This window comes from Pinus tabuliformis, chromosome 9 (genome assembly GCF_031772625.1).
Source record: "Pinus tabuliformis cultivar Carrire ecotype Pingquan chromosome 9, CPIR1, whole genome shotgun sequence".
Classification (NCBI taxonomy): Eukaryota; Viridiplantae; Streptophyta; class Pinopsida; order Pinales; family Pinaceae; genus Pinus; species Pinus tabuliformis.
Genome location: NC_142307.1, coordinates 1173343249 through 1173415337, shown reverse-complemented (window position 1 = coordinate 1173415337; position 72089 = coordinate 1173343249).

Below are 72089 nucleotides of genomic sequence, written 5' to 3'. Positions count from 1 at the left end.
GATTCATCTAGAAGTTTCCCTCACTTATCAACTCCTATGAGCTCAAAAATGGATGAGGAATGAGTTAAGGTGCATCCTATCCTCTCATCCCTTCCTCCATGGAACTAATTCTAAGTATGGAAGGCCATTCAATGCCACCATTAATGACAAAACCTCCTTCATCTTCCTATAAATTGACCACTCATCTAAGTGATCAGGGGCTGGATTATGTTGAATTGTAAGGAGATAATGTTGTTATGAGATTTGGCTTTGAAGCAAGTATTGTGATGCTAAAAGTTTGTCATGCTTTTGATATGATGTGGATGGGATCCAAGCTGAAGGAATGGCTTTGAATCAGACACCAATGGTTGTATTTCCTTCTTCTATATAATAAAGTGTTTGAACCTTTTCCCATATGTTTGTATTGTTTCATAATTCTTATGTGTGTGAATTGTATCTGATTCCTTTCACTTATATTCAATAGATTGTATGCTTTGATTGGTTTTTGTCTTCTGTTGTGTTTACAGGGTACTTCCCAAGTGGATTAAGTACGGGAAGGAGCGACAGAATCGATACAAGGGAGACGAGAGTGTTGTGGAGGTAAATCCTCTCTGCGGACAGAGACGAACCCTACTAGCCCAGACCGGGTCTAGCAACAATCACACAATGCTATCACACAAGTTCCTAATTGCAAATAAAAAGTAGATGGTGAGAACCTACTTGGATTCCAACGCTAGTGTTTGTAGAAGAGATGTCACCCTCGTTCCTTTGCCTTGGCCGGTCACGATCCCCACGATCTCCGTGATTGGACACCTGCACATGCAAAGAACAACACGACAACAAGCATAAAATCTAGTAGATGCAATTATATATCAGTCAGAAAAGATATAACTCAACATCAAACATAAGACAATGAGAGTGGAACCATAATGATAGTCATCTATTACTAATAAATAACAAAGAAGAATACAACCATTGTTCTGACGTCAAATCCTCCTTTGGTTGGGTAGTCAGCTACACAAGTCTTGCAAAGCTTGTTGGGATGAGGAACAAGCCTCTCTCTCTTTGGGTGACAAGAATCTCCTTACTTAGATTTGGCCTTATGGGTGCAAAGAAGGCTCTTGCAGCTTCAAACTCTCTATCACTATGCTGGGACTAGAACTATTGTAACTAGCTTTCTCAAGGCATAGAGGCAAGCTTTTATAGATAGAGAAGAAAGAGATAGGATCAAACACATTATTCATGGGATTGGCTTTATCACTTGGAAACTTCCATGAAAGGTGGCAAACCACTTTCCCTTCTATGGAGATTCGAAGCCAAACCATCCTAGCTCAACATAGATTCAGTTGGTGAATGGGTTGAAGAGAACCTTCGGGAACTTGTTGGTTAAAAACTTTACTCAATTCGATTGGCGCGAGTGCGACTCTGAGACAGAGCGCCAATGGCGCGCCCTTTTTAGAGGATTTCCCTCATTGGCGCGTGCAGTGAACTGTGGACCCGCGCTAATGCAAAAAGAGTTGTTTTCATGGGTATTTTGTAGGAGATGTCATCAGGGCATATGAAGCTCATACTTAGAGGAATATGATGCAAGTGGTTTCAGGTCATGTTACTTCTCACAGGTCCCGGAATGAGTCCTCCAATGTGCGGGCGAGGGGTAACAGGGACGGTGACAAACGGTGACAAATTGCTGTGTAACAGATGCCCCCTAAAGCATGAGGCCCAAGAGAGAGAGGGGTGAAATGCTTTACAAGGACATGCGTGACAGAAAACACGGCCGCTGGAGAACCTGCGTGAAGAAATACAACTGATATCTCAAATACATGATAAATGTGGTATGGGCGCAGCCATCCATAGCAGAGTACATAATGCTCTTGATCCAAGGCATGGATGCAGCCATCCAGAGAGGATCGATAAATAGACTCAGGCATGGTCGCAGCCATCCAGTGAATGAGTCATGTAATGATCATAATAAGCCACAAATCGCAGCCCAGATTCCAACAAACAAAATCCAGGGTCTTGCGCTCCATCTCGACCCGAACAAAGTACAAGTCCAAGCATGTGAATACAAGAGTTGAAGTCGAACATGCATGAACATCGTCTGATTACCAGTCAATGATGAAAACTGTTAACAGACGCGAGAGGTACCACCAATAATGACAATGGCCCTCAAGGTACTACAGGTACAATCTACTGTGTGTGAATCAATGAGCTGGCGTCGAACACCCGTAGAATCATTCGATCAGAGGCCAATGATGAAAACCTCTCATCAAACACGAAGAACCTGCCATTGAGGCATGCAGGCTCCAAGGCACCGAAGGGAGTCTCTAGATTAGCTTCCTGGATAATGAGCTGAAGTCGACAGGAAGTGACCTTGATCAAAGGTGGGCCATAGTGTTTCCCACATCATTGACACGAGACAGAGGAAGAATGTTGTGGTGAATCAGAATTATGTGAGGTATCAGAGGGAGGTTGTAATTCTGCAGAGGTCAACTTCTCTTGAACATATCGGCGGCACGATAGTGGACTTGGCAGTATTTGACATCAAATGAGCAGAGGTCATGGTGACAAGGCAATGGGCAGATGAGAGGTCAAATAGGATCACCCAAACCCACGGAGGCTAGTGTAAAACAAGATGAGATGTTCCCACCCAGACACGAATGCAGACTAGTGCCATGTTCAAGAGCGACATACTGCCAACACGACAATAATTACGGGTCCATTTTCCCCACCATTTCTGGCGAGTACCCCAGTTATTTTTAGCAAGCTTGACAGGGATAGCATATGCTTGTGAGCGTCATTATGACGGAATCCGATGTCATTAAGTTTTAACGAGTCTGACAAAGGAAGAACTCGGCGTCTTTTCCTATTTAGAGAGTCTAAAAAGACAGCAGAAAATCGAACTCCAGAGGGGGCCTTTTTCATAAAGTTGTGTCTCACAAGCCCGAAAAAGTATAAAATAATGCTCGAAAGAACCGCCCGACCATTACGATCGAGGAGTACTTTTCATGAGTAGTGATATCGATCTGAAAAAGTAAAAAAGCGATCAACATCACGTCGTTTCGTAACCATTAACGAACCTGAAACGACAAGGGTCCGACAATCTTTTCGTTTTTTACACGGTCGGAAAAGGGTTTAAAGACGACCGCCTCTTATTTAAGTTTAACGAGTCAAGAGGGGTAACCCGGCAATCTTTTCATTTTTAGCGAGTCAGAAAAGAGCTGAAAGATGACTCCACAGTGACTTTTTCGTGTATTTACCGAGTCCGAAAAAGTATAAAATACAACTCGTTTCACCATCGAAGTTGCAAAAAGGACCTGTCATAGCACCAAAAGCAAGCGTAAAATCCATTTTCGACCAAAAATATATTAAAATATTCAAAAAACAACTCTTTAAACCTAATTACAAGTCAAAAAGTCTATAAATATGGTGAAAATGTAAAAAATAGAATTACTTTTACTTTTTACCTCTTGCATAGTAGTAGTGGTCCATTTGGGGAGCGAACTTCGAGCAGTGATTACCGCCAATCCGTGCAACCATTTGAGATTCCGCCAGTTCCAGGTAAGAGGCGCTTCCCTTAGCTCCATTTTCACACTTTTTTTATGCATTTTGTTCCCTGATTGAGCCTCCGCAAGGAGGATTTTAAAATTTAGGGTTGCGCCCCATTGGCGCGGGTATCCGGCACGGGTCCGCGCCAATGGGGTGATTTGCCCAAAGGTGCCACGCCATTGGCGTGACTGTTTTAGAGACAGTCGCGCCAACCGCATGACCTAATTTTTTACTTGAATTTGCCCATCATTTTTGAAATTTGTCCGGTTTGTAAGCCTACCAGGGTTTCAATAATTATTTATTCCTCCTTGTGGGTGCAGGAGACAAGAAAAAATGGTGGTGGAATGGAAAGAACGGGAGCATGATGCCATAGATGCCTTGGCCATAGTGGATGAGGGATGTATGAATGCTTTGAGAGACTGTGGTCTCAAAAATTTCTTCCTCACCTCTTATCTGCGAGCTCAACCGGAGCTATTACAGTTCATAGTGGACGCTTGGGATGTTGATGACCAAGTATTTCGCTTACGGGATCAGACCTTAGAGCTGGATGTATCTGATGTGTACTTCATTACTGGGCTGTCACGGAGAGGGGCGAGCCCCATTTTGACCGGAAGCAGGCCTTCCGGAGAGAAGATAGGTGAAGTGAAGGCTCGTGTGTGTCCAGAGGCACAATTTGGGAAAAACAGTGCCAAGGTGGATATCGCCACCATCCATGACTTGGTTCTTAAGGTGATACTGTTCACTATCACGCGTGCAGCTGGGGTACAAGCGCCCCATGAGGCGAGCAAGAATCATCTGTTACTAGCGACAGAATGCCTTAGCCCCACCATTTTTGACTGGGCTACAGCGGTGACTAAAAATATCAAAAGGCAATTTACAAAGTGTAAGCGCGAGGGAGTGAAACAGTTCGGGTATGGTTCGATTGTGGTGTCATTCTTCTTGGAACGATTACCCCTCTTCCAGTACCAGGGAGCTGTAGTGGCGGACCCATTGCCGCGAGAGCCTAGGATGGCTCGCTGGGCAGCATTGATGCCCAGAGGAGGAGGGGGCCAGCAGATGTCTTGGCGGCCCGAGTTCTTCATATGGCTTCGCCGTCAGCTGATCGTGGTAGAGGATTGGCCATACGTGGGAACCAACTTCATGGGGGACCCAGACCTCCCACTACCAGAGGGGGAGGAGTGGGAAGAGGAGTTAGGTATTATCTTCTCTTTTGATGTTTTATGTATTTTTATTTTTTTTGTTAATACATGCATGTTCTAATGACAGTTGTATGTATATGCAGATGTGGGCCCAAAGCGACCAGCCGGCTTGTCTCCTATAGCACGGAGGGATCAACCTGCAGCTGATCCTCAGGCAAGGGGTGCCGTGGGGGAAGAGCTGGTGCAGAATCTCGAGGGGCTTACCCAAGGGATTCCAGGCTACGCTAGATTGGCAGACGTGCCCTTTGCATACCAGAGGCACACAGTGGGGGTGCCAACCCACATCCATTGTCTGTTGAGACGCTTGGTGCGCGCGGTGACGTGCTATCATGAGCACCACCACGAATAGACTCCTAGGCTTCTTTCATGCATATTTTTTGAGGGACATGTTTTCCGAGGATGTATCAGGATGAACATGTATTATTTTTTGGGTTTTCTAACGCACGCGGTGCAAACATTATGACACACACATATATATACATATGCCTATGGTTTATTATTGTGCTTTTATGTGCTTGCTTGTATGATGTTTTGATTATAAATTACGCAAATGTCTATCTAATACATGATTGGCCAATGCATCAGATAATGTGTTTAATCGTCGTGGAATATGTTGATATGTGATAAAGTCAAAATTCCTTTCTAACAATTTAACACGTAAGTACAACCTTAAAATGTGACGGTCTCTGATGGAATATCGCCCATTGAGCTGATGGACGACAAGTTGAGAGTCTAGGTTAACAAGCAATGTACGAATACCGAGATTAATTGCCTCGGCTAATAATTCAATAACAGCGCTATATTCAGCAACATTGTTTGTAGTACAGCCTAAATAGACACCTTGAAGATCTATCAACTCACCGTGAGGATCGTAGATCACCCACGCCGCAAAGGACAAATTACGAGTGCTGCGGCAGGCACCATCAGCGAAACCCATGTAAGGTGCACCCGACATCTGCACAAGAAGCAAAAAGACACAATAAGGGGCAATCACGCTTCCACACCAAACCGAAAACATGAAAACTCACACACACACATACGCATGTACAGATCGAAGCGCATGAATTATGCTCGTGAATAAAGGAACAGGCATGCCCCCCAGCATGGTGTCTCAATTCGAGGTACATGCCCCACAACCTTCAGTCCATTGAAAATGGAGTGAAGGTTGACATTACTGTTATTGCGCTCGAACGGCATCTTATCGCCCCAGGATGCTATCTAATTAGCGGAGGAAGGACCCATGGATCAGAACGCACGGAAATCATGTTAATAGGGGCGAGATTCGGAGGTGGAAGGGGAAAGACACCCATTAGGGCGGGATCCTTAAAGAGTCTGGCTCCCACACTCTCGAATGATTTGGAGGTATGCTCCACGAACGGCACATTGCCTTTGGAAGAAGAGGCAAAGAAGGAGAGCTGGTCTACCGTGACAATCTTCCCCTGATGAGGGAAACAGATGACACGGAAAAGGGAGGAAGCCACGGCTTGCATGGCGTATGTCCAGCTACGTCCGAGGAGGAGGTTGTAGGTAAGATTAGCGTCGACAACTTCGACCTCCACTTCTACCATCTTTCCTTCCAAGGAGATGGGCAAGCATTGGAGGATACCGTAAGGATGGGACTCTCTTCCATCAAAGGCTTCTAACGTCGTAGAAGACTGGCTCAATGTTGGAGAACCAATAGCTTTCCAGCAGGCAACAGACACGATGCAAGTTGAGGCACCTTCATCAATAACTGTACGATGAATCGTTTTACCATTGATGTTGACCTATATAAGGAAAGCGATTTGGTGAGGCAGTCTCGGCGTATAGCCCTCGAGATCAAAAGAAATCAGATCCGAGTCAGTCGGGTCTATGCCACCGATGGCCGATAGCAAGGACTTCCTCTAGGAGGGGCAGCTCTGGAGGACTTCAAGAGCGGACATAGCAGACGGAGCCTGGGCTAAGTCCTCAACAATGCTGTAGTGCTGAGCACCACGAGCATTAGGGTTGTAAGAAGACTTCCGGAGTACACCTTTTGGAGGGGGTCGGATAGTCGTCTCAGTGCTAGGTCTTTCGATGTGGAGTGGACCAGAACTGGACGGAGGAGCACTGGAGGGGACCTCCGGCTCTTTCCCGACATGAGATGGATATTCTTTTGCTCAAGTAGTGACATGGATGGGAATCGTCCCAGCCATAAAGACTTGAGAGCCGAATGAAGAAGAGGGTTGCGATGGATCTGCCACCATTTGAGTTTGCTGCGAAGGGAAAGGTTCTTTAAGCACAGCAGGAGTCCCAGGAGCACCTTTCAATAATCGACTAACTTCGGACCGCCCAGGGTAGTCTTTAGTGTAGTGATCCTCATCACAGATAAGACAAGGATACTTAGGTTTACATTTGGCTCCTTCCTCGGGTGGAGGTTTAGGGGAGTCTTGTTTGCGCTGTTTACCTCGGAGGTACTTCTAGAATTAGATTGACCCTGAGAAGTGTTTCCATTAGAAGCATTCTGTTTTTGCTTCCCAGGGTTCGCGGATGATTTCTTTGAAGACGCGTTTACAGAGCCAATAACACTGTCAACAGATGGTTTTGGCAGAGCTTTGGATGTTCCGGGTCTCGGGGCATCTGGCAAATAGTCATATAAAGTACCTGACTGAGAATATACCAAGTCAAGGTACTGAGCACGCGCGATAGCCTGCTCTTCAGTTACACAAGCTCCCATGGAGATGTCTCGTGCAATTGCAGGGACAAAGGAAGTCGTGAACCAATCGGTCAGGAGCTGATCAGGAATCCAAAATTTGATCAAGCGACGATGTCGTCTCCATTCATGTATATGATCGGATATATGCGTGGCCGTGTCCTGTTTGAGAGATGTAAGGAGATGTGTCCCTGTCTCATACCGAATGGGTAACTGAAAATGAGTTAGGAATGCCATAGCCAGCGAATTGAAATCTTGAAATGTTCCGCGATTCAACTCAATATACCACTTAGCGGCCGAGCCGGTGAGAGTCCTTTGGAAGAGGCGGAGCTGGATGGAGTCATCAAGCCATGAGTTGGATGAGCACGAAAGGTGATAGGTCATGACATGGGCTTGAGGGTCCTCACCAGCTTTGCCATCGAATTTCGGGCAATCACCGGGTATCTTAGTTGGAACTGGTGGCCAATATGGGTTATGAAGAATGGGATCATTCGTCAATTTGGACACATCTGGGAGTTCCAACATCGCTAAGAAAGGTAACTGAGGATTAAAGGACATTTGTGGCTGTGGAAGAGAGGTAGTACCAGGGTTCCAACCAGGTGGTGGTTGCCCCCATGGACTTTGTCCGGATGGGCCTGGCCCATAAGGGTTCTGCCCATAGGGATTTTTCCCATAGGGGTTCTGTCCATAAGGATTTTGTCCATAAGGATTCTGTCCATAAGCAGACAGTTGACCCTGGGTCTGCCCCCCAGCACCCCATGAACTAGCAACTTGACCTGCAGGTGCAACATACTGTTGCTGATAATTCTGGTAAGGAGTGACCTGCATTTATTGATAAATTTGATAAGGGGTAAATTGAGTTTTCCCCTGGGGTTGCTGGTAGCCATACATCGGTTGAGCTTCATACTGAGCCTGGTAAGAAGGTTGCGCTTGGTAAGAAGGTTGGGGTCGTGGCCCACCTTGCATTTGATAACCAATTTGAGTCTGGGGCCCAGAAGGATGTCCTTGAACAGGTTGAGCTTGGACCATCTGGCCTGAAGGTTGGCCTGGTTGGGTTTGGGACGGACCCGTTTGCCCAGAAGGATGTGCTTGCTGGGTACCAGGTTGTCCTTGAGCAACCAAGGGTTGTCCTTGCAGAACAGATGGTTGAGGGGGCTGAACGGCTGGCTGACCTTGAGGTTGGCCAGCCTGTCCAAAAGGATGACTAGGCTGGGCAGTGGGTTGGCCTTGCTGTGCAGGAAGCTGACCCGCTTGCCCAGAAGGATGACTAGGCTGAGCAGTGGGTTGGCCCTGCTGTACGTAAGGCTGCCACCCTTGCTTAGAAGGATACCCCTATTGGACTGTCGGTTGACTTTGTGGAATATAAGTTTGTCCAGCTTGTCCAGAGGGATAACCCTGCTGGATACCAGGTTGGCCTTGTTGGATGTAAGGTTGTCCTGGTTGTCCAGACGAGTAACCTTGCTGGGTACCAGGTTGCCCTGGATAACCAGAAGTTTGATTTAGATAAGTGAAAGATGGACCACCAGCGGCCGAAGGTTGTCCCTGATAGGGTTGTCCTTGTGGGCCCCCAGGTTGTCCTGGGTAAGACTGGCCGTAATATTGCTGCCCTTGGGGGGGTTGCATATAAGACGGTTGGCCTTCGTTAGGTAGTCCCTGAAGTTGTACAGGCATTGCTTGGCCTCCATGGAAAGTGGTGGCGTTCCAAGCAACGGATAATGGTACCGAGACCTCAACAATAGGTTGAGTAGGCAAGGGTCCGGAACGATAAAGGAACTGACCAGTAGAATCGTAATAATAGAATGGACCTTGCGCGTTCGGATCCTGAACAGCTTGCCCATACTGATCATACGGCCCCCCTCCTGGAACGGGAGCAGAAGAGGGTGGTGCACTTTGTGCAGGGTGAACAACTTTGGGTGAGTGTGCCGGCTGGCCACTACTCACTTGACCGTGAGGGGGACCAGCACCAGTATTCAGAGCTGAAGACGCTGTAACGGCACTAACAACCGGAGTTGAATGTGCTACACAAATAGTTGGATTTTTCGGAACTGAAGTGACAGGTGTAGTGTGGACTTGTGAAACAAAAGATCCCGTGGTGGGAGTGATATGTCGGTCCCACATACTCGAAGCAAGGGTCCTGGCACTTACCCTATCCCTCAACGACTGGTAGCGTGGGCGGAGTAGAGAAGTAGCTGGGATGGGAGTGTCGATATTCGACAAAACAGGTGTCTCACTCACTCTAGGAGATGTCTCATCCATGTGAGAGGTAGACATTAGAGACGAAACACCAGGGGGGGTAAAAGGAATATCGTCCTCTTTAGGCTCCCAGATGGGGTTCCAATGAATTTCGTAACCTTCGTCGTCTGGAGCGCGAGAGTTGATCGGTTGGATACTCGGGATAACAGGAAGAGTATCACTTACAACTGGTACCTCAGGAGCAACGGAAGACGGAGACCCTTGATCACTTGGAACGGGAGTCGACGGTTCAGCCAGGATGACAAACTTCAAACAAGACCTAAGGGAATATAACGATAAAGGACCCTACTCAAACTAACGCACACAAGATCTAACCAGGTAATGTTAATCGTGGCCAAATAAATTTTAAGACGCAAGGACACAACTTGACCTTTTCATGTTTTAAGAGTCGAGAAAAGGACAAAAAGGTGACTCTAGTCGCCTTCAAATGTTTTGTGAGCCCAAAGTGACAAACTGCTCAAGTGAGCCTTTTCTTTTAAGGAGTCTGAAAATGATCAAAAGTGACTACTCTGGAGAGACTAGGCAAAGGCTTTACCAAACAAATCCGTAAAACTGCATATACACCTTGGCAGTCATATGAAAACCAAGGACTTCCCGTATGGCAATCAATCTTCCCGAATGCTGTGTTCGGTGCGTTATGGCTTGTAAGGCGGTAGACACAGCTTCCTGTGGATAAAGGATGATAACCTAGTGGGGTCTCCCCTATATACGCGACGGTACGTGGGAGCTCAAGTCCGTGCTAGACCACTATCGAGTCACAAAAGGAGGAATCACCCAACCGTAGTGTGAAACAACAGTGACTAGGTTTAACGACGTCGGAGCACGTCTCTAGCCTAGACCTCTAATTAGTGAGCGTTATGTTCCAATGCATTTTTAAGTTCATTCAATTCATTTTATGGTTGATCTTTGATTAAGTTTCAATTTCCAGGTCCTACAGTATGTAATCTCTCACAATTCCCTAAATGCAAACTATATGCCAAAGAATATCATTTTGTTCGATGAATACTATCTACGAGAGAGTTGAGAATTTTTCAAACAAAATGACCACAAACAATCAAGAACCACTCTAATGTAGCTAATGACAAATAAACGAAACTTTTCTTTGTTTTAAATTGCTTAATCAATGAAAAGCTTCTAATTTCAATTAACTAATGCAACGCAAAAGAGATTATTCATTTTCTTTTCAATGGCAAAGTGCACTAAACAAATTTTGAGAGATAGTAACACCGAGCAAAAGATCAATTTCACTCAATGAGCACACAATGGAATCCCCAAAACACCAAAACAGTCCTTCAAACCAAGAAGAAAACACAAAGACCTCTACGGGCTATGTAATCCAAGCCTAAACGAAGTCAAGCGAAATCCAAGCGGAAAAGGAGAAAATCACTTGAATACCAACAAAAGGCTTTGACAACTACTGAGCAAGTGCAAAAAGTAATCACAAAGTCGACTGGACGATCAAAGAACCCAAGACTCCTACGGAAGGCTCGACACACAAGGCCACTAGATGCCCTAGGGCTAAAATGTGAAATCGATAGAAAAAGGCAAACACCCGAAGGATGAAGGTCCAAAACCAGTCAAACAAGGATCAAACACACTCCAGTAATTGAAAAAGACGCAGAAAAATACAAATCCAAGCTCAGAGGGCTTGAAGACAAGCGAACTGGAAAAGTTGACAGGCCTGGCGCGACTGTCAGGCTGCAACTCGCGCTTTTATGGGATTGGCGCGGGTTGTTTTTGAGCAACTTGCGCCAATGGGCGCGACTGTAAGGCTAAAAAGCGTGCTAATCGAGTTTGCTAAGTCAAAAACAAAAGCAAGCAACCCAGGGCTTGAAAACAATATCTAGGCAAACCAGGAAGCAAGAAACAGCAAGAAATCCAACCCAGAAAGCTATCTAAGCAACCAAACAAGAAACCAAAGAGACAAGACTCCCCAGTAGAGTCACCAAATTGTTGTGGAGGTAAATCCTCTCTGCGGACAGAGACGATCCCTACTAGCCCAAACCGGGTCTAGCAACAATCACACAATGCTATCACGCAAGTTCCTAATTGTAAATAAAAAGTAGATGGTGAGAACCTACTTGGATTCCAATGCTAGTGTTCGTAGAAGAGATGTCACCCTCGTTCCTTTGCCTTGGCCGATCACGATCCCCACGATCTCCATGATTGGACACCTGCACATGCAAAGAACAACATGACAACAAGCATAAAATCTAGTAGATGCAATTATATATCAGTCAAAAAAGATATAACTCAACATCAAACATAAGACAATGAGAGTGGAACCATAATGATAATCATCTATTATTAATAAATAACAAAGAAGAATACAACCATTGTTCTGACGTCAAATCCTCCTTTGGCTGGGTAGTCAGCTACACAAGTCTTGCAAAGCTTGTTGGGATGAGGAACAAGCCTCTCTCTCTTTGGGTGACAAGAATCTCCTTACTTAGATTTGGCCTTATGGGTGCAAAGGAGGCTCTTGCAGCTTCAAACTCTCTATCACTATGCTGGGACTAGAACTATTGTAACTAGCTTGCTCAAGGCATAGAGGCAAGCTTTTATAGATAGAGAAGAAAGAGATAGGATCAACCACATTATTCATGGGATTGGCTTTATCACTTGGAAACTTCCATGAAAGGTGGCAAACCACTTTCCCTTCTATGGAGATTCGAAGCCAAACCATCCTAGCTCAACATAGATTCAGTTGGTGAATGGGTTGAAGAGAACCTTCGGGAGCTTGTTGGTTAAAAACTTTACTCAATTCGGTTGGCGTGAGTGCGACTCTGAGACAGAGCGCCAATGGCGCGCCCTTTTTAGAGGATTTCCCTCATTGGCGCGGGCAGTGAACTGTGGACCCACGCTAATGCAAAAAGAGTTGTTTTCATGGGTATTTTGCAGGGGATGTCTTCAGGGCATATGAAGCTCATACTTAGAGGAATATGATGCAAGTGGTTTCAGGTCATGTTACTTCTCACAGGTCCCGGAATGAGTCCTCCAGTGTGTGGGCGAGGGGTAATAGGGACGGTGACAAACGGTGACAAATTGTTGTGTAACAGAGAGGAAAGTGGAACTACAGGTAGGCCCTCTATATTCTCATCTTATCTATTGCTTATAGGAAAAGTCTAAAACACTTTAAACTGTTGTTCTAGATACAGCTACTTATCTAGGGAATTAGTATTTATCCATAGATGTTAAATTCTCCAAAACTAGTTGGCGACCATACTAGGGAGAATTCTCTTTCCTAGTAGCTTATCCACCTCCTAAGACATCCTTGTAGACCTTATTGGTGTTCATAGATTTTAATTCAGCTGCTTACATTGAAAAATTGGTCAAAACTGTGTCAAATTACCTCTTGAAATGGCTTCCTCTCACCAACGCAGGCTTGTGAGGGACACAGTGCACTGCAGAGCACCCCTGGCTTAGGGAAAGTGCTCTGAAGTGCACTGTCTCCCACTCTGGGCTGCATTGATCCTCCTAGGATCCGTTTCCCACCTTTGGAAATATTGTTTTGCCAAATTTTCTCTGTTTGATTGTTTGTTGATTGATCTATGAATGCTATGTCTCATAAAATGAGTTGTCATCTCCTAGTCTAGCCCAACTTTAATGGGATTGATTAATGTTTCTTCATGTTTTCTTTGTTATTATCGATCAATAGTCAAAGTTAGGATATAATTGATTAATATTCATTTGAAAGAAAGTGTCGTAAAGTCTTCTCTTCCTTCGAATTAGAACTGTCATAAAAAGTCTTCGTTCTTATGAAATATTGATTGATTGTATATGCATATTTCCTTTTGTTCATATTCACATTAAGGAAATCGAAAAGAAATACATGCATGTTGCATTGAAAAATTTTGTGTGTGCTCATAGGAAAAGTGTAAGGAAATTGCATTTATATTGTGCTCTTTGTTCTTTGATCAAAAGAAATTTGATTACTCTATCCCTAAGTAGTTAGGATTTTCATTGTTAAATTAAATGGAAAGAATGCTTATCATGATAGTTTCATTCCTAGGAATTTCAGAATACATCACGTCGTGAACTTTAAAGGCAAATTCCTAAGCAATATCAACTTAAAATTAACATCAATTTACCTAATGGAGCATTGTCATTAACGAGAACATTTAGTGGTTCTAATCTAGAGACGTGTTCCAGCATCGTAAAACAGAGCAGTTGTTGCTAACTTGTCTGCAATAAATCCCGAGTGTGATACCTCATTCCACGTACGTGAGTATATTGTAGCTCTTCCACGTACCTTTGGGAATATAAGGCGGTGTTACAGTACGTAAAGTATATAGGAATGCTCTCACTGTGCGGTTTTGCATTAGACAATGCTTATATGGACTGGGCCTCCACGTACCTTCGGGTATATATGGGAGGAAAACTCTAGGTTGCTATCCATCCTTAAGTAACCGAGTTGGCCACCTTGTAAACTGTGATACACCGAACACAACATTCGAGGAGATTGCCTGCCCGTACTTCTTGGTTTGCCAAGAGGTATTCTGCAGTTCACAGTTGCTTGGTAAACCTTTTGCCTAGTATACCCCTTTTTGTTTATTTCTTTTTTGATAATAAAATTAATCAACAATCATGGAGGAACATCAACCCTTACCCCGTTGTTCATGGAGAACAGTGAGAAAACTGCCTTTGCCACCCGAAGCAACACCTATTCGGACAAAGCAGTCTCACTTAACTGAGTCTAGTACATCAAGAACTCCTAGTTCTTCGTCTGAATTAACTGAATCATCTATTTCGATAAGTACTGAGAATCTAGTTACTCCAACCATTTTTGGTACATCTGTTTCTGAAGAAGAAGTTTCACAATTACCTGAGGACATTAGCATTGATCCTAGAGAAACAGTAACCAATAATGTTCAACAGCAAGTTGATCCTCAACTTGAAGTTGCCCAACAAGAAAATACTTCCGAATTTGAGTCAGTTCAACCAGAAGTTAATCCATAACCTATCCCAGTTCAAACGGAAGTTACATCTAAACCTGAAGTTGTTCAAGAACCTCTCACTCAAATTGTTGTTCATTTACCTAAACATCTGGACTTCAAATTTGAACATTCAGAAGTTGTTACTTTACTGGAACACGATCAACTGGCTACCCCTCAGACATCAGTAACTACTGAAACTTCAACTTTATCAACACCAGAAATCTTTTACGGACTTAATGGTGAAGTTCTCCCACCAGGTCTAACTGCTATAGAGGAATAATTGGAAGAAGATTCTACACCTGGAACCCCTTTCCACTTTGGAGCTAGGCTTTATCTTTACCCTCATACTCCTCATTTTACTGCTCCATTTGATCCTGCTTATTTTCAAGTACCTGTCGATTCTTTAGGACAACTTTTGGGTCAGTTAACTATGGCTGAAAAACCATCAACATCTCATATTGTATCATCTGATGCAGTTGCAGCAGAATCTTCTATTGCAACCTCCTCGATGTTTTCTACCACACCTGAGTCACACCTTTATGGTGAACCGTCTATCCTGGTTGGTTACCAATCTTTATCTGGAACCCACTCAGGGGTTGCTTCTACACCATGGTCATCACCCATGTCCTCAACCAGAATTTTACCTGGTTCTTCTCTAACGGGAACTCAACAGTTTGATCCTGCATATCAATATCAAGCTGGGCAATTTGGTCAAAAAAGACCTATGTATCCATTAAATACTGGATTGCCACCATATGGAGAGCAATATGCTTATTCACCATATCCTCCTTATTCTGGAGGACCATCATATGGTAATATCCTGCAGTATTCAAGTCAATCTGGAATTAGAGTTTGTCAATGGCAACCAACAATGCCAGTTCAACCCAGGCTTGTGTATCCAACACAACCAATGCAAACTGTGTCAGCTATTCCTACTACACCTGTTGTTACTATTGTACCATAGTCACAAGTTCAAATTGTTGTATCTCAACTAGTATAAATTGATCCTTATGCCTTGCAACCACAAGTTTCAGGTCAAGAAGTTCAAATTCCTCAAGTTTTCGTACAACAACCACTTGTTTCTGGGGTTCAACAGCAACCTCAAGTTAGTATACCCTTATCTAGACTAACCCAAGCTTACACTGGTATAGTTTATTCACAACCTGGCCAACCTTTCATTGTTGGGCAACAACAATCGTTAAATCAACAACAGTTGTACCAATAACAACAACAGTTGATTCAACAACCGTGGCAGCCTCAATTTCAACAACCCCAATTCCAGAAATTCCAACCCCAATTTGGACTTGCTCAATAGGCTCAACCTGGGTTTGGTCAATATCAAGCTTACCAAGGTCTTGGTCAACAAGGCTTTGTAGGTTATGGACAACCACACATTCAACCTGGTTATCAACAACCACCTTATCCTGGTTTTGTTCAACAACAACCATACCAAGATTACCAAATGCAAATGCCCTATATCAGTATGTAAAGACCTATTTCTCAGGCAATTCCATCATATCCTAGGTATGCTCAACCTGACTTGAATCGACAGTTTCCATTTGTAGAAACTTTAGAATTACCAGATTTAAATTAGCTCACTAATGATCCAATCTTATATGCACCTTGGTGGCCGATAATTCTGCATAAGTTACTATCTGACATTCCGAAATTTAATGGAAACCCTAGATAAGACCCATCAAATCATGTCATGACCTTTCATTTGTAGTGTTCATCAAACTCCTTAAATGATGATTTGGTTAGACTTCGTCTTTTCCAAAGAACACTTACTGGTCCAGCTGCTAAATGGTACATTGAGTTACCAAGAGCTTCTTTTGACAATTTCAGCACTTTAGCCACTACATTTTTGACCCATTTCCGATTACCCATCAGATACGAGACTGGAATGAAACTCCTAACCAACTTTAAACAGACGAATGCTACCCATATATCATATCATATTCATGAGTGGAGACGTCGTCATCGGATGGTTAAGACATATGTTCCCAATCAGCTTTTAGCTGAGTGGTTCATAAAATCCTTGTTGTCATCAATCACCGAGGATGTGGCAAAAGGTGGAGTTGTCATAGAAAAGCAAGTAATTTCTCTTGCCCAATACCTGGATTTGATTTACACACAATCTAGCATGCTTTATGATAAAATTCCCAATGCACCCAGATTAGCTTTCACTGTTCCTCCTCCTCCAATATCGAGTAAGGACTCTCATGCTGGCGATGGTGTGATCAGATCTTCGAGCACGCAAATGGTGGGAAGACCATCTAGTTAAAACCTTTCCATTACCAATCAAACTACCAATGCATCAGAAAATACTCTTGCTTCCGAAATTAATGCCATGTCCTCTTACAAAGGCAAAATTCCAAAGCAACTAGGAAACAAGAAAAAGGGAAAAAATAAAAAGAAACAAGATAATTCCACTCCACAGAAATCATCTGATTCCTCTGCTTCAGCAAGGAAACCTCGTTATCCATGTCTAATCTATAATGACGAGCATTTTACGAGAGATTGTCCACACCGCTCTAAGGTCTCTAAACTTTTAAAGACTTCAAACACATCGGCAGTGTTGACTGATCCGTTTCCAAACCCGGAGACACATTTGGTTGCAACAGACCATGCTTCCACATCCCAAGTACTCATGTTATCCATCACAAAGCCACAAAATGAAGCTTTGGTGTCAACAAGAAACAAAGATTATGGAAATCCACTGTCATCATCGAATAATCAGGCCACTGATCAACCTCATCCTTCGACTTCAACTTCATCTGAAAATATTCCACCTATTGTACCAGAATTGACAATAAAACCACCAAAGGGAGTTGTGCACAAATCGACATTTAACCCTCGGGCTCGAGCAGCTCAGAATTATAACATAGTGGAATATCTTGCTCAATCACCTTCTGCTATGTCGACACTCGAGGTGTTACAAAATTGTCCCTCCCAAAAGCAGGCTTTATTGTCAGCAATAGGCGGAGTAGATCCTACGAATTCTAATATTGTGGTTTTTAACCATGCAGGATATACACCATAGTTACTGGCGCAGTTAGCCTTCCTAATTCAAGTAAAAGCCCTCAATAATAATGTTCACCAAACTATTATTGATGAGGGGGCATCTACTTGCATTATGTCAATGAGATGCTAGAAAACACTTGGTTCACCACCGTTGCCACGATCACCAACCACGTTGAAAGATTTTGATGGAAGAACATATACTCCTTGTGGGATTTTGAGTAACCTGGAAATTGAACTAGGGGGAAAAACAGTTACTCTTGAAGTTGAGGTAGTTGATGGACCCCTCGATTACAACATTTTAGTAGGAAGGCCATGGGTATATGCTATGGTTGTTGTGGTTTCCACTTACTTTTGTACTATTTCATTCCCTTTTAAGGGTGGAATCACAATCATTGATTAGCTAGCCTTCTTTACCAATAGCTCACAGGCTATAGGAAGCATTCCATTGGTACACGGGTCCCCACTGTCACTTCAAAGTGTTGGAGTAGGTCTCTTTGAATATCCTTTCCTAATGGGTACTTTTACCCTACCGTCACCATCTGATTTGCGGAAGTGGCAAGATTAGAGACTTGTAATATGATCTCCTCCACCTCATCTGATTTAAGGAGGATTACCAACAAGGTTGAAGTTGATAGTAATCTTGAGGTGATGTCGTTAAGCCCCATTGAATCATCATAGCAATCAATTTTTCAGGCTCGTGTGGCAAACCCAAATCCCCACTCAACAATTATATGGGTAGACCGTTCATTAGAATATGGTACTTCTTTGGATCCTTTTTCACGTATACATTCTACGGATGAAGGAATCATCCAATCAATGATGATAGGAGAAGAACCATGGAAATATTATCATCATTGTTCCCAAATATTATTCAAATGAACTAAACCACCTGTACTTCGTTTATTTCCTATCGAAATCAGTTTTCATAGACACAATAGAATCTAATCGAAACCTGTCAAATATTGAAGAAACTATTTCTATTAATATTTCAACCAAGCCTAATATTGTAGAGAATATTCATGTCGAAAAATCTTGTTCTCCATCAGAACTTGATGGGGCACATTCGCCTATAGGGAACTCCCATTTGGTTTGAAGAATGCTGGGGCCACTTTTCAGAGGGCAATGAATTATGCCTTCCATGACATCAAGCACATTGTTCAACCGTACCTTGACAATTTACCTGCTCATTCACGAAAGCGAACTGATCACTTGCAACATTTGAGAGCAATATTTTTATGGTGTCGACACTACAAGATACGACTCAATCCACACAAGTGTGTGTTTTGCATTGGTTCTGATCAATTGCTTGGATTTGTAGTGTCTAGAGAGGGGATTCGACTCAATCCATTAAAGGTTCAGACAATTCTAGATTTGCCTCCACCTTCAAATCTTTTACAGTTATAGAGACCCCAAGGGAAAGAAAACTTTCTGAGGAGGTTCATTCCTAATTATGTTGATATGGATAAAGGTTTTACACATCTTTTGAAAAAGGAGATACCCTTTCATTGGGATCAGGTCGCGCAAGCTTCCTTTGACGCTCTTAAAGATACCTTGATTAGAGCTTCATTAATGTATTCTCCAAATTACCAAAATGACTATTACATGTATCTCGCCGCTGCGGATACAACCATTGGCATGGTTTTAGTTCACGAAGAAAATGGGATTGAACATATGATTTATTACTTGATCCATAATCTCAATGAGATAGAAAGTAAGTACTCTTATGTCGAAAAACTAGCTTTGGCAACTGTGCAAGTTGTTCAAAGATTTTGCCATTATATCCTGTTACAAAAAAAAATTGTCATTTCAGATTGCAACCCTATGACATACATCTTGTCACGTCAATTGCTGGGGGACAAATACTCAAAATGGATAGTTATTTTACAAGAGTTTGATTTGGAATTCATCAAGTCCAAATCAAAGAAATCTCTAGTTTTCGCTGAGTTACTATGTGACCTTCCCTCGACCTCCATTGATTCAACATCTGAACCATCAATATTTGATGAGTCTTTGTTTCTAATTTCGTCATCTGATGCATGGTATGGAGATATATTGATCTATCTCCAAACCCAAACTTTCCGGCAAGATACCTCTCGCTCGCAACAGCAACGTATTTGTTACCAAGCCAAAGATTATCTAATCATTGGTGACACACTTTATCATCGTGGTATCGATACGGTTTTACGGAGGTGCCTCACGCATGAGGAAGCCGAGAAAGCATTCAATGATTTCCATTCTAGTTCCTGTGGTGGACACTAATTAGGATATGCAACCGCATAGAGAATACTCCATGCTAGTTACTTTTGGACAACTATATTTAAAGATTGTATTATTGCTGTCAGAAGCTGTCATGCATGCCAGATATATGACCGAAAAACCAGATTACCACCTGCATCACTGCATCTAGTCGTTTTTGTTGGCCCATTCACCAAATGGGGCATTGACTTTATGACATGTAGCCCCACCTTGGTCGGGGGGCATGGGTATATTATAGTCACTATTGACTATTTTACCAAATGGGCCGAGGCGATGCCAACATTGAACAACAGTGGTGAAACAACTGCTCTTTTCTTTTTTAACCATGTGGTTGCCTGGTTTGTTGTACCACAAGCCATAGTTACAGATCATGGGTCACATTTTCGCAATCACATGATGGCTGAATTGACCGCTAAGTTAGGACTGTCACATGATAGTTCTACCCTGTATTACCCGCAAGTGAATGGACAAGTTGAGGCCATCAACAAAGTCCTTAAGCGAATGTTGCAAAGAATGATAGGGGTTCATAAGAGAAACTGGCACTTAATCTTGTCTTCTTCCTTGTGGGCCTATCGAACCTCGGTGAGAAATGTAGCTGGATTCACACCCTTTCAGTTGGTGTATGGTTTGGAAGCAATCTTATCGATACAATGTGAAATTTCATTGCTCAAACTCGCGATTGACCTGTTACCCAACACTTCTGAAGAAGAAGCGCGTTTATTGGAATTAATCCATCTGGATGAAACCCATCGTGATGTCGCATTGGCTGATGAAGCGCATAAGAAATGTATTAGGGCGCAATATGATAGAAATGTCAAGCCTCGTATCTTCTCAGAAGGAGACTTGGTCTTGCTTTATGATCCGGAGGCTGATAAACTTGGAGCAGGAAAATTCGAGCCAATGTGGATAGGCACTTATGTTGTCAAGTTTGTTTTGGAAAAAGGTGCCTACGAGTTAGTAGATTATGATGGGATTCCATTGTCGTAGCCCCGAAACGGGTTGTACCTCAAATGTTACTATGCTTGATTAAGTGTAGTAAAACTCACTATATATATGATTTCATCGCATGTGTGTGTGTGTTTCTTTTAGGGATTTTTTATCTGATTAGTAATCTGCTTTGAATTTGTTTCATATGTCAGAGTCTTTGGAACCTTTTGTTGGTTACACCGATGGTGCTAGTCGTAGTACACATAATTTTTCTTCTGCAGCATGGCTTATTTTTGCTCCAAGTGGTGAGTTAGTGAGTTTCCAAGGGATTTGTATCAGTCGATCGACAAACAATATCGCTGAGTATAGCGCATTGATTGAACTACTCTATGATGCCATTTCACTTGGCATTTGTCGATTCATCATTAGGATGGACACGCAACTCGTTATACTACAACTAATAAACATTTATAATGCCTGAAATCCAACAATTTTTCGTATGTTCCTTAGAGTTTGTATTTTGGAAACACGTTTTGAACACATTCAATATCAAAATATTTCCAGAAATCTTAACACATTAACTGATTCTCTAGCGAATTATGTGTTAAATAGACATTTGCGACACATGTAAACGTAGTATTTTCAATTCACATCATCAATTGAATAGGATTGCATATAACCATAGAAAAACTTTGAAAGTAAAATAGATAGGTGTTTTAAAAGTTTTTACAAAATTTGTACCCAAGGCACATTTGGTCATCTGACCCAAAAACTCAAAAATGCACACAAAACATCCTAAGTAGATCTATTGGTGCTCATGGTAATAGGTCACAGCCTGTGCTATCATGCCCAAAAGCCTAGCCCAACAGTTAGGAACACCAATTGTGTGGTGTTCTAGCCTCATAGGTAACTCCTCGATCCAAATATCCGGAATACCAAGGGTTAATCCCTCTATGTGATCCTGCAACTCTGCTAAGGTTTCGGTCAAATTCAAGTCCTAGAGAACTGCTCTCCCGATGTTTCTTTGTGTTGGCCCACCTAAAACTTATTGGTGTCCCGCAGGTCAAACAGTACCCACATCTGCATGCATAAGAGTAATTTTAGTTTAGTCTTAGAAACATTAAAAACACAAAAAACATGTAGAAACTTGAAAAAATCAAAAAACACTTTGGTCAAACGACTTACCCATAGCACCCCATTGTGCTCCAACTGGTAAAATAAATTTTGGATCTCCACGAAATTCCATCCCTGAGTGTGGATGCTTATCGATAACAAGATGTTGTCGCTCAAGCCAGCTGAAAAATGTGGGGGAGAAAATGATTGTTGATTGACCCGCATGTCAAGCCATCAATTCAACCCACCTCTGCATATGTGGATCTCTAGGACCAGCCACACCCAGTGAAACATGTAGCAGTTCCATCAATGGGATTCTTTCTAAGGCAAAAGAAATTAAGATCAAACCATAGCAGAAATTCTTTGTCTTACTACTTTTTACCTTAGTCAGTTGTTCTTTCAGCAAAGAAAGCACAACCTCGCACCAGTTGAAAACTTTTGGTTCTAGACACTCCAGTGCATACTGCATATAAGATTTGTTCGCCAGATGGAGTGTCACATTGCCAGCCAACTTTTCGATTGTGAAGAGGATCTTTCTTAAAGGAAAATCACCTACATCCCTGATATTTATTTTCCCATCCTTGCTAGGCTATGTACTTGGCTGACAAAACTGTCTGATATAATCTCTCACCGATTCACCTCCATGGGCAAATCCAGAAAGTGAGATGGGGGCACCTCACCTCGACAGTTCAGTAAGAAAGTATATATCCTCAATGTTAATAGGGACCATCTTGTCCCTAATGTGAAAATTCTTATCTATCAGATCCCATGCACGAACAAGGAACTGTAGTAGTTCTATTTTTTGCCTCGTTCCGGATAACTTAAAGTATTTGAGTAACCCACAATTTTTTAGGGCCTCAACTGTACCCAAATTGTTTAGGGAAACCATTTCTTGTTCTTCATGCTCTCTTTCTCACCATGTAATCAACATTCTGATCCGATGAAAGCCTGAAACACAATCATAAGCTAAATTAGGATCCTTTCCATGCAAAAAATAGGACAAATTTTGGAGCAAATAGCTAAAACAAACTTGGGAAATGTACCCAGCGCAGCCTAGACACAGAGATAGTGCATTGCAGAGCATGTAGCCTTCTATTTGAGTGCTCTTTAGTGCAGTTTTCGATGTGAAAGCCTACGCTGATCCCAGGGCAAAAAAATGAAACCCTAGGGGCCCAAAAAAACCCTAAAACTTGCATGAAATGACAAAATAATGACTTGAAAAGAAAGAAGAGAGGTTTAGTTCCTACCTAGGGTGAATGACTCGAGAAATGATCTGTAAAATCTCTCATAATCAGCTGGTGAAAGTTGAGGTAAAAACTAAGCTCAAAGCACAAAACTGAATGGTAAGTTCCAAATGGTAAAAATGTCATGGTAAAAACTTGTTTTATGTTTATTTCATGTTCATTAATCGATTAAACATTGGTACTTACCTATTTCTGCCTACGAAACAGATATTTTTAATCCATTTGGTGATGCCTTGAGCAGCTTTTGCAACTGATTTACAGAATTCAACGTGCTCGATTGTAAGTTGTACCTTTGACCATAGAGCACACTTTTATCTCTTTTTTGAGCTCTGTTAAAAACGAAAAAGGAACCCCCCTAGAGTCCTCTTTAATCTCTTTTCAGACTCTCTAAATATGACAAGATTGTCGGGCGCTTGTCCTTTCTAGCTCATTAACGGATTGGAAATGATATCTCTCTTGTATTATTTTACACTTTTTCGGGCTCGAGAGATTAATTTACGAAAAATAACTTGTGGAGTTTTCTTTTTGTCCCTTTTCAAACTCTCTAAACATGAAAAGGACCGAGTTATCTTTATCGTTAAAAACATCAAATAGAAACAAACTTGTCCATCTATACAAGACCAAGTTTTACCTTCGCTAGACTCATTAAAACATCAAGTAGTGATGGATTCACCCGAAGGGTGAAATTATACAAGAAAAATATGTTATCCTCCTTAAACTTGATAAAAATAAAGAGGTATTGGTCAGCAATGTCTGGGGAAAATGGGAAAAGGGGAAAACCACTTTATGGTAGTAGGTTGCTCTTGAACATGACACTTTCACTCCATCACCATGACTATTTGGGTTGGGTTATTAGCTTGATGGTTATCACACCATTGGTCTATCATACCATCCATCACTTTGTTTTGGGTCAATGCTACCAATTCACTTTAGTGTCGCCAACATGTTCAAGAGAAGTCATTCAGTCAAAATTCATCTTTTGCAATACCATAAACCTTCATTTTCATGACCGCCATTCCTAAACCTTGTGTCGTCAATCAAATTCCATCTCTAAAATCACTACACTCATTTCATGTCGTTGATGTGGGATACATCAAGGCCCTCCTGCGACGAGTCGCTTCTTGTCGACATCAGCACATTATCCAAGAAGTTGACTTAGAAACACCCATTTAGTACCTTGAGGCTTGCATACATCAATGGCAGGTTTCTTACTTCCGGCGATAGGCATACATCAATGGCCTTCGACTGAAAGACTTTGTATGGTGTTCGACATCAAATCATCTATTCACACCATGCAAAATGTACTACAGTACCTTGAGGATCATTATCATTATCAGTGATTTCTCTCGCATTTGTTAACAGCTCACATCATTGGCTGGTAATCAGATGGTGTCTTCCCATGTTTGACTTCAGATCACATATTCACATGGTTAGACTCATCCTTGAGCGAACGGTTGAACAATATTGAATACCCCAGATCTACTTTCATCCATCCGGGCTGCGATTTCAGGAGTACTAAATCATATGTACAATGACTTTACATTGATAGTCATTCCGATCATGGATCTATATATGTAGACGACTATTTATGTACATGTAATGAAAGTTTATAAGTTGAGCATGGGTATGCCTTCCCTCAGGAACTCATGAAAAATCAAATATCATGATATATGTATTGTAATTGATGCAGGTTTCCTTCCACTTTGATACTTCCTCATCACATCATAAAGCATTTCATTCGACATTGGAATTTTTTTGACTTCATGCTTTAGGGGGTAGTTGTTACAGATCCATTTGGTCACATCAAATCCCAACATCCAGATTAGTATTTTAGGGCTCATCAAACCCTAATTTCATTTCCTTCATGCCCTAAACAAGTCGCCCCTTTTAATGCCTCCTTCCCAAACAGTTTTATGACTTGAAGACATCCAAAAATAGCCTCTAGAGGGACCAGCACAGGTAAAACCTTATGAAGGTGCATTGCAGAGCAATTAAGTCCACTGCCAGGGTGCTCTGCAAAGCACTTAGGCTTCCTTTCACCTATGCTGGGCGAGAATGAGCGAAATTCAAATAGGGTTTGGGGAATATTCTTATCTTTTGGAGTCATCTAGCAGTTTCCCTCACTTATCAACTCCTATGAGCTCAAAAATGGATGAGGAATGAGTTAAGGTGCATCCTATCCTCTCATCCCTTCCTCCGTGGAACTAATTCTAAGTATGGAAGGCCATTCAATGCCACCATTAATGACAAAACCTCCTTTATCTTCCTATAAATTGACCACTCATCTAAGTGATCAGGTGTTGGATTATGTTGAATTGTATGGAGATAATGTTGCTATGAGATTTGGCTTTGAAGCAAGTATTATGATGCTACAAGTTTGTCATGCTTTTGATGTGATGTGGATGGGATCCAAGCTGGAGGAGTGGCTTTGAATCAGACACCAATGCTTGTAATTCCTTCTTCTATCTAATAAAGTGTTTGAACCTTTTCCCATGTGTTTGTATTGTTTCATAATGCTTATGTGTATGAATTGTATATGATTCCTTTCACTTATATTCAATAGATCGTATGCTTTGATCAATTTTTATCTTCTGTTGTGTTTACAAGGTACTTCTCAAGTGGATTAAGTACAGGAAGGAGTGATGGAATCGATACAAGTGAGACGAGAGGAAAGTGGAACTACAGGTAGGCCCTCTATCTTCTCATCTTATCTATTGCTTATAGGAAAGTATAAAACACTTTAAACTGTTGTTCTAGATATAGCTACTTATCTAGGGAATTAGTATTTATTCGTAGATGCTAAATTCTCCAAAACAAAAGTGCCCCCATTTCTCTTCTAGGTGGAAGAAGCGGCAGTGAGATGGTTAAATACTATGACGCTACCTATTGCAGACCTCGAGCTCTTCCTACTAGGGATGGAAAGATCAACATAAAGGATGTGACCCAATTACCTTTGAGAACAATCTTTTTCATTATTGCAAGATTGGCAGGCAACTCAACACTACATGTAGCGAGAAAACCATACATGTATTATGGGATAAAGTCTCTAGAGCCGACAATATTCAACTGGAGCGAGGGTGTCTTGGTCAATTTCAAGGAACAATTTACTAAAGCAAAGGAGAGGAAGTTGAATAACTTCGGCTATGGTGCGGTCTTAGTCTCTTTTGCTCTAGAGTGAGTACCATTACTGGAGCCTCAACAAATTGTACTCGATCCCATTGATCCGAGGATCCCACATATGAGGAGGTGGATAGACCACATGAGCCGACATACTAGTCCATCAATGATCAAATTTTCACTAGACTTCTTTAGATGGTTTCGCAAAAAGTTCATCATTATTGATGATTATCCTTACGCATGGATATAGATATAGATATAGATATAGATATAGATATAGATGTATAGATCCTAGTTCATAATTTTTCTTTCAATGATGTGATTTGAATTGAAAGTTATCTACATTAGTTGCAAATGCCTATATAAAACAAAATTGGCTAGGGCATCTGCTAATGTGTTCAAATTCCTAGAAATATGTTCATATCGTATGAAATCAAAATGTCTTTCCAGAAGACACACTCTCAAAACCATGCAAAGGATGGAAGGATTTATCACTGAATAGATATTAGCGAGTTGTAGTACTACGATTTGTGAGTCGAGCTTGATGACTATACAAAGGATACCATGTGAAATATCATCAGATAGTAGCTCAACCACCGCGCTATACTCAACGATGTTATTGGTAGAGAAACCATGCAAATCCCTTGCATGCTCACTAGCTCGCCATTTTGAGCAAAGATATCCCACGCTACAGAGGATAGGTTCCAAGTACCACAACTTGCACCATCGACATAACCAATATACGGTTCGAGAGAGGTTGACATCTGCAATCCAAAATTAAAAAGAATCAACAAAAATCATGGGAAACTTTGAAAAGCACACTGAAAACACACTCAACACACCTATAAATAGTACGTACACAGTTTACTACGCATGTGATCAAGCATATTATATTTTTAAAGGTCAAACCCATTTCTAGGCTACGTCAGTGGAACTCCATCAAGGTCTACTAACTCATAGGGCCCTTTTGCAAGGACATGCTTGAAAATGTATGGGTCCAGCCACATAGGCTAGAAATTTCCTAGACCTAACTTATTGGCCTCCTGGTCATATAAGACAACCAAATCTCCTTCCAAGAATACTCTAGGCTTGACACTTTTGTCATATTGTGCTTTGATGCGTCTTTTATGAGCTTCATTAGCTAAAGAAGAATCACATCACATTTCATCCAAATGAGTTAGATTTAAAAGATGCTCTTCATCTACGAAAGTAGCATGAAGAAGTTTGATAGCTAGTTTCAGCGATGGAATTTCTCATTCAATGGGGAGGATTGCTTCTAGACCATAAACCAACTAGAAGGGTGTCAATCCGGTAGCAGTCCTAACTGAGGTTCGGTATGCCCACAAGGTAGAAAAGAGAAGCAAGTATCAATCTGATTTATGGACCCCTATCACACACTGAAGCATAGTCTTAAGAACCTTGTTGATAGCCTCAACTTTCCCGTTAGCCTGACGATAATAGGTAGTGGAATTTTTATGTGAAATTCCCAATTTGGTAGCTAATTCGGTCATCATATGGTTCTGAAAATTCTTCCTATGATCCATAACTATCGCTTGTGTAACACCAAACCTAACAATAACACGATTTAAGAAAAAGTATGAAATCATTTCGCCAATGTTGTTAAATGTAGGCATCGCCTCGATCCATTTAGTAAAGTAGTCAACAATGATAATGATATATTCATGCCCCCTGGCCGATTGAGGGTTACATATCATAAAGTCGACGCCCCATTTTGCAAAGGGACCAACAATGATAATAGGATGCATGCAAGGCTCAACAAAATTAGGTAAGTATACATCATTGATATTATCCTCAAAGGTATCTGGTAAAGAGGAATGATGATGATGTTCATCCCACGACACGTCATCTAACATCATGATCTCCATGATCCTTTCATCGGGAGAGAATATGGGCGAGAAAGGATCAGAGGGCGTGCCATAATCTAGTGATAGATCTACCCAATTGATTGAAGAAAAAGTGGGCCGCACAAGACGAATAGATGACTTCATAATCTTACTCAACAGGGTTAAGTAGAATTCGGTCGCCAAAAATTTTGATGTCAGTTTCATTAGGTACAATACATGGATCAGCCAAGATTATAGAGGATGATATCATATTGATATAGGCAACTAAAGGGGAGGACCTAGGAAGGGGAGGAGAAGGAATAGAAAAGGTTCCCATAAGTAATTAATCCTTCAACAATACAACTCTGACATGTTGATAGGAATGTAGGGCTTCCCCTACAAGAGGGACACTTCCAGTAACATTGGAATCAAAGGCGAAAAATGTGAGTTGATCTATGGCGACGATATTGCCTTTATGAGGAAAGGTGATCATTCGGAAGTAAGTAAAAATAACGGTAGCCATAGCATAAACCCATGTATGTCTCAGTAGAATATTATAATCAAGAGGTCCATCAATAAATTCTACTTCAATGGAGATGGTTTTTCCCCCTTGTTACACAGTAATTTGTCACTGTCTTCACTCTAGTCCTTCTACTGTGTCATGTGTCCAAGTCAAACATGCTCAAATGCTCTCTTGTGCTGCCAAATGACCCACTTTTCCTAAGTTATCTGCCTCATCACGACTATGGACTAAATATACACGTTGAAGGGTGCTCATGAACAGTCCAGTTGCGCTGCCAGCGCGGAAGTACATCTGATTCGCGCGATGGTCCGATTTCATGTCCCAGTGCGAGGTTACTTATAATCTTTAGCGATGATCTGACTAGCTACGTTACTCACTAGTGATGTCAGCGCAGAGGATCAATTATGCCCTCGTGATGATCCAGATTGGGTGAGTTTGTTCCAACAGCCGGCCTTCCAGATGACTCCAGACTTGGTTGTTGGCATAGTTTGTATCGCCCTCCTTTCTCTGGCATGGCAGTTCCATCAATTGTTCTACCTTCCTTTAAGATAAGCTCACTCTTCCATGTTTCATGGAGACTCCTTCTCCTATTTAAACTCTCACCATTGCTATGAATTGCTAGTTTTTCTGATAGTTGGCTAGTTGAGCATTGCTGTTAGTGTTTGTGAGTTTGCTAGATAGCTGGTGTGAGTGTGACAAGTGTCGGATTTTTGATAGCTTGTGGAAGGTTGTGAAGTGCCCTTAATTTTTTGTAAAATTTATGAGTGAGAGAGATCTTGTATGTTGGGAGATCCATCTTCAAAGAGTGAATGCTTGAATAACATGCTGGCTGGATCCCTTTGAGAAGGCTTGTGACGTCAAGACTTTGGTTGTAAGCTTACTCTTATTTCATTATTAATACAATCAATGATGTTTTCCTATGTCTTGTATGTAATTTACTTGATAGCTCATGACTTCTTGACTTTGTGAGTAAATAGATCATTGTTGTTTTCCGGTTACGTGCTTTGTTGTATTTCCTTTGCATTGTTTCAGGTTGATCACTCGTTAGGAGAAGGAAGCGGAAGCTGGAGCAGCGCAATGGAACTCCATCGACCATCGGTTGAGGTAGGCCTCCAACTATGACTGTTTAAGGAAAGCTATTATTGATCTGTCCTTGTTTGTGACTAGACCCACTCTAGGGCTAGAGGGGTTGCCTCTGTCCGCAAAGGGAACACTTTCATGCATCACAAATTGGCGACTCTGCTGGGGATTTTGGCCTATGTTCTTCCCTTGTTTGCACTTGTTTTGATTTTTGATTTGGTCCCTTTTGAAGTTTGGGGATTAGTTATCAGTCTTTTGAGTTTCCTGGGTTGATCTGGGAAATACCCCTTTTTGATTGAAGGATTGACTATATTTGATTTGGGAGTTTTGTTCATTTGTCATTGTTTTTGAACATCATCGTGTAAAAAAGCCTAACAGTCGCAACGTCATCGCCACTTTATAGCTTTGCACCCGTGATGATCATGGGTTGCTAGTTTAATATCCATGACGACTCCTAAAATCACACCATCGCAGAAAATAGGTGTACTTTCGCGACCATCTCTAGTTGTCAATGTAAAAATTGCGCTGACATCTCTAGTTGTTTGTCCATCACTAGCGATGGTATCTACTTTAGCGATGACATCTCTAGTTATCAGTGTAACACTTGCGATAATTCCTGTAAAGTTGTTTTTACAGCTTTTTACCTCCTGAATTCATCAATCTTGTTTATCCCCTATTTTTTCTTGTCTCTCATTAGCTTGTTTTAAATGATTTTGGTTAGGGTACTGTCTCTTTGACATCATTTGAGTGAATCTTGTGTTTTTTAGACCATGTGACCTAGCCCTTTAGAAGTTTCTTCGAGAAACCGCTTGCTTGGGTTACTTGTCTATTCAAGGTTCATCCACAACCGTCTTATTGATTTGCTTGAGGATTTTTCACTGCTTGTTGCTGGTTGATTTTTAGTGTTTATTATTGAACCAATTTTTTATGTTGATTCGATTTCTTCACTACCAAGGATAGATCACAATTGTTTGGATCGATCAGTTCACACTTGCTTGTTTGTCTCTTTAAAGACATCAAAATCAAAAGGATTGCATCCATTTAGTATATGAAAGTCAAAGTGAATTTTCATTTCAAGTTTGCATATTGGAAAGCGAATGATAAGATCTCTCATTAGTAGTATCTGTGCACTTTAGGAATTGATGTTTGTATGCATTGAGTGACTGCCTTTGTTGTCTTGGTTTTCTTGGTTTGGTAATGATCTCTCTACCCTTCTGTAAGTAGGTCTTCATCGAAATGAAAGATGTTTTGCTCATTCTAGCTGCATCCTAGGATTTGTTGTATACATACAGTAAGGCCTGAAAACTTAAATAATTCAAGATCAACTCTAAAATGAACTGAATGAATCTAACAATGCATTGGAACATAACACAAACTATTTAGAGGTCTAGTCTAGAGACGTGCTCCAGTGTCGTTAAACCTAGTCAATTGTGTTTTCACTCAAGGTTGGGTGATTCCTCCTTCTGTGACTCAATAGTGGTCTAGTACGGAATTGTGCTCCCATGTACCATCGAGTATATGTTGGGAGACCCCACTAGGTTATTATCATTTGTTCTTAGGAAGCCATGTCTGCCACCTTGCAAACCGTAATGCACCGAACATAGCATTTGGGAAGATTGACTGCCGTATGGAAAGTACTTGGTTTTCATATGACTGCCAAGGTGTATATGCAGTTTTACGGGTTGCCTGGTAAACCTTTTGCCTAGTTCTCCAGATTAGTCACTTTCCTTCCTTTTCGGACTCCCTAAAAGAAAAGGTCCATCTGAGCACTTGTCCTTTCAAGCTCATTAAACCTCAAAAGACATAGAGTCGCCTTTTCGTCCTTTTCTCGACTCTTGAAACATGAAAAGGTCAAGTTTTGTTCCTGCGTCATAAAATTTACTGCCCACGAAATATTCTTGGTAACAGTTCGAGTTCTTCATTGTTTTTCAGGCTTGTTCTCGATGGCAGCATTCCTCGAGTATACCGGCCATGGTTTTCCCCCAGATGGACATCCTGGTCCATTTCCTCCTTTTGGAAATGTCGGTGCTCCGTATATGGCAACATTGTGCTTGCCTAGGTTAACCATCGGTTTACCCGTTTGGTTGTTTTCAACCTCGGTGGTCCCGAGTGTCATGACTCCTGTTCCACTGTCTCCTTCGTCCGAACCACAACATGTTGATTCCAAGGTTGAGCCTACACCTTCTTCCCCTATTTCTTCCTCCTCCTATCTTCCTTCACCTGGTGAAAGTTTCACATCTAGTAACCAGGAGACTAAGAAGACTAAGAAGAACATGAAGACGAAGAAGCTGTCCAATAAACGCGAGGCCACCTATGCAGCTATTTCTCCGAGTACATCTCAGGTCGAAACACCTTCTGCTCCTCCACGAAAGGTTAAGTTTCCTTATAAATTGTGCAAGGGTGACCATTTTCTTCGTGATTGTTCTGGCATTCCTAGGATCTTATATGTATTGTCTCATGATCCGGCTCATCCCTCATCGTCCTCTGAAGCTCATGATGATGCTACCCTATCAACTGGCAGTGGTAAGAAGAAAGGGAAGATTCGATTCCCATGTAGGCTATGTGAAGGCAATCATCCCCTTCACCTTTGTCCACTCATCGATAAAGCTTCCGCCATTTTGGAAAGTCTTACAGCTTCTTCCTCCCAATTTCTCATTGGTTATCAGAGGCTCTCTTCAGACCCTCTCCCCATCGACAAAGAGATTGACTTACATTCTTCTCTTGTCCATCCTCCTCTTTCCAAGCCTGGCTGTGCTAAGCCTGTTCCAGACCAACCATTGATTGGAGAGAGTGTCGACTTGGGTTCACCACCTATTGATCACTCTGTTTCAGAAGAGCATCATGCTCGTGTTCTTCTCATCTCATCAAATTCTCCAGAGTCTGAAAACGACCCTCCTATCCCTGCTAATCACGAGAGTCCTTCTTCGGTTCCTGTAGAGCACAGGGGCAATCATACAATTCCCCCACCAAGTAGTTTGGTCGTTTCCTTCGACTGGAATCATTTGACTGCATTCCGCCTTCCATCCTATGTGCCCTTCCAAATTACAGTACATGCCTATGATAAAGCAATACTTGGCACTATCTTGGATGAGGGTGCATTTGTCAGTCTTATGCCTTCCACTCCTTGGCAAGTTTTGGGCTCCCCACAGCTTGTGCCAGTCACACAGAATCGATTGGCAGTTGATGGAGGAACCAGTGAACCTTTAGGGATCCTCCCCAAGCTTCCTATTACTTTGGGAGGCAAAACCGTCTATATAGACATCATGGTTGTCCAAGGGGCTTTAGATTTCAGTCTTCTCCTTGGCCATGACTATGTTTATGCCATGGGGGCCCTCGTCTCTTCACTTTTCCGTGTGGTTCGTTTTCCACACGATGAAAGAATGGTGACCGTAGATCAATTATCATTCTTTAGTCCCTCAGTGCCTCCTGCGTCGTTGTAATCCCCTCTCGGTCCTTGCTCATAAGCAGTGCCTTCCTTGCCATAGGTCAATTATGTGGCTACCCATTCTGTCTCCGCCTCTGCTGATGATCATGTAGATGGTCTCGTACATCATGTATTGGGGGAATTGGTACCCGATCTGTCATTGGTGCATCATGACATGTATTCCTCCCAGAGTGCGTTTCTTCCATCCCGCGAAGACCTCTTGGGAGCCATGTTCTCATCTGGCCCATGAACAAATGATCGAGCATAGTTCCTAATCTTGTGTCAAGCTTGTTCACAAATGAAACTAGGAGTCTTGAGGAAAGTTCTTGATCTTATGTCAACCTCGTTAAAAAATGAAACAAGGGTTATGAGGATAGTTCTTTTTCACTGTGTCAACCTCATTAAAAAATGAAACAACTCCCTTTCCAAATCGAGTCTTTGATTAAGATCTTGTAAAATCCAAGTCGAGTCTTTCTAAGATCTCGAAATTGAACCTTCATTCTATCCACCTCGTTGAATGCAATGAAGCTTGGTGGGCATGTACCTCGATTTGCGTCATTATGCTCGGGACATGCGAACTTATAACAAGCATAGTTTTTTGTTTCAAGCTTGTGTAAACATGAAACCGAATCCAAGCAGAGTTCTCCATGGTTCAAGCTTGTGTAAAAATGAACCCATGCCTGATTTACACCTCGTGATTGTCATTTTTATCCACTAAATTCTGTTAGATGAGCCTTGGTTGTTTCATTCCATTGCCACCATCTCTTTGGCTAATCATATGCTTTCACTTAACTGTTTATCCTTTCCTGAGGAACCGCAGCGATGAGTGGTTTTATTAGCCAGCCTCTTGACCATTACATGTTTTGAGCAGTTCCACCATTGTCGGAACTAGTTGCTACCCTTTATACCACTCGTTCCTCTAGGACGAGTCACCTTTAAGCCCTTTTCTGACACGTAAAAGATGAAAAGATTGCCGAGTATTTTTTTCGTTTTTGACTCGTTAAAGAGAATAAAAATGGAGGTCTGCTTTCAGCTCTTTTCCGACTGTGTAAAGACGAAAAGATTGCCAAGTTTTCCCTTTTAACTCATTAAAGGAAATAAGAGGCGATCGCCTTTGAGCTCTTTTCCAACCGTGTAAACACAAAAAGATTGTCGGGCCTTTGTCGTTTCGAGATTGTTATTGGTTACGAAATGACGTGGTTTCGATCTCTTTTCTACTTTTTCAGGTCGAAGTCACTAATCATGAAAATTACTCCTCGGTCATAATGGTCGGGCGGTTCTTTCGAGTATCGTTTTATACTTTTTCGGGCTCGAGAGACACAAATATACAAAAAAGCACCCCCCTGGAGTTTTCTTTTCTGTGTCTTTTCAAACTCTCTAAACATGAAAAAGATTCCAAGTTTTACCTATGTCGGACTCGTTAAACCCTGAAGACATTGGACTCGTCACCATGACAAGGCTCGAGCTTCTCCTTCCTAGGGCTCGTTAAACTATTACTAGGTTGGATTCAATAGCAGGTTTATCATTGATTGTCTATGGCAGCTAGTCACTCTTGAGCATCGACACTTTTGCTTCTTGTCAGGTTGGGACATCCATACATCGTCATTTGACCTTCCGCGGGTTTGGGTTGTCATTGAGCCTCATTCCATCTGATTCACGTCATTTCCATCAAGCCTCTGATCCCTTGGAACCTCAATTCCGCCACCCTCCGGAGTCATGTCGCCGACGTGTTCAAGAGTATAATCCTTCTGCGGTTTACATCCTCGCCTTCTCCTTGATGCTCTATTTCACCATCTACCACTTTTTCCTTATCTCGTGTCATTGATGGGGGAAACATTATGGCCCTCCTATGACGGGTCTTCTCCTGTCAACATCAGCGTATTATCCAAGAGATTGATCTAGAGATCCCCTTTGGTACCTTAGAGCTTGCATGCCTCAATGGAAAGTTCTTCGCACCTGACGGTCGACTTTCATCATTGGTCGTCGATTGGGTGATTCCACGAGTGTTCAACTTCAACTCCTTTTTTACACTTCGTGGATTGTGCTAGCCGGTATCTTGAGAACCATTTGCATTATTGGTGGTTTTTCTCGTGCTTGTTAACGGTTTTCATCATTGACTGGTAATCAAGTGACTTTCTATCATGCTCGACCTCAGCACATCTATTCGCATGCTAGAATTTGTACTACGGTCGGTTCAGTTCAAGACCCCGAACTCAGATTACCTATGTTCAGGTTACGTGGATTGGTTTGTCATTACATGAATCATTGATGGATGGCTGCGACCATACCTGAGTCTTCATGGATGGTTGCGACCATACCTTTATCATTATCATGGTCTCATTAGCTGGATGGCTGTGTCCATACCACAGACCTATTTCGTATGTCTTTTGGATGGTTGCGCCCATGCCTAGACTACATGTATTTCATCATCAGAGATATCAGTTGTACTTGCGTGCAGGTTCTTCCAGATGGTGTTCCAGCTCAGTTAGTTTCGTAAAGAATTTCACCCCTCCCACTCTCTCGAGCTTCATACTTTAGGGGGCATCTGTTACACAGTAATTTGTCACTGTCTTCACTCCAGTCCTTCTACTGTGTCATGTGTCCAAGTCAAACATGCTCAAATGCTCTCTTGTGCTGCCAAATGACCCACTTTTCCTAAGTTATCTGCCTCATCACGACTATGGACTAAATATACGCGCTAAAGGGCGCTCATGAACATTCCAGCTATGCTGCCAGTGCGGAAGTACATCTGATTCCTGTAATGGTCTGATTTCGTGTCCCAGCGCGAGGTTACTTATAATATTTAGCGATGATATGACTAACTACGTTACTCACTAGTGATGTTGCCGCTAAGGATTAGTTATGCCCCCACGATGATCCAGATTGGGCGAATTTGTTCCAACAGTCGGCCTTCCAGATGACTCCAAACCTGGTTGTTGGCATAGTTTGTATCGCCCTCCTTTCTCTAGCATGGCAGTTCCATCAATTGTGCTACCTTCCTTTGAGATAAGCTCACTCTTCCATCTTTCATGGAGACTCCTTCTCCTATTTAAACTCTCACCATTGCTATGCATTGCTAGTTTCTCTGATAGTTGGCTAGTTGAGCAGTGTTGTTAGTGTTTGTGAGTTTGCTAGATAGCTGGTGTGAGTGTGACAAGTGTGGGATTGTTGATAGCTTGTGGAAGGTTGTGAAGTGCCCTTAATTTTGTGTAAAATTTATGAGTGAGAGAGATCTTGTATGTTGGGAGATCCATCTTCAAAGAGTGAATGTTTGAAGAACATGTTGGCTGGATCCCTCTGAGAAGGCTTGTGACGTCAAGACTTTGGTTGTAAGCTTACTCTTATTTCATTATTAATACAATCAATGATGTTTTCCTATGTCTTGTATGTAATTTACTTGATAGCTCATGACTTCTTGACTTTGTGAGTAAATATATCATTGTTGTTTTCCAGTTACGTGCTTTGTTGTATTTCCTTTGCATTGTTTCAGGTTGATCACTCGTTAGGAGAAGGAAGCGGAAGCTGGAGCAGTGCAACGGAACTCCATCGACCACCGGTTGAGGTAGGCCTCCAACTATGACTGTTTAAGGAAAGCTATTGTTGATCTGTCCTTGTTTGTGACTAGACCCACTCTAGGGCTAGAGGGGTTGCCTCTGTCTGCAAAGGGAACACTTTCCTGCATCACAAATTGGCGACTCCATTGGGGAGTTTGGCTTATGTTCTTCCCTTGTTTGCTCTTGTTTTGATTTTTGATTTGGTCTCTTTTGAAGTTTGGGGATTAGTTATCAGTCTTTTCAGTTTCCTAGGTTGATCTAGGAAATACCCCTATTTGATTGAAGGATTGACTGTATTTGATTTGGGGATTTTGTTCATTTGTCATTGTTTTTGAACATCATCACGGAAAAAAATCCTAACAGTCGCAACATCATCGCCACTTTATAGCTTTGCACCCGCGATGATCTTGGGTCGCTAGTTTAATTCCCGCGACGACTCCTAAAATCGCACCATCGCGGAAAATAGGTGTACTTTCGCGACCATCTCTAGTTGTCAATGTAAAACTTGTGCTGACATCTCTAGTTGTATGTCCATCACTAGCGATGGTATCTACTTTAGCGATGACATCTCTAGTTATCAGTGTAACACTTGCGATGATTCCTGTAAAGTTGTTTTTACAACTTTTTACCTCCTGAATTCATCAATCTTGTTTATCCCCTATTTTTTCTTGTCTCTCATTAGTTTGTTTTAAATGCTTTTGGTTAGGGTATTGTCTCTTTGATTTCATTTCAGTGAATCTTATGTTTTTTAGACCATGTGACCTACCCCTTTAGAATTTTTGTCGAGAAACCTTGCTTGGGTTACTTGTATGTTCAAGGTTCATCCACAACCGTCTTATTGATTTGCTTGAGGATTTTTCACTGCTTGTTGGTGGTTCATTTTTAGTGTTGATTATTGAACCAATTTTTTATGTTGATTCGATTTCTACACTACCAAGCATAGATCACAATTGTTTGGATCGATCAGTTCACACTTGCTTGTTTGTCTCTTTAAAGACATCAAAATCAAAAGGATTGCATCCATTTAGTATACGAAAGTGAAAGTGAATTTGCATTTCAAGTTTGCATATTGGAAAGCGAATGATAAGATCTCTCATTAGTAGTATCTGTGCACTTTAGGAATTGATGTCTGTATGCATTGAGTGACTGCCTTTGTTGTCTTGGTTTTCTTGGTTTGGGAATGATCTCTCTACCCTTCTGTAAGTAGGTCTTCATCGAAATGAAAGATGTTTTGCTCATTCTAGCTACATCCTAGGATTTGTTGTATACATACGGTAAGGCCTGAAAACTAAAACATAATTCAAGATCAACTCTAAAATGAACTGAATGAATCTAACAACGCATTGGAACATAACACAAACTATTTAGAGGTCTAGGCTAGAGACGTGCTCCAGTGTCGTTAAACCTAGTCAATTGTGTTTTCACTCAATGTTGGGTGATTCCTCCTTCTGTGACTCAATAGTGGTCTAGTACGAAATTGTGCTCCCATGTACCATCGAGTATATGTTGGGAGACCCCACTAGGTTACCATCATTTGTTCTTAGGAAGCCATGTCTGCCGCCTTGCAAACCGTAATGCATCGAACAGAGCATTTGGGAAGATTGACTGCCGTACGGAAAGTCCTTGGTTTTCATATGACTGCCAAGGTGTATATGCAGTTTTACGGGTTGTCTGGTAAACCTTTTGCCTAGTTCTCTAGAGTAGTCACTTTCATTCCTTTTCGGACTCCCTAAAAGAAAAGGTCCATCTGAGAACTTGTCCTTTCAAGCTCATTAAACCTCGAAAGAGATAGAGTCACCTTTTCGTCCTTTTCTCGACTCTTGAAACATGAAAAGGTCAAGTTTTGTTCCTGTGTCATAAAATTTACTCCCACGAAATATTCTTGGTAACAGTTCGAGTTCTTCATTGTGAGAAGAGTGTTTTTCAGGCTCATTCTCGATGGTAGCATTCCTCGAGTCTACCGGCCATGGTTTTCCCCCAAATGGACATCCTGGTCCATTTCCTCCTTTTGGAAATGCCAGTGCTCCGTATATGCCAACACTGTCCTTGCCTGAGTTAACCATCGGTTTACCCATTTGGTTGTTTTCAACTTTGGCGGTCCCGAGTGTCATTACTCCTGTTCCACTGTCTCCTTCGTTCAAACCATGACATGTTGATTCCAAGGTTGAGCCTACACCTTCTTCCCCTATTTCTTCCTCCTCCTCTCCCCCTTCGCCTGGTGAAAGTTTCACATCTATTAACCAGGAGACTAAGAAGAATAAGAAGAAGATGAAGACGAAGAAGATGTCCGATAAACGCGAGGCCACCTATGCAGCTATTGCTCTGAGTACAACTCAGGTCTAAACACCTTCTGCTCCTCCGCGGAAGGTTAATTTTCCTTGTAAATTGTGCAAGGGTGACCATCTTCTTCGTGATTGTCCTGGCATTCCTAGGATCTTAGATGTATGGTCTCATGATCTGGCTCATCCCTCATCATCCTCTGAAGCTCATGACGATGCTCCCCTATCAACTGGTAGTGGTAAGAAGAAAGGGAAGATTCGATTCACCTGTAGGCTATGTGAAGGCAATCATCCCCTTCACCTTTGTCCACTCATGGATAAAGCTTCCGCCGTTTTGGAAAGTCTTATAGCTTCTTCCCCCCAAATTCTCCTTGGTTATCAGAGGCTCTCTTCAGACCCTCTCCCCATCGACAAAGAGATTGACTTACATTCTTCTCTTTTCCATCCTCCTCTTTCCGAGCCTGGCTGTGCTAAGTCTGTTCCAGACCAACCATTGGTCGAAGAGAGTGTCGACTTGGGTTCACCACCTGTTGATCACTCTATTTCGAAAGAGAATCATGCTCATGTTCTTCTCATCTCATCAAATTCTCCAGAGTCTGAAAACAACCCTCCTATCCCCACTAATCACAAGAGTCATTCTTCGGTTCCTGTAGAGCACGGGGGCAATCATACAATTCCCCCACCAAGTAGTTCAGTTGTTTCCTTCGACTGGAGTCATTTGACTACATTCCGCCTTCCATCCTATGTGCCTTTCCAAATTACAGTACATGCCTATGATAAAGTAGTACCTGGCACTATCTTGGATGAGGGTGCGTCTGTCAGTCTTATGCCTTCCACTCCTTGGCAAGCTTTGGGCTCCCCATAGCTTGTGCCAGTCACACAGAATCTATTGGCGTTTGTCGTAGGAACCAGTCAACCTTTAGGGATCCTCCCCAATCTTCCTGTTACTTTGGGAGGCAAACCGTCGATATAGACATCATGGTTGTCCATGGGGCTTTAGATTTCAGTCTTCTCCTTGGCCGTGACTATGTTTATGCCATGGGGGCCCTCGTCTCTTCACTTTTCCATGTGGTTTTTTTTCCACACGACAGAAGAATGGTGACCGTAGATCAATTATCATTCTTTAGTCCCTCGGTGCCTCCTACGCCACTATCATCCCCTCTCGGTTCTTGCTCACAAGCAGTGCCTTCCTTGCGACTGGTCAATTATGTGGCTACCCGTTCTGTCTCCGCCTCTGCTGATGATCATGCAAATGGTCTCGTACATCATGTATTGGGGGCATTGGAACCCAATCTGCCATTGGTGCATCATGACATGTATTCCTCCCAGAGTGCATTTCTTCCATCTCACGAAGACCTCTTGGGAGCCATGTTCTCATCTGGCCCATGAACAAATGATCGACCATAGTTCCTAATCTTGTGTCAAGCTCGTTCACAAATGAAACAAGGAGTCTTGAGGAAAGTTCTTGATCTTATGTCAACCTCGTTAAAAAATGAAACAAGGGTTATGAGGATAGCTCTTTTTCACTGTGTCAACCTCATTAAAAAATGAAACAACTCCCTTTCCAAATCGAGTATTTGATTAAGATCTCGTAAAATCTGATTCGAGTCTTTCCAAGATCTCGAAAGTGAACCTTCATTCCATCCACCTCGTTGAATGCAATGAAGCTTGGGTGGCATGTACCTCGATTTGCATCATTATGCTGGGGGCATGCGAACTTATAACAAGCATAGTTTTTCGTTTCAAGCTTGTGTAAACATGAAACTGAATCCAAGCAGAGTTCTCCATGGTTCAAGCTTGTGTAAAAATGAACCCATACCTGATTTACACCTCGTGATTGTCATTTTTATCCGCTAAATTCTGCTAGATGAGCCTTGGTTGTTTCATTCCATTGCCATCATCTCTTTGGCTAATCATATGCTTTCACTTGATTGTTTATCCTTTCCTGAGGAACCGCAGTGATGAGTGGTTTTATTAGCCAGCCTCTTGACCATTACATGTTTTGAGCAGTTCCACCATTGCCGGAACCAGTTGCTACCCTTTATACCACTCATTCCTCTAGGACGAGTCACCTTTAAGCCCTTTTCTGACTCGTAAAAGATGAAAAGATTGCCGAGTATTTTTTTCCCTTTTTGACTCGTTAAAGAGAATAAAAATGGAGGTTTGCTTTAAGCTCTTTTCCGACCGTGTAAAGACGAAAATATTTCCAAGTTTTCCCTTTTAACTCGTTAAATGAAATAAGAAGCGGTCACCTTTAATCTCTTTTCCAACCGTGTAAAAACGAAAAGATTGTCGGGCCTTTGTTGTTTCGAGCTTGTTATTGGTTACAAAATGGCGTGGTTTCGATCGCTTTTCTACCTTTTCGAGTCAAAGTCACTAATCACGAAAAGTACTCCTCGGTCGTAATGGTCAGGCGATTCTTTCGAGTATCGTTTTATACTTTTTCGGGCTCGAGAGACACAAATATACGAAAAATCAACCCCCTGGAGTTTTCTTTTCCGTCTCTTTTTCAAACTCTCTAAACATGAAAATGATTCCGAGTTTTACCTATGTCAGACTCGTTAAACCTTGAGGACTTTGGACTCGTCACCATGACGAGACTCGAGCTTCTTGTTCCTAGGGCTTGTTAAACTATTACTAGGTTGGATTCAATAGCAGTTTTATCATTGATTGTCTATGGCAGCTAGTCACTCTTGAGCATCAACACTTTTGCTTCTTGTCGATTTGGGACATCCATACATCGTCATTTGGCCTTCCGTGGGTTTGGGTTGTCATTGAGCCTCATTTCATCTGATTCACGCCATTTCCATCATGCATCTAATCCCTTGGCACCCCAATGCTGCCACCCTCCGGAGTCGTGTCGCCGACATGTTCAAGAGTATAATCCTTCTGCAGTTTACATTCTCGCCTTCTCCTCTGATGCCTTGTTTCACCATCTACAGCTTGTTCCTTATCTCGTGTCATTGATGGGGGAAACATTATGGCCCTCCTACCGCAGGTCGTCTCCTGTCGAGATCAGCATATTATCCAGGAGATTGATCTAGAGATCCCCTTTGGTACCTTAGAGCTTGCATGCCTCAATGACAAGTTCTTCGCACCTGACGGTCGACTTTCATCATTGGTCGTAGATTGGGTGATTACACGAGTGTTCGACTTCAGCTCCTTTTTCACACTTCGTGGATTGTGCTAGTTGGTACCTTGAGAACCATTGGCATTATTGGTGGTTTCTCTCGTGCTTGTTAACGGTTTTCATCATTGACTGGTAATCAAGTGACTTTCTATCATGCTCGACCTCAGCACATCTATTCGCATGCTAGAATTTGTACTACGGTCAGTTGTGTTCAAGACCCCGAACTCAGATTACCTATGTTCGAGTTGCGTGGATTGTGTTAGCTACCTATACCAATAGGTTTCATATTTCATGATTGACAATGAAAAGTTCCAAATATGCTTTGCTTTGATCATGCAAAGATCACATATTTCCAAGAGAAAACAATCTGTGCATATAGCTTGATGTGGACTCAATTTTGATGGATGGTCCAACAGCCTAATCTGGATCATGCCATGTTTTAAATTTTCAGTTGTAGAATAGAGAAAGAAGTCTGTCCAAACTGTTTAATCTTGGCAGACAAGTAGCTTAGGTAGAGAATTAAGGTTCCCAACTTCTTAATCTGGGACCTTGGAAGCAATAAGGGCTGAATTAGATAGAAAATCAAAAGGAAAAAGCCAAAGAAAAGAAAAGGCAAATAAGGGTCTGCAAGTCCAAGTGCACCCTCCAAGAAGAAACAAAAAAAAATGCTAGGCAAGTAGATGGGTAGGTAGTTGGGGTTGCAGAAATATCATTCCTTGCAAATAAATGTGTGCTGAAATGTCCACAAAGGAAAATCAATGGTTGAGAAGCTTCTCTTCTCCATCAGGTTGCAGCAAAGCAAGGAAGCATGTCTAACTTCCCAAATTTCCCCTTTCGCTCTCATTACTAACATCCCTTCATCTATTGAGATTGGTGAGAAGATCTGAGGTTTTATGGTGGTTCTTGTTCCTTTAAAAGCCACATTTCTTGTCTAAAAATCTTTTCATTTTGATCTACTCCCTAAACTAAGTGACTTTCAAATACACTTGATGAAATCACTCCTCATTCACATTAACCCCTAACTTCTATTATCTAAATCCCCTAAACTGCCCTTTCCCTACTATTATAACACCATGGTGTATAAACCCCAAACATGGTATAAATATCCCTCCCCATGGCACTATAGCTAAATAAGTTGTTTAGGGAGACTTCAGTCCACCAGGGGCTGTGGTCAACCCTGTCTTGGGGTTGCTCTAACCTCTGGTTATGAGCAAGAACCTTTCCCCTAAGCCCTCACCTTCCCTCTGCTCAAAATGCCACAGAAAACCCCTTTCCCCCTGCTAAACCCACTCTTAAACCTCTTTTTCCTTATAAAACCTTTGAAAAACCCAAAAATCCCGAAAATACATACAAAAACCCTTAACCCTAAGGTTCTCCGCCCAAAAGCATTTAATTGAATATTTTAATAGGCCAGCGGGACCCCCCCAACCTGCACGATCCGTCGGAGGACCTGCCAGCCGTCCGATCTCCGCCGCCCAGATCTAACGGTGGGCGGTCATTTTCGCTCCCCGACCTACCGACCTTTAGCGTCCGGGGAAAGTGGTTTTCCGCCCCGTACAAGGGACGCGTGGCAGGCGGTGGGGTTGTTCGGAGCCCCCCTCCCCGATACCGCCTTTGCCCAAAGGTGGTGCGGGGAACCCGCTTACCACCATCCCGTTACCGCCTCCCCCTTGCGTCATCAATACGTCAGCATGACGTAGCGCCCTTCCCCGCCCCCGCGCCGTGTGGCCCTCCACGTAGCCCTGCCACCTTATCCACCTGCCACCGTGTCCTGCCACCCTGGCCTACACCTTAGCAGCCACGTCATCCTCCGTACCTGGGCCCGCCATGACGTCATGTTGACGTCATCGGCGGAAAGGCGCCCATTACCTATTTTTTCCGAATTTTGTCGTTAAAGTCACGTTTTGGGCAGTTTTTATGTCATTTTCGCGTAAAGGAAGAGATAGCCGTTGCAGCTGCCAAAGCGCCTTCAGGCCTCCAAATTCAAATTGCAACCGTTCCTATTCTTCAAGTCAACCTTCAGAGTTCGGCCCGCAGGCTGTTTAAGCGTTCTATCCAGGTATTCACCGTAATTCCCCATTTTCACCCATGCATACCATTTCTCTGTAAATTTCCATTAAAATACCTGTTGAGTTCCATATAAACTCTGCACCTACTATCTAAAGTGAGCCAAGCTAACCTGCTTACCCCCAGAACCATAAATTCAGCATTGAAACAGTCAATTCGCGGGCCAAAACTGTGAAATTATCTTTGAGGTGCCCGGCATTGTTCCCTTTTGCCGGGTGCAGACCAACAGCATTTTTCCACCAAAGTAAATCTCACTTACCCTCTGCAATTCACCCCTAGCAATTCACAACCTCTGTAAACCTACCAAGACTGCAGAAACGAGCCTCCCTTTTCAACTGTAAAAAACATTTCAGACATTGTCTACAGTTGGCTTATCATTTCAACTCTTAAGAGGTTTGCAAACCATTTCACTCATCTTACTCAAAATCAAATCATACAATGGTTGCCCCTGCACCCACAGCTCTCAGTGTTACTCCATTAAATCCACCCAATAAAGACCTACAGTCTTTACCTCTTGCTGACCAGGACTACCTTATTGAAGACTATGTGGGAAACAGAGACTTTCTGCAGACCTTCAGACAGTTGAGAGAGGACTACCTGATTGGTCATGATACATATGGCATCTGGGAGTTAAACCTGCCATACTATTGTCTCCCCTCTGTAAATGTGTTTCCTGAAATCATTCGCCTATGTGCTGAAAACTATGATGAGCAGCACAGAGCCATCAACACCCCATCTGCGAGGGTCCTTTTCTACATTAATCCTGAAACCATCAAAAAAATGCTAAATTTTGATCAGACAGAGCTGCTGTTCCCATTCTCTATGAATTATCTGCTGGACACTGGTGCCAAGATGACCAGTGAGGAGATTCAAAAGGTCACCAGGACATTCATGAGACCTGAGTGCCAGCCTGCAGGGCCACCTCCTTATTTAGATGTCCACTTCACTGAAGTAGGCAGATTACTCCTGGACATGATTGCTTATGTGCTGAGATACAACACCAGTGAGCATGTGGATCAAACCATGCTAGTATTGCTGGCTGTTTACAGCCCAGGCCAACCCCCTGCCCGCAAATACAACTTTGCCAAATTCATTGCTAATAAGATTCATGATCAGCTGAGCAAAGTGGACAGGCAGGGTGTCTTCAAGTACTCGGCCTATATTTATCATCTCTTTATGTATTATCAGTCTGAGGCTTTTCCATGCTATATCAAAAAGCTGGATTATAGAGGGGAAAGAAGATCTGTCATCTTCTGGACCTCTGTCTATCACAAAGTCACAAACTCGCCCTATTCCTATTGTGAGTTTGTTGACCAATTTGTGTATCCAATCTCTTGCCTATTAATGAGATCCCCTCCTCCCAGAATGTCAACAGAGATACAGAAGGCTCTGCAGCTTTCCAAAAAATGTAAAATAGGTGATTGGTACCTATATGAGGAACACACAGTCATCAGGGTCTATGGCTGTGAGCTCTGTCCTTTCAGACTCCCAAAGTATGTGCCCATGAGGATATTTGCCTTGGAATATTATAGGCAATTGATTCAGTCTGACCTCACCCATTTCCACAGCTCCAGGAAGAAGGCCCACCTCAAGTTCAAACACCAGTTGGGCCCATTCATCATGAATAAAAAAGAAGGATGGGAAGATGCTGACCTCATCCTCAAGGACAAATATAAACTATCATATAGTTTTCGGTGGGTCCCTTATGACCCTGAGGGCTTCATCACTGCAAGAAGAAACAAATACAGACTTCTAGGTTATAGGCATTGTCAATACCCACACATTGAAAAATATGCCAACCAGCAAGAATGGCAGCAGGGTACTCTAGTTGAAAAGCTAACTGAAGAAGAGATAATGCTAAAGAATATGAAGGAGCTTGAAAAGACCATTGACCTAGACTCTGTGCAGCAGGTACCCTTCAAACGGCCTCACTCAGCAGGAGAAGGGACCTCGGCCACAAGGACTGCACCACAGGCACCCTCTACATCAGCACCGGCGACAGACAAAGGCAAAGGCATAATGGGTGCAGAGGAGGAAGCAGTGAAAGAAAAGCCTGCCCCTGTAAATGAGCAGCAAACAGAGCAGCAGCCAGAACAGCAGCAAGGGAAAACTGTCCTGCCACAAACTGGGCTGCCAGCAGCTCCAATAATTCAAACACCACCACCTCAAACTGAGCCATTGACTGCCCCAATTTTGCAGACCCCAGCACATGAGGAAAGGGGTACAAAAAGAGATAGAGAAGAGTCCACTCCTCTTAGTGGATCCTCCCAGCAACCAGAAGCCAAAAGGAAAAGGCTAGACTCCCCAGAGGTGGAAGACATCACTGAAGAATTCCTTGACAGCTCAAGGAAAAACAGGGAGGGCAGCCAGCAAACAGGAACAAGCTCCTTTCAGCAGGAGCAGGGTTTACAACTTGGCTTAGAGGTGTCCTCCTCTTCCCAGCAGAGCAAGAAGCCCAAGAGCACTAAGGCTTCTTTCAAACAAATAAAAGCTCAGAATGATCTGCTGAGGGTAGAGGTTTATAAACATTTTCTTGATGCAACCCCAGCCCAGCAAGAAAGGCTAATGTCGGTATATGACATTCAGGAGGAAAAATTGCTCCTCAGCCATTTTAAACCCAAAGGGCCGCAGCCTAAGTCAGCTGCAGATTTTGTGAAGACAAGGGTGGAGGTCCTAGCCAGAGATATACATCCCATGGACCAGATTGAACTCCATAAACAGACTGGGGAGATGGTCTATGCAACCTTGGTGGAGAAGGCCACCATGGCACATGAACTGAATGAGTCACTCAAAAATACCAACACTCAGTTGGATTTTGAGAGAATGTCCTCTCTGGCCAAAGACAATAGAATAAAGTCTCTTGAGGAGATCATCATTGATCTAGGACATGATCCTAGTGATCCAAAGGGTGTGAAGGCCCTTATGAAGAAGAAAGATGATGACCTGAATGCATTAAAGAAAAGGTTGAAGCTGCAGCCCACAGAGCACCCTCAAACCGCAGAACTTCAAAAGCAAAAACAGGTTGATGACCAATTAGACCTCTTAATGCAGCAAGACCAGAGGATCAGGGATTTGGAGAAAGAGCTGGAAGGAGCATTACAAGATAAACAGGGAGAATCCACTTCCCAAGCTCCTCCAACTACTTCAACAACAGCAACAACTTCAGGGGCAGCAGTGGCCCCCACAGCAGAAGCAGCAGGAACAACAACAGCACCAGAAGCCAGCAAAAGTGTAGAGGAATTGACCAAGGCCATCAAAGAAATGGAGCTCCAGGCCAATGAAATAAAGAAGGCCAAGGAAAAATTGGCAGAACTGGATGCCAAATATGACAAGTCGAAGGTAACTGTGGCAGAACAGGGCAGAGAGATAAAGGCCCTCAAGGACAAGATAAAGGCCTTAGAAAAAGAGCTGAATCTAGAAACAGCCATGGCCGACATAAAAAGGATTCTATGGGCCAAAATAGGCCAATCCATCACTCAACAATGGAGATCAATAAAAACAATGCATGAACAGATGGACTTGTTGGGCCAAGCACAAACAGAAATCAATAAGGCCAAAACACTGCTGCAAAATAGACCAGAGCAGGCCAACAGAATGATAGACTTCCTGAACAGGCAGGAAAAGGAGGAACTGGCAGCCATAGGCATTCCCAACAGAACAGAGGCTGTCCTCACTGCCAAGAAGGTGCTAACTCTCAGGAACTATGTACAAACTGTGGAGAGGAAGTGCTATGAGATCACAGCAGATGTGGAGGAATTCAAAGTCAAGTTGGCAGTGCTGCAAGCAAAAGGCCTGCCCAGCCTCCTAACTGGTGCAGGAAAACTAGTCTCCCGGGATCAATTTGCCAACAGAATGGCAACATACATTGAGAATCAGATTACTGCATCTGGCAGTACACCTGAACAAACAGGACCTCCCTCAGGACAGAGCTTGTATGACAAATTGGAAGGCCTGTTCTTTATTGAGAATGAAGTGAATCATCTTTTTGAGACTCCTCCTAATTTCTACAGATATACAGAGGCCGATGAGACCTTGATAAAGATTAGGAGGCATCAAATGCCAAAAGAGGATTGGTGGCAAGCAATGCTTCAAATTCTGCCACGGTAGCTTCAGCTATTCGGTCACTGCCAGCTCCAGGTCACTACAAGACAAACAGCATGATAAAGTCAGCATTAAAAGCAGCTGAAATGTGACTCAGCATATGGACTACGACGGCTAGCCCAAAAGGTAAAGAAATGTGCAAATTTTGACAGCGTATCCTCAGCCGACTCCAACTGCCACCAAGTCAACAGGCTCTGACCATTTTTGACAGCTAAGGGAACAAAAGTTATTACAGCATTAACTTTCTCAGCTGCTACACTCCAGCGGTTGGCATGCTATTAATGAAGCATTTACTCTCCATTCAGATATTTTCTTATGTAAACTTTGTATATATACTCCCCTTAGTAACGCATAAGGGGTTGGTAATTTTTCACTCTGAGGCATGTATACTGTTTACTTTCAGAATTGTTTAATACAAAGAGCTAGATCAGCTCAGTGATTTCCTGGAACTATGGTGTCTTGCTGATGATTCATGTGTTGATGCAGAATTCCTGTGCTGTCTGATGAAATAACAAGTTTTTTCCTTAATCTTTGTTCTTGTCTTTCTTATGTTTATCAAATCATATTCATGTTACACTAAACTAGCAGTAAAGAAAAAGAATAGTGCAGGATTTGTTTTACTACACCTTGTACTCAATTTTTACTGCTGTAAATGTTTGTCTTCAGAATTAATCATGGACATGAATTCTTAATTGCTCATGTAGCTGTTAATTCTATATGTATGAATGTTACCTAGAAATTCTTAAATGCTTCTAGGTCAATATTCTCACTGTCTTTCTCTAGCAGTTTACTGTAAGATTCTTGATTGCCTTGCATAAACTGGATACAACCCACCCAATCACTTTATGAACGTTTGTTTCTCAGACACTAACCTTGCTCTGCAGCATCACTATAGCAACACACAGCACCTCAAAACAGCTAAAGGACCACTGACTCCATTGCCCAATGACATATAACATTCTAGTGAGAGCATATATATCTTGACTGAAACATTCTCCAACCAAACACAAAAACAAAAGTTTGAACAACATAGCTAGCCTAAAATACTATCAGAACAGAGACAAATTAAAAAGAGAGAGCCCTCTCTGATTACAGATTGGCTAGAAGCTGTAATCCAAAGATTGGTTAGTGGTTACCCCGACCGTATTCCCTTGGGAGTCATGCTAACATAAATGGCGACTCCACTGGGGACCAAGCATACTTTTCAAACCATTGTCTATCCATAGACAGTGGTTCTAAAAAGGCTTAATCAGGCCCTTAAACAATCCTAAAATATATTAGAAAATACTCAAAAAGAAGTTCAGAAGCTGGCTGCTAAAAGGGAAGGCAGGCATGCTAGGTCAAACTCTGACCCAAATCCACCAGCTGTGTTTGAGAATCCTAATATAATCCCTAGAATAATTAGGAAGCAGCAAAGGCAGGAAAATCCTACTGATTTGACTCCTGAGACAGCCCACCCTGAGCCAGTTCCAACCCCAATCAAGGTTCTATTTAGGTCTACCCCTGTCTCCCCCAGCTCACCATCTACATCTCAAAGCCCTCCTTTCACATCTTCACCCACTGCACATATCCCCTTGAACAACACTCTAGGTGCTGCTGCACCTGTTACCCCTGTAGTACACACCGTTCCTTTTATCCCAGTTGCTCCTGTAAATCCCCCAAACCTTGTGAATATGGCTAACAGATATGCACCCTTGCAAATACCAGCTAATGCTGCAGCTCTACCCCAAGACTACCAAACCAAAATCTCATATTTTGACTCCACTGGCCCTTTGACAGCTATTCAGCATGCCAAAAGGATGCAAGACCATTTTGAAACTTATGAAATAGATGATGACAGTGTGAGAATGAGGATGTTTGTTCAAAGTCTAACTGGGGATGTAAGAACTTGGTTTAGATCCCTGAATGCAAATTCCATCACAACTCCTGATGAGCTTTATCAAGCCTTTACTAGCAGATGGGAGAAGAAGAAGGATCCTCTGCACATACTGGGGGAATATGACACTATCAAAAGAGGTCCCCAAGAGACTGTTTTGGAGTATTGTGCAAGATTCAACAATGTATATAACGCAATCCCACAAAATTTAAGACCCCCTCCTGATTTAGCTTTGTACAAATTCCCTGATGGTTTTGACCCTGACATGGCCTATCAGTTAAAGGAAAGAGACCCTCAAACCCTTGCAGAGGCCCAAAAGGTTGCTGTCACAGTGGAAGCTAACCTGATTGCCAAAAGAAACAGAGCAAGGTTGGAAAAGAGAACCACTTTCAAAGAGGAACCCTCAGCCTTTGATCAAAAACTGGATGCAATACTCACTGGTATGAAGAGATTGGGGGATAGAGTGGAATCGGTTGAGAGAAAATCATCATGGGAAGCACCACAAAACAACCCTCCTAGGAATCCAAATTTTAGGAGAACTCAAAACCCAAACGTTGGCAAGCCCACTACTGACCAAGACATAAGACCCCCTTTCCAAGAAAACTATGCTGAAACTTCCACATCAAGTGAACCCAATGAAGATTCTCAGATTAATTTAATGGGTCTAGATGGTGAAAGTCAAGTCTTTTTGACACAAGAAGACCATGAGGATGAGGTAATCAAGCTGTTCCCAATCAAATCAGGTGAGTCATTTGACTTCAAACAAGGCTATGACACAGTTGTTTATGAAGTCCATAAGCAATACAAGCTAAGGAGCAGAACTGTAAATATAACACAGCCTGAAAAGATAAAAGATAATCAGCAGCCCAAAAGAGCCACACTTACAGAGCCAAATGACCCAACAGATTCACTTGCAAAAGAAGTAGTCATTGAGGAAGTCACTGAACCAGCTTCTTCAAAACAGCAGCCCATGGACACATCATCCTTGCACCCTAACCCAAGTGTCACCCCTCAAGAGATGACCAAGAAGGGCAAGCCTCAAAATCAGGATAAGAATCAAGAAGAAGAGTTAGTGAACAAGGAAAGAAATGTTATCCACAGCCAAAAGACCCAATCTGAAAAACCCTTTGACCTAGAAACTGAGATTAGTAAAGTGAAGATAGCAATTCCTCTCTCAGAATTGGCCAAACACAGCATTTACAAACAACAAATCAGGAAATCTCTCCAACTTACTAGCAACAAAGACGATGTTAATGTGTTGGATGATACCCCAGAGCTACTTTTTGGCCCAGAGGTGGATGGAAAGACAGCAGGTGTAGGCATTTTACCTTTCTATGTCAGCCTGCATGTTCATGACAAGATATTACACAATGCAATGTTTGACTCAGGTGCCTCTCACAACCTGATGCCCAAATCAGTCATGGAAAGACTGAACCTGGATATTACCAGACCATACAAGGACCTGTTCTCCTTTGATTCCAGCCAAGTCAAGTGCTTAGGCCTAATAAAAGATCTATGTGTGTCTCTTGTTCAGTACCCAAACAAAACAATTCTAATGGATGTGGTAGTTGCTGACATCCCACCCAAGTATGGGATGCTGTTATCAAGATCATGGGGAGCTAAACTTCAAGGTTCCCTGCAGTTAGATATGTCATATGCCACCATCACTGTTTTTGGGCAACCAAAGAGATTATACAGGGAAACATTAATGAAATACATGGTCAGCAGTGAAGAAAAGCCTCAAAACTTTCCCATATATGTTGTCCATTCAGACATAGACTCATACATTCTCTTCAATGATAATACAACTCTCTCAGATAGTGAGGGTGAACCCAAGAGACTCATACAGAGGAAGACACTAATGAGCAAACTCTGCCCAAGAAACGATGATTAACCAAACATTGAACACAGCTGCTGCTCAAGAAAGCGAACAGGTTCCATCAAGTGAGCACACTACCCTAGAAAACCAACCAGATGGAAAACCACAGCTTCAACTTACAATTCCAGCCCACAAGGAGGTCATTAATTTCTCCCCGGAACAAGAGATCCTATGGTTCCTTGAATTTGATGGGTCAGTCAACAAATTAGGGGCAGGAGCTGGAGTTTGGATACATAATAAACAAGACAGTCAGGCAGAAGGCCGAGCCTATAGACTGAATTTCAAGTGTACTAATAATATGGCAGAATATGAAGCTCTTTTACTAGGCCTCAAGCTAGTAAAGTTCTTGCAAGCCACAAAGGTCTCAATTATGGGGGATTCAGATTTAGTCATCCAACAAGTGAAGGGAAATTTTGTCACCAATGACAAGAGACTGAGGTCTTATAGGTCTGTTGTGGCTGAAATACTAAGCTTTTTCACTGAATTTCAAATTACTAAGATTCCCAGAACCCAGAACTTGCATGCCCATAGTTTAGCCACATTTGCAAGTACCTGCAAGCTGCCTTTTGAGCCCCATCATTGCTTTACAGCTGAGGTAAAACACAGACCTTCTGTCCCAAACAATGTCAAAGACTGGCAGGTATTTGAAGATGATGCACAAATAAACAATTTCTTGACCTTGCAACAAGAATTTGCAGGACTAAATATTGACATTGAAAGAGCAAGTCAATCACAAATACTTGAAAAAGCAAGTCAATCACAAATACAGTTTGGACAGACTAACCACCCAATATCACCTAGAACAGCAAAACAAATGCTAAATCCAACTATCTTCAACAAGGAAAACATTCAGCAAATTCAACAAATCAGTTGTGAAGAAGTGGCCAATGCTGAAGCTGAAATCATAGAGCTGAAGGACAATTTTCTTCCAACAGGCCTAACTCCATTAGAGGATATCTTTGATTCAAATGACATCCCTAGAAAACCAAAAATGCAGCCCCTTAAATCTGCCATTGAAGAATGCAACATTGGGACTGCTGCACTACCCAAAATAATAAAATTGTATGCTTCCTTACCTCCTGACCAAAAGCCTAAATACATTGACCTCTTTAAAGAGTTCCAGGATGTCTTTGCATGGAGTTATGAGGATTTAAAATCCTATTAGACCTCTGTAATTCAACACACTATCCCTCTCAAGCCAGATCAAAAACCCTTCAAACAAAAATTGAGGAGAATCAATCCTATGCTTCTCCCAGCAATGGAACAAGAGGTACAGAAAATGTTCAAGGCAGGCATCATAGCACCAATCAGATTCTCTGAGTGGATTTCCAACTTAGTCCCTACAAGAAAGAAAACTGGTGAAATAAGGCTATGTGTTGACCTAAGGAACTTGAATCAAGTTTCCTTAAAAGACAATTATCCCTTACCCAAGATGGATCACATTCTCCAAAGAGTGGTGGGGGCCTCAAGGATCTCATTACTTGATGGATTCTCAGGCTTTAATCAAATCCTGGTACACCCTGATGATCAAGACAAAACTGCATTTACAACTCCATGGGGAACTTTCAAATATGTAAAAATGCCTTTTGGATTGAAAAATGCAGGGGCAACATTTAAAAGAGCAATGGATATTGCTTTTGCAAAGGAGATTCAAGACTTTTTAGTCATTTACTTAGATGACCTCACACCTTTTTCAAAATCTGACCAAGAACATTTGAAACACTTAAGACAGATTTTCTTAACATGTAGGAAATATGGAATTTCCTTGAATCCCAAGAAGTCCCTATTTGGTTTGGAAGAGGGTAAGCTGCTAGGACACATCATTTCCAAAGATGGCATAAGAATTGACCCAGATAGGATACAAGCTATCTTACAAATGCCCCACCCAAGAAATATCAAAGAGTTGCAAGCATTCTTGGGGAAGATTAACTTCTTAAGAAGATTTATCCCAAACTTAGCAGAACTAATCAGATTACTAAATAACATGCTAAAGAAAGATTCGAAAGTGAAATGGACAGTGGAAGCAAATCAAGCCTTTGAAGGTATAAAACTGGCTCTTACCCAAACCCCAGTCTTAACCAATCCTCAATTTGACAGAGAATTCATTATCTTCTCTTTTGCCTCCCAGCATACTATTGCTGCTGTTTTGTTACAGAAAGATGACCAAGGAAATGAGAAACCCATTGCTTTCTTTAGTAAAGCTCTCAGAGACGCACCCTGAAATACCAGATTATGGAAAAGCAAGCATATGCCTTGGTCAAAGCTATCAAAGACTTTAGGATCTATATCCTATACTCCCATGTTATAGCCTATGTACCAAGCCCAATTGTCAAAGACATACTTACTCAAGAGAACTTAGAGGGCAGAAGGGGAAAATGGATTGCAAATATTCTAGAATTTGACATTGAAATAAAACCTACAAAACTGATAAAAGGACAAGGTTTGGCTAAATTAATGTCTGAAACAAATTTCCAAGCCTTGGACATCAACCAGCTGGACAGTGAACCGGAGCTGGCGACTCCAAAGATCAATGTAGCCTTTGAACAATCCCCTTGGTACTCTGATATATGTTATGTATTACAAAACCTGTGTGCTCCCCCAGGATTGTCCAGAACTAAGTGTAGGTTCCTAAAAATGAAAGCTTCTAAATTCTGTGTTATGGATGGAAATTTACTTTGGAAAAACCATGAAGGGATATTGTTAAACTGCTTAATTGAGAATGAAACTAACAATATCATAAAAGAATTTCATGCAGGTGACTGTGGTGGACACTTGTATTGGAAGTCCACTGTGGACAAAATACTGAGGGCTGGTTACTATTGGCCCACTGTTTTCTCTGATGTCAAGAAATTTACCACATCATGTCATAAATGCCAAGTGTTTGAGGGAAAGAGACAGTTACTGCCACTTCCCTTGAGGCCTATTGCAACAGAGAGACCTTTTCAACAATGGGGCTTGGATTTCATTGGGGAAATTCATCCCTCATCTTCAGGACAACATAGATGGATTCTGACAGCTACGGACTACTTTACTAAGTGGATTGAAGCTGCTCCATGCAGACAAGCAAATGATTCCACTATCATTCAGTTCCTTGAGACCAATATCCTTTCTAGGTTTGGCTGTCCTGATAAAATAATAACAGACAATGCTGTTGCTTTCAGATCTAAGAAGATGGTAAATTTCTGCCACAAGTTTCACATTACCTTGGGCCATTCTACTGCATACTATCCCCAAGGAAATGGCCTTGCTGAATCATCAAATAAAAGCCTGGTAAACATCATAAAGAAAGTGCTAGAAGAGAACAAAAAGAATTGGCATAAGAAGCTTGTCAATGCCTTATGGGCAGATAGACTAACAACCAAGAGATCAATTGGGACCAGCCCATATGAGTTAGTCTATGGATTAGAAGCTAAATTCCCTTCATCACTAGGGATTCCTGTCATGAAACTTCTTCAAGAAAGTCAAGCTGAACCAAATGATATGCAAAGAAGGATCAATCAAATAATATGTTTACAGCAAACTAGAGATCAAGTGTACAGCAGAGTTCAAGTTTTACAAGAAAAGCTAAAGAAAGCGTTTGACAGAAGAACTAAGGCAGAAGACTTTAATGTTGGAGACAAAGTCCTCAAATGGGACTCAAGAAGAGAGGATAAGGGAAAACATGGAAAATTTGATTCCCTATGGAGAGGACCATTTGCTGTCCAAGCAGTGCAAGGAAACAACACCTATTTCCTTACAAGTCTTAATGAGACTGACTTGGATGAAGGTCCTGTGAATGGCAGGATGCTGAAGCACTATTTTGACCACTACCCATAAGTGCAGCCTGAGTTTCCCTTGTACATATTCAGGTGTATATATTACTTTCTGTTAAAATGTAAAAATGCAGTTTCTCAAGTTTTATTAACTATCAGCAAAAGATAAATAGATTCAGAGATCTACCAAGAAGGAAAGTACACAATTTTGGCATTTCAAAGCAGCATACTTCAAGTTTGGTAAAAGCAGTCAAGGGCCAAGGCATTCTGACCTGCTGTTCTTGGTCTTTCAAATGAAAAACCATCCCCATGTGGAGCCACTGTTAGCTACCTATACCAATAGGTTTCATATTTCATGATTGACAATGAAAAGTTCCAAATATGCTCTGCTTTGATCATGCAAAGATCACATATTTCCAAGAGAAAACAATCTGTGCATATAGCTTGATGTGGACTCAATTTTGATGGATGGTCCAACAGCCTAATCTGGATCATGCCATGTTTTAAATTTTCAGTTGTAGAATAGAGAAAGAAGTCTGTCCAAACTGTTTAATCTTAGCAGACAAGTAGCTTAGGTAGAGAATTAAGGTTCCCAACTGCTTAATTTGGGACCTTGGAAGCAATAAGGGCTGAATTAGATAGAAAATCAAAAGGAAAAAGCCAAAGAAAAGAAAAGGCAAATAAGGGTCTGTAAGTCCAAGTGCACCCTCCAAGAAGAAACAAAAAAAAATGCTAGGCAAGTAGATGGGTAGGCAGTTGGGGTTGCAGAAATATCATTCCTTGCAAATAAATGTGTGCTGAAATGTCCACAAAGTAAAATCAATGGTTGAGAAGCTTCTCTTCTCCATCAGGTTGCAGCAAAGCAAGGAAGCATGTCTAACTTCCCAAATTTCCCCTTTCACTCTCATTACTAACATCCCTTCATCTATTGAGATTGGTGAGAAGATCTGAGGTTTTATGGTGGTTCTTGTTCCTTTAAAAGCCACATTTCTTGTCTAAAAATCTTTTCATTTTGATCTACTCCCTAAACTAAGTGACTTTCAAATACACTTGATGAAATCACTCCTCATTCACTTTCCTCATTCACATTAACCCCTAACTTCTATTATCTAAATCCCCTAAACTGCCCTTTCCCTACTATTATAACACCATGGTGTATAAACCCCAAACATGGTATAAATATCCCTCCCCTTGGCACTATAGCTAAATAAGTTGTTTAGGGAGACTTCAGTCCACCAGGGGCTGTGGTCAACCCTGTCTTGGGGTTGCTCTAACCTCTGGTTATGAGCAAGAACCTTTCCCCTAAGCCCTCACCTTCCCTCTGCTCAAAAATGCCACAGAAAACCCCTTTCCCCCTGCTAAACCCACTCTTAAACCTCTTTTTCCTTATAAAACCCTTGAAAAACCCAAAAATCCCGAAAATACATACAAAAACCCTTAACCCTAAGGTTCTCCGCCCAAAAGTATTTAATTGAATATTTTAATAGGCCAGCGGGACCCCCCCAACCTGCACGATCCGTCGGAGGACCCGCCAGCCGTCCGATCTCCGCCGCCCAGATCTAACGGTGGGCGGTCATTTTCGCTCCCCGACCTACCGACCTTTAGCGTCCGGGGAAAGTGGTTTTCCGCCCCGTACAAGGGACGCGTGGCAGGCGGTGGGGTTGTTCGGAGCCCCCCTCCCCGATACCGCCTTTGCCCAAAGGTGGTGCGGGGAACCCGCTTACCACCATCCCGTTACCGCCTCCCCCTTGCGTCATCAATACGTCAGCATGACGTAGCGCCCTTCCCCGCCCCCGCGCCGTGTGGCCCTCCACGTAGCCCTGCCACCTTATCCACCCGCCACCATGTCCTGCCACCCTGGCCTACACCTCAGCAGCCACGTCATCCTCCGTACCCGGGCCCGCCATGACGTCATGCTGACGTCATCGGCGGAAAGGCGCCAATTACCTATTTTTTCCGAATTTTGTCGTTAAAGTCACGTTTTGGGCAGTTTTTATGTCATTTTCGCGTAAAGGAAGAGATAGCCGTTGCAGCTGCCAAAGCGCCTTCAGGCCTCCAAATTCAAATTGCAACCGTTCCAATTCATCAAGTCAACCTTCAGAGTTCGGCCCGCAGGCTGTTTAAGCGTTCTATCCAGGTATTCACCGTAATTCCCCATTTTCACCCATGCATACCATTTCTATGTAAATTGCCATTAAAATACCTATTGAGTTCCATATAAACTTTGCACCTACTATCTAAAGTGAGCCAAGCTAACCTGCTTACCCCCAGAACCATAAATTCAGCATTGAAATAGTCAATTCGCGGGCCAAAACTGTGAAATTATCTTTGAGGTGCCCGGCATTGTTCCCTTTTTCCGGGTGCAAACCAACAGCATTTTTCCACCAAAGTAAATCTCACTTACCCTCTGCAATTCACCCCTAGCAATTCACAACCTCTGTAAACCTACCAAGACTGCAGAAACGAGCCTCCCTTTTCAACTGTAAAAAACATTTCAGACATTGTCTACAGTTGGCTTATCATTTCAACTCTTAAGAGGTTTGCAAACCATTTCACTCATCTTACTCAAAATCAAATCATACAATGGCTGCCCTTGCACCCACAGCTCTCAGTGTTACTCCATTAAATCCACCCAATAAAGACCTGCAGTCTTTATCTCTTGCTGACCAGGACTACCTTATTGAAGACTATGTGGGAAACAGAGACTTTCTGCAGACCTTCAGACAGTTGAGAGAGGACTACCTGATTGGTCATGATACATATGGCATCTGGGAGTCAAACCTGCCATACTATTGTCTCCCCTCTGTAAATGTGTTTCCTGAAATCATTCGCCTATGTGCTGAAAACTATGATGTGCAGCACAGAGCCATCAGCACCCCATCTGGGAGGGTCCTTTTCTACATTAATCCTGAAACCATCAACAAAATGCTACATTTTGATCAGACAGAGCTGTTGTTCCCATTCTCTATGAATTATCTGCTGGACACTGGTGCCAAGATGACCAGTGAGGAGATTCAAAAGGTCACCAGGACATTCATGAGACCTGAGTGCCAGCCTGCAGGGCCACCTCCTTATTTAGATGTCCACTTCACTGAAGTAGGCAGATTACTCCTGGACATGATTGCTTATGTGCTGGGATACAACACCAGTGAGCATGTGGATCAAACCATGCTAGTATTGCTGGCTGTTTACAGCCCAGGCCAACCCCCTGCCCGCAAATACAACTTTGCCAAATTCATTGCTAATAAGATTCATGATCAGCTGAGCAAAGTGGACAGGCAGGGTGTCTTCAAGTACTCGGCCTATATTTATCATCTCTTTATGTATTATCAGTCTGAGGCTTTTCCATGCTATATCAAAAAGCTGGATTATAGAGGGGAAAGAAGATCTGTCATCTTCTGGACCTCTGTCTATCACAAAGTCACAAACTCGCCCTATTCCTATTGTGAGTTTGTTGACCAATTTGTGTATCCAGTCTCTTGCCTATTAATGAGGTCCCCTCCTCCCAGAATGTCAACAGAGATACAGAAGGCTCTGCAGCTTTCCAAAAAATGTAAAATAGGTGATTGGTACCTATATGAGGAACACACAGTCATCAGGGTCTATGGCTGTGAGCTCTGTCCTTTCAGACTCCCAAAGTATGTGCCCATGAGGATATTTGCCTTGGAATATTATAGGCAATTGATTCAGTCTGACCTCACCCATTTCCACAGCTCCAGGAAGAAGGCCCACCTCAAGTTCAAACACCAGTTGGGCCCATTCATCATGAATAAAAAAGAAGGATGGGAAGATGTTGACCTTATCCTCAAGGACAAATATAAACTATCATTTAGTTTTCGGTGGGTCCCTTATGACCCTGAGGGCTTCATCACTGCAAGAAGAAACAAATACAGACTTCTAGGTTATAGGCATTGTCAATACCCACACATTGAAAAATATGCCAACCAGCAAGAATGGCAGCAGGGTACTCTAGTTGAAAAGCTAACTGAAGAAGAGATAATGCTAAAGAATATGAAGGATCTTGAAAAGACCATTGACCTAGACTCTGTGCAGCATGTACCCTTCAAACGGCCTCACTCAGCAGGAGAAGGGACCTCGGCCACAAGGACTGCACCACGGGCACCCTCTACATCAGCACCGGCGACAGACAAAGGCAAAGGCATAATGGGTGCAGAGGAGGAAGCAGTGAAAGAAAAGCCTGCCCCTGTAAATGAGTAGCAAACAGAGCAGCAGCCAGAACAGCAGCAAGGGCAAACTGGGCTGCCAGCAGCTCCAATAATGCAAACACCACCACCTCAAACTGAGCCATTGACTGCCCCAATTTTGCAGACCCCAGCACATGAGGAAAGGGGTACAAAAAGAGATAGAGAAGAGTCCACTCCTCTTAGTGGATCCTCCCAGCAACCAGAAGCCAAAAGGCAAAGGCTAGACTCCCCAGAGGTGGAAGACATCACTGAAGAATTCCTTGACAGCTCAAGGAAAAATAGGGAGGGCAGCCAGCACACAGGAACAAGCTCCTTTCAGCAGGAGCAGGGTTTACAACTTGGCTTAGAGGTGTTCTCCTCTTCCCAGCAGAGCAAGAAGCCCAAGAGCACTAAGGCTTCTTTCAAACAAATAAAAGCTCAGAATGATCTGCTGAGGGTAGAGGTTTATAAACATTTTCTTGATGCAACCCCAGCCCAGCAAGAAAGGCTAATGTCGGTATATGACATTCAGGAGGAAAAATTTCTCCTCAGCCATTTTAAACCCAAAGGGCCGCAGCCTAAGTCAGTTGCAGATTTTGTGAAGATAAGGGTGGAGGTCCTAGCCAGAGATATATATCCCATGGACCAGATTGAACTCCATAAACAGACTGGGGAGATGGTCTATGCAACCTTGGTGGAGAAGGCCACCATGGCACATGAACTTAATGAGTCACTCAAAAATACCAACACTCAGTTGGATTTTGAGAGAATGTCCTCTCTGGCCAAAGACAATAGAATAAAATCTCTTGAGGAGATCATCATTGATCTAGGACATGATCCTAGTGATCCAAAGGGTGTGAAGGCCCTTATGAAGAAGAAAGATGATGACCTGAATGCATTAAAGAAAAGGTTGAAGCTGCAGCCCACAGAGCACCGTCAAACCGCAGAACTTCAAAAGAAAAAACAGGTTGATGACAAATTAGACCTCTTAATGCAGCAAGACCAGAGGATCAGGGATTTGGAGAAAGAGCTGGAAGGAGCATTACAAGATAAACAGGGAGAATCCACTTCCCAAGGTCCTCCAACTACTTCAACAACAGCAACAACTTCAGGGGCAGCAGTGGCCCCCACAGCAGAAGCAGCAGGAACAACAACAGCACCAGAAGCTAGCAAAAGTGTAGAGGAATTGACCAAGGCCATTAAAGAAATGGAGCTCCAGGCCAATGAAATAAAGAAGGCCAAGGAAAAATTGGCAGAACTGGATGCCAAATATGACAAGTCGAAGGTAATTGTGGCAGAACAGGGCAGAGAGATAAAGGCCCTCAAGGACAAGATAAAGGCCTTAGAAAAAGAGCTGAATCTAGAAATAGCCATGGCCGACATAAAAAGGATTCTATGGGCCAAAATAGGCCAATCCATCACTCAACAATGGAGATCAATAAAAACAATGCATGAACAGATGGACTTGTTGGGCCAAGCACAAACAGAAATCAATAAGGCCAAAACACTGCTGCAAAACAGACCAGAGCAGGCCAACAGAATGATAGACTTCCTGAACAGGCAGGAAAAGGAGGAACTGGCAGCCATAGGCATTCCCAACAGAACAGAGGCTGTCCTCACTGCCAAGAAGGTTCTAACTCTCAGGAACTATGTACAAACTGTGGAGAGGAAGTGCTATGAGATCACAGCAGATGTGGAGGAATTCAAAGTCAAGTTGGCAGTGCTGCAAGCAAAAGGCCTGCCCAGCCTCCTAACTGGTGCAGGAAAACTAGTCTCCCGGGATCAATTTTCCAACAGAATGGCAACATACATTGAGAATCAGATTACTGCATCTGGCAGTACACCTGAACAAACAGGACCTCCCTCAGGACAGAGCTTGTATGACAAATTGGAAGGCCTGTTCTTTATTGAGAATGAAGTGAATCATCTTTTTGAGACTCCTCCTAATTTCTACAGATATACAGAGGCCGATGAGACCTTGATAAAGATTAGGAGGCATCAAATGCCAAAAGAGGATTGGTGGCAAGCAATGCTTCAAATTCTGCCACGGTAGCTTCAGCTATTCGGTCACTGCCAGCTCCAGGTCACTACAAGACAAACAGCATGATAAAGTCAGCATTAAAAGCAGCTGAAATGTGACTCAGCATATGGACTACGACGGCTAGCCCAAAAGGTAAAGAAATGCGCAAATTTTGACAGCGTATCCTCAGCCGACTCCAACTGCCACCAAGTCAACAGGCTCTGACCATTTTTGACAGCTAAGGGAACAAAAGTTATTACAGCATTAACTTTCTCAGCTGCTACACTCCAGCGGTTGGCATGCTATTAATGAAGCATTTACTCTCCATTCAGATATTTTCTTATGTAAACTTTGTATATATACTCCCCTTAGTAACGCATAAGGGGTTGGTAATTTTTCACTCTGAGGCATGTATACTGTTTACTTTCAGAATTGTTTAATACAAAGAGCTAGATCAGCTCAGTGATTTCCTGGAACTATGGTGTCTTGCTGATGATTCATGTGTTGGTGCAGAATTCCTGTGCTGTCTGATGAAATAACAAGTTTTTTCCTTAATCTCTGTTCTTGTCTTTCTTATGTTTATCAAATCATATTCATGTTACACTAAACTAGCAGTAAAGAAAAAGAATAGTGCAGGATTTGTTTTACTACACCTTGTACTCAATTTTTACTGTTGTAAATGTTTGTCTTCAGAATTAATCATGGACATGAATTCTTAATTGCTCATGTAGTTGTTAATTCTATATGTATGAATGTTACCTAGAAATTCTTAAATGCTTCTAGGTCAATATTCTCACTGTCTTTCTCTAGCAGTTTACTGTAAGATTCTTGATTGCCTTGCATAAACTGGATACAACCCACCCAATCACTTTATGAACGTTTGTTTCTCAGACACTAACCTTGCTCTGCAGCATCACTACAGCATCACACAGCACCTCAAAACATCTAAAGGACCACTGACTCCATTGCCCAATGACATATAACATTCTAGTGAGAGCATATATATCTTGACTGAAACATTCTCCAACCAAATACAAAAACAAAAGTTTGAACAACATAGCTAGCCTAAAATACTATCAGAACAGAGACAAATTAAAAAGAGAGAGCCCTCTCTGATTACAGTTTGGCTAGAAGCTGTAATCCAAAGATTGGTTAGTGGTTACCCCGGCCGTATTCCCTTGGGAGTCATAGGGAACAACCTGGGTGTTAACAGATTGGTTAGTCATTACATGACTCATTGATGGATGGCTGCGACCATACCTTTATCATTATCATGGTCTCATTAGCTGGATGGTTGTGTCCATACCACAGACCTATTTCGTATGTATTTTGGATGGCTGCGCCCATGCCTAGACTACATGTATTTCATCATCAAAGATATCAGTTGTACTTGTGTGCAGGTTCTTCCAGATGGTGTTCCAGCTCAGTCAGTTTCATAAAGCATTTCACCCCTCCCACTCTCTCGGGCTTCATACTTTAGGGGGCGTCTGTTACACAGTAATTTTTCACCGTCTTCACTCCAGTCCTTCTACTGTGTCATGTGTCCAAGTCAAGCATGCTCAAATGCTCTCTTGTGCTGCCAAATGACCCACTTTTCATAAGTTATCTGCCTCATCGCGACTATGGACTAAATATACGCATTGAACGGTGCTCATGAACAGTCCAGCTACACTGCCAGCGCGGAAATACATCTGATTCCCGCGATGGTCCGATTTCATGTCCCAGCGCGAGGTTACTTATAATCTTTAGGTGATGATGTGACTAGCTACGTTACTCACTAGCGATGTCAGCGCTAAGGATCAATTATACCCCCACTATGATCCAGATTGGGTGAATTTGTTCCAACAGTCGACCTTCCAGATGACTCCAGACCTAGTTGTTGGCATAGTTTGTATTGCCCTCCTTTCTATGACATGGCAGTTCCATCAATTGTGCTACCTTCCTTTGAGATAACCTCACTCTTCCACGTTTCATGGAGACTCCTTCTCCTATTTAAACTCTCACCATTTCTATGCATTGCTAGTTTTTCTGATAGTTGGCTAGTTGAGCAGTGTTGTTAGTGTTTGTGAGTTTGCTAGATAGCTAGTGTGAGTGTGACAAGTGTGGGATTGTTGATAGCTTATGGAAGGTTGTGAAGTGCCCTTAATTTTGTGTAAAACTTATGAGTGAGAGAGATCTTGTATGTTGGGAGATCCATCTTCAAAGAGTGAATGCTTGAAGAACATGCTGGCTGGATCCCTCTGAGAAGGCTTGTGACGTCAAGACTTTGGTTGTAAGCTTACTCTTATTTCATTATTAATACAATCAATGATGTTTTCCTATGTCTTGTATGTAATTTACTTGATAGCTCATGACTTCTTGACTTTGTGAGTAAATAGATCATTGTTGTTTTCTGGTTACGTGCTTTGTTGTATTTCCTTTGCATTGTTTCAGGTTGATCACTCGTTAGGAGAAGGAAGCGGAAGCTGGAGCAGCGCAACGGAACTCCATCGACCACCGATTGAGGTAGGCCTCCAACTATGACTGTTTAGGGAAAGGTATTGTTGATCTGTCCTTGTTTGTGACTACACCCACTCTAGGGCTAGAGGGGTTGCCTCTATCCGCAAAGGGAACACTTTCCTACATCACACCCCTAGTTCCACTTAGAGGGAATTGAGAATCCCACAAGGTTTGTGTGTCCTTCCATCAAAGTCTTTTAATTTGGTGGTCGATTGACTCATTTGGGGTGAACAAAATTCCTTCCAGCAAAACAAATACATGATGCAGGTCAAGGCTCCCTCATCCACAATATAATGATGAACTTTCTTACCATGGACAGCACCCTAAATCATAAAATTTAACTGAGAGAGAAGTCAAGGGGTATAGTTTTCATGAGAGAAAACCACTAGGTTGGAATCCGATGGATCCACACATCTGATAGCTGACAACAAGGCCATATTTTTGGTGGGGAAATTTTACAACACCTCAAGAGTCAACATAACTGATGGAGACTGAGCAAAGTATTCAACTACGTTGTAATTTTGAGTGGCTCTTGAACGAGGGTTGAAAGAAGACTTATGGATAACACCCTTCATAGGCTTAATAGTCAATTCTGTAGGAACTAAAGGTGGAAAAAGATCATATTATGGTGGTGCCGAAATTGCAGGTTAATCAATAGCCTGACCATTTGGTGGATTCACATTACCATAGCCCTTATTTCGAGTGGCCACATAAGATTTCAGCCTTGAGGGGGAAAGAATCAAAACCATGTTAGAGGAAGAAGCATCCCGGGAAACCATATGAGTCTCCTGATTGGGAAACAATTCAGTCAGCATAGCAAGAGAAGAATATGATTTAAGACACTGATTCACTTCAGCAAGGTGTTGAAAATCATGTGTAAATTGATCCTCATTACAAATCAAGCATGGGTATCGAGGATTTCGTTTCTCAAAGAAAAAAATTGTTTGTTTATCCTGCGGTGAGGAATCCTTCTTTTTCTTACCTTTACCTTTCCTATTTCTTCCAGGTTACTATTGAGACTTGCCTTTATCAAATGAAATGACATTTATCTCGGAAGCAGAAGCCACAGGAGTATGGGATTGAGGGTTTTGCATAGGAGTGGTGAGAGAAATACCAGATGCTTTACTCACCAACTACGAACTGGCAGAACCTATAATTCCATCGGTAGCATGAAATTATTTACAGGTTGAGGAGGAATAGTATTGGAAGGTCTCAGAGGATTTGGTATTTTATCGTAGAGCATGCCCGATTGGGTATAAACTAGATCTAAATATTGAGCACGAGCAATAACTTTCTCTTCGGTCATGAATCCACCTTTGGACACATCTTCTATCATGGGAGATAAAAGATATTTTACAAACCATTCAGCTAACAATTGATCGAGAGCATAAGTCTTGACCAACTGGTGACGACATCTCCACTCATGAATGTGATCCGAAATGTGAGTAGAGTTTGATTGTTTGAAGTTAGTCAGTAGTTCCGTTCCAGTTTCATATCTGATGGAAAACTGGAAATTTGTGAGGAAGGTAGTGGCTAAAGTGTTGAAGTCTTGAAATGATACTCTAGGTAACTCAATATACCATTTACTCGATGTACTTTTAAGTTTTCATTGGAAAATACGAAGTCGAATGAAATCATCATTAAGGGACTTGGATGAACACCATAGATGATACGTCATAACATGCATTGACAGGTCTTCTCGAGGATTCCCATTGAATTTTGGGATATCACAAGGCAACTTAGTGAGAATAATCAACCACCATGGCGAATGAGCAATGGGGTCATTATTAAGCCGAGTTAAATTTGGTAATTCAAGGGTAGCCACAAAAGGCAAGTGCCAACTAAATTCTGGAGGCGGATGACCTAGATATGAAGGGATAGCCTGGGAAACAGGCACTTTCATTCCTGGGTAAGGAGGTTTATGATAATAAGGAACTTGGTTACCAAAATATGGAGGGCTCTGATAACCAACATACAAGTGAGTTTGTTGCCTAGCCCCAGGATGGTGATAAAGTTGTTGGAATGGTTAGGTTTGGATTTGATGGCCTTGAAAAGGCACTTGATGTGATCCATAATGTTTCTCGATAGGGGTTTTCATTGCCCGCTGGTATGGGCTCGACTGAGATTGTGCCAAATTTTGAATAATTTCACCTACCAAAACTTGAGGAGTACCCTGCACAAGAAATTGAGAAGGTGAGGGACCTTGTATAGGTTGACTAACCAAGATCTGTGGAGAACCAGACACTGCTGGAATAAGCTGTAAATGTTGGCTCACATGTATTTGAGCTTGTTGAGGTGTTAATGGATAGGTAGGAATTTGTGATGAAGATGGTACAGTTTGAGGATTCAACAATAAATCCCAAAATGAACCAAGTTGAACAGGTAAAGTTGGTTTCCAAACACTGACAACCATTCCAGGATAAGGAGGACTATAACTAGGCGGGTTACCATATTGAGGTATACCAATAATAGGTTTCCCCCTTGCCATAGGAGGAGGGGATGGTGGAGGAAACTGTGGTACAGATGGAGGGCACCCAACATGTGGATGGTTAGGCTATTGAGGGTAGCTTTGCCCACTAACATAAGGGCCAACCTGCTTCTCTATTGTAGGCATAGGTGGAGCGAGAGGAGAATACTATGTGGCATTCATAAGAGACGTACCATACATTATTACCGAATTGGATGACATGGGAGAGGTCCAAGGACTGGAAGCCACACTAGAAAAGGTACCAGATAATGATTGATAGCTAGGCAGGACAGGCAAGCCATCATACAAATGAGTTTCTAGTGATGTTGCAAACATAGATGAGGAAGCAACACTTTATGTCTCAACCATAGTGGTAGACATGGGCTGGGAGTTTGAATCAATTCTAGTCATGGTTAATAATATCAATGAAGATTTCCATGAGAGATTTGTGGGCAGGCCCAAAGAATCAGGTAAAGGAGATTGTGTTGGAGGTTGAAGAGATGGAAGAGGATTGGTTTGATAAAAATAAGGAACGTCCCAATGAACGAGAGTATAAGGGTGAGACTCTTCTTTAGGGATATCTTCAATACCCACAAGTCCGTATGGAAGAGGTTCATTTTCAGGCCCAAGATATATTGGTTTTTTCTGAGACAAAGGAAGATAAGAGGAGGGTCCCAAAGAATCAAGTGAAGATAGTTGAGGTTCCTTAGGAAACAAAGTTTATGACTTAAGGAGATCAAATTCAATGACCTCAGGTAACAAATTTTCAGGGACTTCTATTTCAATTGTGTCAGTGTCACCAACAAGAATAGATGTAATCTCGGGTTCAAAACTCAAAGGGACAGATGATTCTGGCTTATCAATATAAGGAGGAGGGTGATAAATAGTTCCTGATTTAGTAGCTTGCATTTTATTATGCTTTTGACTATGGTTAGGAGAAGCCTCTAGAGGAAGAGGAGACTTATTTTGCATTCTACACGAACGACAGGGAGGGGGATTTTTTTCTTCCACGTTGGATAATAAATTTTATTAACACAAAAAGAAATAAATAAAAAAGAGGGTAATCTAGGCATAAAGGATTACCAAGAAATCGTGAACTACAATATACACCTTGGCGAACCAAGGACTTAACATATGAAAACCAATCTCCCTGAATGTTATGCTCAGTGTATCATGGTATACAAGGCGATAGACTCAGCTACCTATGGATGCATAGAAACCTATTGGGGACTCCCCAAATATACGTGATGGCACATGGGAGTGCAGTCTGTAGTAGTGTTGTCTAATGCGTAACGATTCGATGAGAGCATTACCATATACTTTATGTGCATGGAGTGCCACCAATATACCTGAAGGTACGTGGAGTATGATCCTATACATTCACATACATGGAACAAGATTTCACACCCGAAATGAAACACTTGCAAACAATGAAAACTCCTACGTTTAACAGCACCAGAACATGTCTCTAGCCTTGACGTCTAGATGTTTGTGTTAATGTTACAAATTCTCCTTAGGTTGATTCAATAAATTTTACTGTTTATCTTTGATTATGTTTCAGTTTTGGGTCTCACCACGAATGTCACCTAAATATCCCAAAATGCAAACTTAGCATGAGAAAATAGAAATATTTACTCTTTTAATGAAAATCTAGCTAAAGAAGGGAAGGAACAATCAAGATGTAACACAAAATATGCAACAAACAAGATGAAAGATGCAATTTCCCTTTCGATGCAACTATTATTATGCTAATGCACATGAAAAACCCTAAATGGCAATGTAAAATTTTTCTTTTCACCACAATTAATTTTCGAAATGAAGAAAACTAAGATGCAAATGTTCAATTACTGATTCAATTACACTTTTCAGAATGAGGACTAAAACAACAATTCATCTAAGTGATCAACAATAAAAAAAAACCATTTTGCAAGCGACCAAATGATAAGAACAAAGAAAAATCAAAACCAATTCTTACCAAGGCAATCAAACACACATGCAAACCAAATGGAGGCTTTAGAGAGACCACAAGGCACTCAAGACTCAAGGAAGTTCCGTTGGAAGTAGGATGACCAAAGAGAGGTTCAAGAAACAAGGAAAATTTTATGCAAAAATGTAGAAATTTTGAATAATATGACACTTATCACAGAGATTATCCCAATTATACACTATTGCGGAATACATGCATAATACATAACCTCCTCTACTTTGATCATCAATTTAGCAGCATTAAAATCAATGAAACATCAATCGCATGCACACATTAACAGAGTATGTAACCCGGGGAAAGCATACAGCTGAAAACCCCACACTATCTGTATATTATATTGATTGATAACATGTAACAATACATAGTACAATACTCCTCACAAGTACTCAGTACTATCTCCACCTGTTACACACAAACTAGCTCAAATCTGATGCCTCAAATCTCGTCCATTGTTTGCCTGCCTCCACTGCACAATCCTGCAAGAGAATAATAATGAATGGTTGAAGAAAACTTGTATTTCCTTGGCTGAACCATGCAATCCTCATTGGCATTACTCAATCCCATTGATTGTGCAAGATCTCATGCACAACTATAGTCACAACTGATAGCAATCTCAACCTCTAACACCTATCTCCACTGAACTGTCCGTGCACTGAGTTAACTGATGTATTCTTTAGTTGCTTTATGAGTTAATAATTAGTGAATTAATTAACAATTAATTCACATCACTCATCATTACTGTATTCTGCAATTAGACTAAATACAACTAGTTTAACCAAGTCAAACTGAACACAACTCCATCAACTCCACAATCAACTCCACCAAACTCAACCACATGAGTTCTAACTGAAGTCCTGCATGCAATAGCTCAACTGACCCACAAGAAAAGCGTATTTCCTTCTCACAACTGCATGTGCCACATCTGTAGCTCAAACTGAAGTGCTACAAGAGGATAAGATAATGTTTATAGTCCAAATATTATTATGAGCTAATAATATTCGACTGTTCTATTTTTAGCCTAGCAGTCTAAAAATAGAAACCACTATATGTCTAAAAATATAAGTCCATCTATTTTTTACCAACATGACCAATCATCCACAAATAGCATCCTGTAACTCATAGACCAAGATCCATATGTCTAAAAATAGACTTTGCGCCAAAAATAGCCTGCGGGCCCACTTAGTGAAGGCAACTTCTTTCCACTAAGCTCCATCATCTTGTTTCAATCTCAACACTCCCTCTCAACAAGATATGGATTATCAGCAACCCCCATCCTGCCTCGGTGGTATTCGAATTTGCTCCTGGTGAGCGCCTTCATCAAGATATCAGCATCCTAATCCTCCATTGGAATGTATGAAAGTAACATGATTCTCTGCTGCACACAATCTCTGATATGATGCTACTTGATGTCAATGTGCTTAGATCTTTCATGAAATACTGGATTAGCCGAGAGTTTAATGCAACTCTGGTTATCACAATAAATCACAGTAGGCTCCAAGTATGAACCGAACAACCCGACCAAGATCTTCCTCATCCATATAACCTCGCATGCAGCCAAACTTGCTGCCATATACTCGGCCTCTGCTAAACTGAGTGCCACGGATCTCTGCTTCCTGTTGTACCAAGAAACTGTTGTCGACCTGATACTGAAGACCCCTCCAGATGTGCTCTTTCTGTCCGTTGGGCTCCCTGCCCAATCTGCATTCGTGAAGCCACATAGCTTCACCTCATCCTCCTGTCTATACCACAATCCATATCCCAATGTGCCTCTGAGATAACGCAATACATGCTTGCCTGCCTTCCAGAAGAGCTTGGTTGGCTTAACCATAGCTTGTGAAAGTTGGTTAACAGCATAGCATATATCGGGTCGTGTATTGACCAGATACATAAGCGACCCCACCAACTGTCGATAAACAGTGGCATCCACTACTTCCGCCGAAGTAGCATCCTCCTTCCTCCAACCTCCAAGAAGAGGAGTATCAACAGGCTTGCAGCCATGCATGTTGAACTTCTCCAGTATCTCCCGAGCATACTTACCCTAAGAAACAAATAGTCCATCACTGCGCTGCCAAATTTCCAATCCCGAAAAATAATGAAGGAGGCCCAAGTCCTTCATCTCAAACTCCTTAGCAAGATCATCCTTGCATGAAAGTATCAACAGCTCATCACCTGTTAGAATCAAATCATCTACATAAAGTACAATGATAAGCAACTTACCCTCCACCACAATCTGGTATAGGTTAGGATCCGCCTCACTCTTGGAGAATCCAAGTCCGGTGAAATAACTGTCTATCCGTGTGTACCAAGCACGTGGTGCTTGTTTCAACCCATACAGTTCTCTCTTGAGCCTGCACACATGCAACTCGCTGCTGAAGATCTCGAAACCTTCAGGTTGTTCTATGTACACCTCCTCCTTAATGACTCCGTTGAGGAACGCAGTCTTCACATCCATCTGATGAATGTGCCACCCCATCTGCGCTGAGAGAGCAAGAATCGTCCGTATGGAAGAATACCTTGCGACAGGTGCAAAGGTCTCCTCATAATCGATCCCCTCTATCTGTGAAAAGCCTCGAGCAACAAATCTTGCCTTGTACTTCTCCACACTCCCGTCAGCTGCCTGCTTAACTTTGTAGATCCATCTCGAACCCACCATTGATTTCCCTTCCAGTCTTGGGACAATCTCCCATGCACTGTTTCTGACAATCGAATCATACTCTTCCACCATGGCGTCTACCCATGCGGGATCCTCCACAGCTTCCTCGAAAGAGGATGGCTCAGTCACAACACATTTTCTCACAAGAGCCATGTATCCAGTGTACCGATCAAGTGACTATCTCTGTCTACGTTGAGCTGTAGGTGGTCCTACAACCTTCTCTGCATCTTGAGCCAGTCGCTCAGCTTCTGTCAAGCGCTTTCGCCCTCTGATGGTTGGCGCTGCATGAGTGGTCTCTTCCACTCCATGAACTTCGTCCTGTGGCTGATCCACGTCCTGAAGCTCATCCTTAGGAACTAATAGCTCCTCATCTGCATGCAAGTGTGGCTCCCTCTATAGCGAACACTTCATGGCTTTCTCCTCCTTAAATTTTATATCCCGTCGCACAACAGTCTTACCACTGTCTAGAAAATACACACGATAGTTTTGGGGCGTATCAGTGTA